Source organism: Macrotis lagotis, chromosome 1 (assembly GCF_037893015.1).
Source record: "Macrotis lagotis isolate mMagLag1 chromosome 1, bilby.v1.9.chrom.fasta, whole genome shotgun sequence".
Classification (NCBI taxonomy): Eukaryota; Metazoa; Chordata; class Mammalia; order Peramelemorphia; family Peramelidae; genus Macrotis; species Macrotis lagotis.
In genome coordinates, this window is record NC_133658.1 from 298,077,762 (window position 1) to 298,147,982 (window position 70,221).

The 70,221-nt window shown below is 41.4% G+C and overlaps 4 protein-coding genes across 7 annotated transcripts; 2 read left to right on the plus strand and 2 right to left on the minus strand.

Moving 5' to 3' along the window:
* The first annotated feature begins 5,153 nt into the window (after positions 1-5,153).
* On the plus strand, positions 5,154-22,566 carry DOK4 (docking protein 4). Its single transcript, XM_074211244.1, has 9 exons — positions 5,154-5,462; positions 14,203-14,504; positions 18,629-18,736; positions 18,982-19,096; positions 19,556-19,675; positions 19,789-19,978; positions 20,233-20,371; positions 20,784-20,907; positions 21,034-22,566. Exons 2-9 carry the CDS (start codon positions 14,439-14,441, stop codon positions 21,150-21,152), a joined length of 981 nt encoding a protein of 326 aa, XP_074067345.1. The 5' UTR covers positions 5,154-5,462; positions 14,203-14,438; the 3' UTR covers positions 21,153-22,566.
* POLR2C (RNA polymerase II subunit C) lies at positions 22,483-27,837 on the minus strand. The gene is made up of 9 exons (XM_074211245.1): positions 27,673-27,837; positions 27,366-27,415; positions 26,832-26,900; positions 26,652-26,704; positions 25,578-25,706; positions 25,099-25,150; positions 24,739-24,907; positions 24,109-24,183; positions 22,483-23,430 (listed from the first exon to the last, which is right to left on the minus strand). Exons 1-9 carry the CDS (start codon positions 27,756-27,758, stop codon positions 23,286-23,288), a joined length of 828 nt encoding a protein of 275 aa, XP_074067346.1. The 5' UTR covers positions 27,759-27,837; the 3' UTR covers positions 22,483-23,285.
* Positions 27,838-32,344: 4,507 nt separating this feature from the next.
* On the minus strand, positions 32,345-45,571 carry COQ9 (coenzyme Q9). Its single transcript, XM_074211246.1, has 9 exons — positions 45,381-45,571; positions 39,988-40,156; positions 39,350-39,485; positions 38,784-38,926; positions 38,399-38,483; positions 37,170-37,274; positions 35,614-35,769; positions 35,023-35,076; positions 32,345-34,637 (listed from the first exon to the last, which is right to left on the minus strand). The coding sequence occupies exons 1-9, from the start codon at positions 45,448-45,450 to the stop codon at positions 34,602-34,604; spliced, it is 954 nt and encodes a 317-aa protein (XP_074067347.1). The 5' UTR covers positions 45,451-45,571; the 3' UTR covers positions 32,345-34,601.
* Positions 45,572-45,654: 83 nt separating this feature from the next.
* Positions 45,655-59,628, plus strand: CIAPIN1 (cytokine induced apoptosis inhibitor 1). Of its 4 annotated transcripts, none has more exons than XM_074211247.1 (9): positions 45,655-45,758; positions 51,733-51,914; positions 52,806-52,958; positions 53,210-53,286; positions 53,894-54,062; positions 55,017-55,090; positions 56,172-56,284; positions 56,608-56,689; positions 58,278-59,628. In XM_074211247.1, the coding sequence occupies exons 2-9, from the start codon at positions 51,758-51,760 to the stop codon at positions 58,386-58,388; spliced, it is 936 nt and encodes a 311-aa protein (XP_074067348.1). In that variant the 5' UTR covers positions 45,655-45,758; positions 51,733-51,757; the 3' UTR covers positions 58,389-59,628. The 4 variants fall into 4 exon arrangements, with proteins under 4 accessions (XP_074067348.1, XP_074067349.1, XP_074067351.1 ...); XM_074211248.1 differs by lacking the exon at positions 45,655-45,758 and adding an exon at positions 45,857-45,941; XM_074211250.1 differs by lacking the exon at positions 45,655-45,758 and adding an exon at positions 46,084-46,277.
* Positions 59,629-70,221: the final 10,593 nt, after the last annotated feature.

Consider the following 70,221-nt stretch of genomic DNA (forward strand, 5'->3'; position numbering starts at 1 on the left):
AAACCTAAAAAAAAAAAAACCCAACATAGTGACCATTCCCAAGATCTACTGAGCTTTAAAATGTCTGAAGAGTCACCAGAGGACTAGGAATCTATAACAGAGTTTGCTAATAGCCAGAGCAGCCAAGCTATGGGAGGAACCAATCATAAAAACAGACCTGTTTAACCTATCTCACCTGGCAGCCCAGATACAGTGTGTTGTAAACAGGGGAATGACTCATCTAACAGCTATGCTATTCCAAGATTCGAACCTAGAGGGAGGACACCTGGGAGTTTGCACTTTAAGGTTGAGTCCACTCTTCCTAAAGACCCAGATGGAAGAGGAGAATGGATTTCCAGCTTCAGGTATTTTTTGTGTTTCAGGTCTTGTTATAATCTCTAAGTAAATATTCCTTTGTAAGAATTAATATTAACTGGTTTTCGGTGATAGTAAAGAGATAGCTAGTTGATTGTTAATGGGGCTAATGATACTGGGTGAATGATACTGGAGAAATGGTAACTGACAATTGATATTGGGAAGAACACACTGATTGTGTTCCCCTTGAACTATATAGTACTGAAGAGAGAGCCCTTGCAACATCTGGGGTTATCCCTAGAATTCTGAGAAGGGATAAGTAGTCTGGTTCTGGGGACCTGATCTGACACTGATGGGACCAGGGAGGGAAGGGGAGATTGCAAGTGAAAGCTAGGAGTGTATATCCTCTTGTGAGATAAGCACTTGGGAACATGGCATATTCTTCTCCTTCCTGTTACATTATAAAGTCTTGGAGAGCAGAGACTTGGTCATTTTTCACCTTTCTATGTATTTTTTTTTTACTGAGTGTAATGCCTTGTAATGCCTTGCCTAGCAATGATTATGCTAGAGAATCTATGATTAAGTCAGTGATGTGAGAATTCTGCAAAGCAGACTTGAAGTTCAGAATCTCAGAATTTAAAGTTGGAAGAGAAGTCAGTGACCATCCATCCAATCCAGTACATACCATAAAAAGTATCCCTCTTAAAGTGTATTCAATAGCCTCTGATTGAAGACCTTCAGTGATAGAAATCCCACTGCCTCTAGAGGCAATCCATTCTACAAGTGACCCACTCTAACTGTAAGGAAGTTTATTTTGACATCAAACCTAAAGTTACCTCTTTAAAGTTTCCTCAAATTACTCTTGGTTCTGCCCTTTGAGGTCAAGTAGAAGTCACACCTCTTTTTTCACATGTCAGTCTTTCAGATATTTGAAGACAGTTATCAAAGTTACTGAGTCTCTCTCCCCCCCCCCCCAGTTTTTGCAAGGCAATGGGGTTAAGTGATTTGCCCAAGATCACACAGCTTGGTAATTATTAAATGTCTGAGGCTGTATTTGAACTCAGGTCCTCCTGACTCCAGGGGCAGTGTCCACTGTGCCACCCAGCTGCCCTCTTAGAGTCTCTTTAAAGCTAAATATACCTCATCCTTCAAAGGTTCCTTAATTTCTAATGATATTTCATTTTTCCTCAGTTACGTACAAAAACATTTTTTATAATTTTGAGTTCTCAGTTTTCTCTCTCCTTCCCTCACCTCTTCCCTCAATGAGACAGTAAGCAATTTGTTAGAAGTTGTAAATGTTCAATAATGCAAAACTTAACTACTATATTAGTCATATTGTGAAAGAAGACACAGACCCAAAGGGAAAAAAATGAAAAAAGAAACCATGAAAAATAGTATGCTTTGATCTGCATTCGGACTCCACCAGTTCTTTCTCTGGAAGTAGATAACATTTTTCATCATAATTTTTTTGGAACTCTTAAATCATTGTATTGCTGAGAATAGCTAAGTCATTCACAGTCACCATATTATTCATTGTACCATATTTTTCTTACTGTTTACAATGTTCTTCTGGTTCTGCTCACTTCACTTTACATCAATTCATTTAAGTCTTTCTAGAATTTTCCAGGAAATCTGACTACTCATCATGTCTTATAGTACATTAATATTCCATCATAATCTCATACTATGGTGACTCAGTGGATGGAGAACTGGTCTTGGATTCAGGAGGATGGGAGTTTGAATCCAGCTTCAGACACTTGACTCCTACTTAGCTGTGTAACTTTGAGCAAGTCACTTTAACCCTGATTGCCTTGCTTACAGGGCCATCTCTAATTGTCCTGATTCATATCTGGCCACTGGACCCAAGTGGTCCTGGAGGAGAAAGTGAGCCTGGTGACTTAGCAAAGCATCCCCCTCACTCAAATCCAGTTCATGTGCTTGTCACATGACATGGCATGGCATCACCTCCCTGATGTTGTGGTCTTCTTTGAAAATGAACAAACATTATTATTACATACTACAGCTTGTTCAACTATTTCCCAATTGATCATCATTGCCGTAATTTCCAATTCTTTGCCAAAAGGTTCTTATTATGATAGAGACACAAGGCCCTTCACAGTCATTGTTGTCCTTCCTTTGGTTGCTCTCCTGCTTTTCAATATCCTTCTTAAATTATGACACCCAGTACTGAACACAGTATTCTACGCATCATCTGATTAAGGCAGAGCACACAAAGATTATCACCATCTATAACAGATAAGTCCTATGGAATTGCCCAAGATACAATAGAGTTGACACTTATCCAAGGTGACACAGTAAGTGTCAGAAGTGGAATCTGAACACAGGATTTCCTGACTTCAAATACTGCAAGATATCTGCTATGCTAAGAGGCTGCCTCTGTGCTTATTGAATGGAATTACTCTGTCTAAAATGTATGAGCTTCTGGGAACAAAAATTTTGGCTAAACTTCTAAAGCAATGATTAGTTTTTGCTATTATAGTTGTTTATGCCAGTCTATTCAGTCCATCAACATGCATTTATTAAGTGCCTACTACAAGGGAGGCAATGTGCTAGGAGCTGCAGATAAAAAGACAAAATGAAACCTCCCTGTCCTTTAAGAGCTTTCAGTCTATGGAGGAGTCATGCTCCTTCTTCCCTTACACTTTTTCCTCTCCCCAACCCTGACCCCAATGAACACTTCTAAAGTCTTTTCTTGACCCTGGTTAGTTCAGGACAGTACTGCAGTGTCCCATCCAGATCACTTGGTGAAGGAGTTGTTTACATCAATAGACATAGATGTGCAAAGGAGCCATGAGACCCATTTACTGAGCAGTTTTCTCCATCCAATCAATTCCAAAGAAATCACTACCAGCAACCCCTTAATAATTGCATATTATTATTGCACAGCAATTTCAAGTTCTCAAAGTACTTTCTTATCTATTATCTCTTTCCTTCAAAAGTTGTCGGGCTGATATGTTTCCAGATAAAGAAACTGAGACCTAGAGTGGCAGGATAAAGAGCACCTCACTAGTTAGTGGTAGAAGCAAGTTTCAAAAGCTTCTTTTTAATCAAACCATATCATTAATCTGGTGGACCTCTCAGTTGCCATAGGAATTGTCAAGACTGGGAGAATTATCAGACATTGTGTAGCCTTATGTAAAACGGAGTGACAAAATATACCAGTTAGGTGATGTCTGCAGTGTTTTGGAATTCCTGGATGAAAGGTTGCATGAAGATATAAGGAGGTACCATCAGATTTAGTTCCCTATGTGGGTATTGGTTATAAAAACACTGAGGTTCCATCAGCATTTTAGTGCCCACATCTATCATCACCCATCATTCACTCTTGATACAGGATTTAATTTCCCTTCCAATGAAATTAAGCTGTTAGCTGGTTAACGAAGCACAACCGAAAGCCCCCAAACTATTCAGAAGAGAAAAACAAAACAGCATCCCCTGACCCAGAAAGAGCAATAAACCAACGAACCAAATTTAATAAAATTCAACCAAAATGACCTGCAGAGCAGAAAGGCTCCAGTGGGATGATTCTAGCCCAGGGGCAGCTTCCCTGGCTGAGTAGTACTCTGCTTTTTTTTTTTTCCAGTGAGTTGCCCCTCCCCCACCCCCCCCACTGGGACAGCAGCTTTCTTAACTAAAACAAGCTTGGATCCTTAAAGGATTTAATAAAGTACATACAGATGGGGAGTCAGGATGCCAGAGCTAGACTGCTGTCAGGGTGGTGTGGTGTTGATGGCCTGTTTCTTTTTTCCCTAAATTCCCTCTGGGTATAGGCAGATCAGAGCTGAATGGTGGCTGACATCTTCAGCATTGGTAATAGCTTGAAAAGCTGGGCCAGACTTGTTCTGGACCATGAACTGGAAACCAATTAAGGATTGCCAGTATTTAGCTTTCCTTTACTGGAGATTGTGGGGTAAGCTCCAAGGGAGAGGGAAAGATCAGATGAAAAGAATAGGAATGGGGCTGGAAGACTGATTATTCATTCATAAATTTTAGAACTGAAATAGACTTTAGAGATCACATAGTATAATCTCTCCTTAAAATGTGATAGGGAAACTGGAACTTCAGAGGTGAAATAATTTATAAAAGTCACACCTGGTTAGAAATAGAATTGAGACTACAACTCTATGGATTACTGCTCCCTTGCTGTACATATTAAAAACTATCCCAAGATGTGTGTTCCTTTTATCCAATATTTCTCAAAGTCCATTTAATGTGTGTCTAGCCAGAGTAAGGCACTTATGGCAATGATTCTCAAACTTTGTCATCTCAGGAGCCTTTTATATTCTTAAAAAACCTTTTTGTTCATGTGTTCTCCTATCTAATGAAATTTGCTGTATTTGACAGTTCAGCTTCTTAGTATTAGTATGAGAACAGTTTTGACTTTTAGGATTCTCTGAGAACTTCTGTTCTCAAGAATGGCAAAACTGAACCACAAAAGAAGAAAGGAGATTTCCTTCTCACTTAATTTTCCCTGGAGTCACTTCAGATCTCTCTTTTGCTTATATATATATATTTTTGTGCATCTCATATTCCTAGCAGAATATGTGGCTTTTTTTCATTGTCACATTCTAAAGTGCTAGTACTGACCGGAAAGAGTAGAATACATAATTATTGGATTGATTAGGTAGTATTTTCTAGAGAAGATTTTTTTAAACATTTTTTTGAAAGCCTATTTTTTTTATGTTGGTCAAAATGTGCTTTCTGGTTTTCTTAAACACTTTCCCAAAATAGACCAAATCTGTGGGAGTTCAACGATTGGATTTTGAGGTCTGAAGAAGAGCGTGTGGGTTCAAGTTTAGACAGAAGATATATGGGTAAAGTCAAAAGGTTGAGACTGAGTTCAGATCTGGGGGCTGTATATGGGGCTATCAAACTCACCGGATGGGTGAGGAGACAAAGTAGCCTATTACAATCCAGCCCTTATCAAACTGGGCTGCCGGGTTTCTGACTGGTTAGCTGTGTTAGGAAAGCCCAGTGCTGAACGACCAAGGCTCCTGGTTGGATCCCCCTGGTGCTGCTTATCCTGCCTTTTCCCTAGTGGGAATGACCATCACAAAATACCTTATAACTTGGGGAAGGTGAAGACTCAGGACTGCAGAAAGCTAAGAGGCTGTATGATGTTCGCTCATTCTCGCAGACAGGACAAGGTAGGTGAAAATGTACTAAAACTAAGAGAAGGACATTGGATCTTTGAAGTCCTTCCGTGGAGTCCTAAGTATTTGAAAATTCGTGTTTGATCTCACGTGTTTGGGGGGTTGGTTGTTGTATGGGTTGTGTCTCTGATGGGTCGTGCGGATGATAATACATTTGGAATTCAGATAAATGAGGAATCTGCATGGGTGAGAAGTCGGACCCCCGAAGTGGGCTTTTTGTTGTGGGGCTGAGCCCGGGGGACAGAGGTCAGAGTGAGAGGCTGAGTTCGGCGGGCGGCTCGGAGAATCCTGGCTTGGGGAGCCTTGGCTGTGGAAGAATGAGGTCAGAGGACGTGTCTGTTCTGTAGCGATGAATGAAATGAGGGAAGTTTGAGGTGGAGTGAACAATGGAGAGGTGCTGAGGCTCGGCTCCAGGACCAGGCGCTTCCTCCAGGGTAGCCGGGGTTGGGCTGTGGGTCCCTGGAGCGCCCGGGGGGCGTCGGAGGAGCTGAGGAGGGGTCTCCCGGGAAGGTGATGAGAGACGGGGGGTGGAGGTGATGGAGGGGCCGGGGGGGCGGGCGTTGTGTCGGGGCGGGCGTGCGGGCTGAAATGTGCGGGGGAGCCGCGGGAGTCGGGGCGCCAAGGCGGCGGCCGGGTGAGGAGCGGGCCGGGCCGGGGCGGGGCCGGGGGCGCCGGGGGCCGGAGCGGGGTCGGGAAGAGGAGGGCCGCCGGCTCCGAGGAATACGGCAGCCGGGCCGGGCCGGGCCGGGCCGGGCCGGGGAGCCGGGCCGCCTCCCACCCCGCCGGCGCCGCTGCCCAGGGGGGCCCGCGGGCAGCGCCGTGAAGGGGCATGTGCCCGGACTGCGGCCGCAGCCAGCCGGGCAGCCCAGAGGTGAGGGGGCGCGGGGGAGGGGCGCCCCCGGAGATGCCGCCACTGAACCCCCTCCCCGAACCTTCTTCTGGAGAACGCCCTCCCCCAGCCCCATCTCCGCCCGCCCCCCATCCCTTCCTGGGCGCCCCTCCCCAACCTCCTCCCCTGAACCCCGGGAGCCCCCCCACCGAGTCCTCTCTCTCCTGAGCCCCCTCCCCCAGCCTCCTCCCCTGATCCTTCCCCCATGTGCAGTCCCCCGAGCCTCCTCACCAGCCCCCTCCTCTGTTACCTCTGCCCCAGATCTCCTGCCTTTCTCTCCCGACCCCCCCCACGAGCTTTCCTTTCGGGGCTCCTTCCTTCATCTTTCTCCCTATGAACCCCAATCCATGGGCAGTTCTCCCCTTGAGCTTCTCTCCTCGCCTCTCTAGAGCCCCCTCCCATAAGCCCAGCTGCTCCACGCCCTCCCCCCAAGCCCTCTCCCGAGCCCCCCTCCATCTTCCCCCTTCTTCCCCAGCGTGCCTCCATTCCTTGGGGGAGCTGCTGCTACCTCCCCTCCCCCGACCTTGGCTCAGGTGGTCCCTGAGATTGTGCCCTCCCTGCCGGATTGGAAGGCTGGGGGCCCTGTCCCTGTGCCCTCTTCCAACTCCCCTCCCCCACCCTCCATGTATTTTGATGTTTTCTCTGCTCTTTACCCGATTTATTTCTTCCCAGACCCCAAAGGGGCGGGCATTTAACCTGACAGCTGCCCCGAGTCGTAGATCGGTGCTCTCACTACTTCAATGCTGCCTGACTTGACCCCTGGGAACCCCCACTATTTTTGGCGTCAGTCCACTGCCTTTTTTACCTGTTGGGTAGGAGAGTACAGGGGACCCCACTATCTCTCTCTTCCCTGCGGATCCGTTGTGGTAATATGGGAGGAATCAAAGGTCCCGAGTTCAAATACAGCCTCAACTACTTATTAACTTTTAGGCAATTCCTGTAACCTCCCTAGGACTCAGTTTCCTCCTTTATAAAATAAGGTTAGGCTAGTAGATGGTCTCTGGGTTTCTTCCGGATCTAAATCTATGAATCAACCAAGTCTGATTTTTTTTTTTGCCCTGCCCTTACCCCCCCCAGTCAGACCTACTAGGAGCACTAGAGCTAACTTGTCAGCTGCCTCCCTCTACCCTCCCTGCATTATAACTTCTCTTCTGGATCAAGTCTTTGAGATTGCTGCCATTTCTCCCATCCTCCAACCCTTACCCTTTACTTGCTATTTTCTTTGACCCTGACACCCCAATTAGTGCCCCACCCTAAAGGTGCAAGAGCTAACCTGCCAGTCCTAGGTTCTTCTGTTCCCAGAACTTTGCTCATTGGTCATCTCTAGCAGTTCCTTCTCCCCTCTCCCCATAAGTGTATTTCTTTGTGTTCCTTTTCTTTACCCCCATCACACAATTAACATTGCTCCCAATGACTAACTTTTCCTTCTGGGCTTCTTCTTTCCAAAAAATAGATCTCAAAGTGAAGGTGTGTTTTGACTTAAATTCTCCCTTCCAAATTTGTTGCCCCTCCTCAAAGGAGCATCAATTAACTTGTCAATTCCCTCTTTTCTTCTTCAGTCTTTCTCTTTTTATTTACCTTCCAACCCTGAATTTTTAGTGATTCTTGTTAGGAAGGAACCCCAGAAGACATTTGGTGGGTCCAAGTCCAGAGTCCTAGGCCCTTGAGGGATCAGAGACCCATTCCTTTTCTGGACTTTTAGTATCCTTCCTCAGCATTGACTGAGGTGCTTAGAGATTACAATTGCATTGGTTTTTTTGGCAGAAATCCTGGTCATGAAAGAAGTATCAAATTTCTGTTTGAATTTGGGGGCTTTACAAAATGACTTTTCCATGTGTTGAAGGTAATGAGTTTGTTTACAGATTCGTGCTTGATAGAATGTTAATCTGAATGTGAGACTTGGAGTATTTGGATCTGACAGACCCTAGTAGAAAAATTCAATGGCCTGGTTGAGTTTCCTGGTTCCTGAGTGGAGTGGGATGCAAGAATCAGGGCCCTTTGAGGTCAAATTGGGGATCTTTGCAGTGATTAAGAAGAATAAGGCTCCCTCCAGAGAGGGTGAGAGGAATCATTAGGCCTAAGAGTAAAGACCAAAGGGTGAATTTAGTTCCCCCTTTCAAACAAACCCTAGCCATGGTCAGCGGTATCCTCCCTTCTATCCTCTGTCCCTTCAGATAATTTGTTTCTCTTTTCTTTCCTGAGAATGCAACACCAACAAGATCTTCTGGGGTTAAAATCTTGCTTACTGATTTGCAGACAGTATTCATTGCCTACCCTATCTCCATGCCAGGGCCCACCTTCTTCCTTCATCCCCACCCTCCATTGGCAGAAGATGTGGCCCCAATCAGTTTTTTCCTTTTGTAGTAGCTGGTCCTAGCCTTTCTAGCCCCAGCAAACTGGATTGGGCATGACTTCAGCAAAAAACAGACCCCAGGCTGAGGTGCGGCTGAGAACAGGACAAGGCCCGGACTCTGCTTAGGCGGAGATCTTGCCAGGTGGAGGGCACCAGAAGCAGCTTTGAACCCATGATTACTTGGCCTGAATGGTATTTGAGTCACAAGTTTGACAGTTTTAGTGCAGGATAGAATTTATGGCCTGCCAGGAAATCTAGCTCTACAAAAGCCACTGAATCAGATACAAAACCAGGTAACAAAATCAGGTACACTTAGACAGATGGGAACAGCAGGCAGAAAAAGGCTAAAAAGATTTGAGGGTCCAGCCTCTACTTAAAAGTAGGAACTAAGATTTATATCCCCATTTTGCAGATGAGGAAAATGAAGCTGACAGAGGTCATAGAATCCAGGGTTATAGAGCAAGTATCTGAGGCAGCATCTGAACTCAGGCCTTACCTGACTCCAGGTATATAATACACTATCTACTAAGACACCCAATAGTCTGACCAGGATCTCTGAAAAATCAAAGAAATCTCTGAAGAAATCAAATTAGAAAAAGAATTAGTCAGGGGACTATTAGGAGGAGGAAGGCTTGACCGACCCCAAAGTATTTCTGGCTTGTGTAGGCTGGCATCATGGGTGATTTAGGTTGATTGCTCTAGTTTCCTCATTCTCCAGCTCCTTTCTGGCTTCTACTCTCTATTGATTGGCACTCCCATGGGCATTTGATCTTTGCCACCTTTGTTTTATTATTTCAAAGTTATTATTTCAAAGTTACATCTCCCCAGTGGAGACTGCAGATTGCTCAGCCTTAGCTGTGGATCCTGATAATAATCACACTCCCAGAGAGGACCAGACCAGCAGATACTGGATAGGTGACATAACTTTCCTGATGCCGTAGAAAATCTGCTGATAAGATCTCTAGTCTGGGGTGGGGACCTGCTGGGGAGAGCTAGGTGGTGCTTTCCATAAAGTCCTGATAAGATCAAATCTGTCCAGCCAGTGGGGGTAGGGAGAGAGGCCTGGGTCTCAGCTTGCTTTGTTATTGGCTGATAACATGCTGGGCTCCTGAGCCACTGGCGTTTGTTCCGGAGACAAAGCTTCAGAGTTTCTAGGCAGAATCCAGGTGCAGGGGAAGGGGGAGGGTGGGGGGGAGCTCTATTGGAGCTGAGCTTCTGTCTGGCAGGTGAGCCTGAGAGGTCTCCTCCCACCCTCTGGGATTGGATATCTAAAGAGACTTGTTAGCAGGTGAGTTCTTCCTATCCTCCCATCTAGGGCCACCTGCTCTTCCCTGGGAAGAAGGAACTTTTTGGAGAGTGAGAATTTCAGGCCCATAGTCCTTTGGCACATCAGTAGAGGGAAAGGGCAGGGGGCAGCTGTGACCCAGTGAACAGGCATCTGCATTTTTTTTTTTTTTTTTGCTGTTCTTGGAGCTTCCTGCTCTATTTTCCAGTTGGGATCATTAGAGGTCCTGGGTTCTTCACTCTGGAGCTGGGTTCCTGTGGGACTGTGGAAAAATTACTGAGCTAGGATTGACCCTTAGTTACTAATTATGTGACATGATGATTCTGTGATCTATGCCATTTGGAGGGCACTGTAGTTCACTGGAAAGAACACTGGATCTAGAATACTTCAAATCCTGGCCTTGCCACTTTCTACCTGGATGAAGGTTTGGGGCCTCCTTTCCCTCATCTTTAAAATGTGGAGATGGAGCTAGATGACTCCTTTCAACCCTTCCAGCTCTAATCTATGAGCTGTGATCTTTACACACCTATGAGAGGGCAGGAGGGATTCAATAAGTATTTAATTTGTAAGTTGTTATTAAATAGATGGAGAAGCCCTGCATAGGAAATGAAAAGTAACTGCCCAAGTTCACACAGCACTTCAGCACTGGTTTTCCTCTTGGGCTTCAGATTTCTAGCTCTTGAGGATGTGAACATTTTAGATTTTGTCATTGTTTTGCATTACTCTCTACTACATTAGTCTCTTGACTGGTTTCTTCTTTTTTTTAATGCACGTTTCAAGACTTCTGTTTTCCTTTCCTTCATTCTAACCCTTTCTCTTTTTCTGACTCTTGCTGTTGGGGTTTTTATTTCTTTCGTTCTTGTCACTGATAATTGCTGGCTCCTTTATCTTCATTTCCTCCCCCTTCTGTTCTGCGTTTCCATCTTTATCTGTGCCTTTCCTTTCCTTTCCTTTCCTTTCCTTTCCTTTCCTTTCCTTTCAGACCTCAGGGTTCAAGATCCTCAGATTAGTTCTCATTGGACCTTAATGGGACTGGGCCAAGAATTACGTTGTACTCCAGGATAAAACTAGTATTGTATGCTTGTTGTTGTGGGGTTCCCCCTGAAAGTCAGGGCTAGTCATACTGGTTTATTATTATAGGACTACTTATAAGAGCTGTGTATTAGGATGGTATAGGATTGCTCCTGAGAGTTGGTCTGCTGACACTCATCCGGTTTTCTGTGGAAAGCTTATTGATACATTAGTTGGAGGTGGATGAGGCTAGGGAAGGAGAATGTCTGCATTAGGCTAGTGAAAGGAATTATAGTGGTCTTAAAAACACCTAAGAGGGCAAGCTGGAGTCTGGGCAAAAGCTCTTAAATACCACTCTCAGAATTACCACCCAGCCAATGCTTTCTTTTTTCTTTTTGTTTCTTTCTTTTTTTCCTTTTTTTTTTTTTAAGGAGGAATCAATCTCTGTATTTAGGTTCTGATCAGAATGTTGTATTAATGACAAATTTGACTAATATCTAATTTTGCTATTCCCCCATTGAGAAGGTTTATGATGGATAAGTTTCAGAACTTCAGTCTTTTTTGTCAGGCATATCGTCTGGGTGGGTCCTAATGTCTGGATCCACCATGATAGAGAACTTCCTAGGCATCTGCTTACTGTTTCTGTAAGAGGGTATAGAAATGGCAGGGTGGAAAGTGAGTTGAACTACACCTTCCTAAAGTATCAGGTCTAATGAAATTGTCCCTAGAACAGCCCTGACAGGGTTAGAGCCAAGGAGGATACAGGATCTGCACCTGTAAAATACCAAGAGACTTAGGTGTGGGAGGTTTCCAGAAGCATATATGGAAGCATTGAAAGGCTAAGAAGATGAGAAAGGAAGGACTTGGCCAAAGGAAGGTGAAGGTTATGGGCGGGGGGAGCTCTAGAGGATGAGGCCTGGATGGAAGGTGGAGGAGAGACAGTCGCTTTCCCTGGCTCTGCTCCCATTGTTTCAATGTGCCCAATGGGGCCTCACCATCTGTTCCTTGTTAGAGACTTGACAGACAGGGCTCCAAGAGATTAATTAATGCCAAGCTGCTGGCAGGTCTGGCTATGGGGCCAGGCCCTAGGGACCCAATTCCTGGTAGTAGCAACTCTTAGCTGACCCCCTAAGTGCCATTCAGTTACCATTGAGTGATCCCTGAGGTTTATAGGACTTTGTTTATGTCACCTTCCTGTTTTCCAGTGAGCTCCAGGAGCCAGAACCAATATCAGTTAATAATCTATAAGGAGAAGGCAGTTTTTGGCCTAGATTTCAATAGCTTAACCTGGGACATGCTAACCCTGATTTATCAGGGTTTTACCCCTGGCTCATTGCTAACTCACAGGGTGACCTTGGGCAGGTACTTTAATTTTCTCATTTATAAAATGAAGGGATTCTGAAATTTTCAGGCAAACTCTCTGGTTCTAAGACTTAGTTTGTGAATTGTAGCCCTGTTCACTAGTTCTTATAATACCCCTTTCAGGTCCCCAAAGTCTAGCCCTGGCCTCTTCAATAAATAGGACTGGGAACAGGGAATGGGTTGTTTGTCTCCAGGGAAATTAGAACAGAATCTTCCCACCTAGGGAGTGGGAAGTAGGTTCTCATTCTGAGTAACAGAGTATTGTGATATTAGGATAGAGAGAATTGTATAAACCTAGTCTCTGTAAGAGGATCCAGATAGTTAATATTTATCCTCTCTGTGAGAGCCAGTGATGAGGCTCTGAATTGGGATTTTTGGAGCTCCAAGTATGGATGGGAGTAGCCCAAGAGTCACTAATAATTTGGTCCTAGGTCCGAATCTTGTTCTCATATGGATAATCATATTGCCTGTATTCTGAAATTCTAACTTGGAATAAATGGCTTTCTCTAGGGCCAGGTCATTTTTTAGGCAGGTAGGGAGCACACTACATAAAATTCAGGAAGTCCTGAATAGAATTTACATTTTACCTTAAACACTTACTGGGCAAGACATAACTTCAGTCTACCTTAGTTCTCTCATCTGTAAAATGAGAATAACAGCATTTGCTTCCCAGTATTGTTTTGAGGATCAAATGAGATTGCATTTATAATGTATTCTGCAAACATTAAAGTCCTATTTCAATGCTATTATTATTGTTATTGTTGTTGTTATTGCTAGTCACTCCCTCCTAGTCCCTAGACTGCTCCATGGAGGATATGATTATCCCCTTTTGGTTGGACTTTGCCCTTATCCAGGTACATCCTTTCACTTCTTCCCCTCAACAGGTATACACTGAAGGATCTCCTGGCAGGTGTCCAGGGCTTGAGTCGAATAGTTGTAAGGTGTGGCTTGGGGTGGAGCTTAGGCTGACACTATGCTATCCTCATCTTTGAATTCTGGAGGGGCCTGTGTGGTGGAGGAGGGGACCCATTCATTTCAAGTGGAGGAGGAAGAAGCAGGGAGATATCTTTGGCAGCACAAGGAACATGTGGCATTTTACCTCGAAGAACCAGGATCATGTTCTAGATGTTACTATCCCCTCCCAATTCTCTACCTGTTCTTTTGGGATTGTAGAATGGCAAACATCAAAGTCACACTTACATTTTAGCTCTTTGCCTAGGGGAGGCTCTACCTTTGTAGATTCAATGTCTAGGCCAAGGTCTGAGAAATATGTTTATTTGAATCTGCCAGGAAACTTTGAGTGAGGGGCTCATATTTGAGAATTGGTAGCAGGGTGAGCTAGATCTTTCCACGGATACTGAGCTGCAAGGGCCCAGGTCCGAACATCCTCCTGAGAGGTAGCTTCTGGAGGTTTAGGCAGAGGAAGTGAGAGTTTCACTATGAAGCTATCCTGACTGCTCTCCTGGCTAACATTTTTGCAGGGCTAATGGTTAACCCATTCTGACTCACCCAAGGCACCTCCTTTGAAGTGCTTCTTTCTTTCTGGTTCCTTACCTCCTTTCCACAGGTCCCCAACTCTGAGCTTCAGGAACTACCCCTCAAAGGAAGGGGTTAAACATCAGCTGAGGAAACTGGGCTGTTCCATTTTCTTCTCTAGTATCTACCTCGCTTTTCCTGAATGGTTCAGTCATCATCATAAGAACAGGGGTGGGGAAAAAAAGAAGAGGAGAGGGGAAGGGCTTATTGGGAGCAGTGTGGGAAGAAGGGGGAAAAAGAGAGAGGGAAGGGGAAAGATGGCACTATCTCTAATCTATCTGTATTTTTTATTTTTCAGCCAGCGCAAAGAAAGCTCACAGAATAGGACTTGCTAGAACAATGCTAAGGCTGGTGAGGTGAGGAGGAGCCGCTGGGAAGCCTGAGGGAGTGGCTTGAGAACAGGTGATTGGAGGAGCTGATGCTGAGAAGATAGGCAGGCAGCGGGAAGAAGAGGCTGCCCCTGGTATCCCACAGACTTGAAGAAGCCCATCCAAGCCTTGAGGGATAGGGAGGGGCCAAGGGAGTACCGGCACCATGGCGACCAATTTTAATGACATTGTCAAGCAAGGCTACGTGAAGATGAAGAGCAGGAAACTCGGGGTGAGTGAGCCAGGGGCTGGAGCACTGATATGACCGTGGGGAGAAACTGCCTTTTAAGGATACTAAAGACATCTAGGAATATGGAAACTAGGCTGTATTTGTTGCTAAAAGGATCCCAGCCTTTTGGTTAGAGCTGTTGTAGGACCTTGTTCTTGGATGGCTCTCCAATAGCCCTCCTTCCTGAAGCTCGCTGTCAGCCCCAGTTTGGGGCTCATATCTGGAGTTATTACTTAGTTGGGGGTGGGAAGACTGGAACCAGGAGGTAAGTTCTCCCCTACCATTGTTAAAGTTGTCTCTGAAGCATATACTCTGGAAATCTAGGGCTGCAACTGAGCTATAAAACAGCCATCTAGAGGGATCTGGCAGAAATTGGTCTGGCCCTGGGGACTCTTTCTTTCTTTTAAGTACATTATCTCCCACAAATCAGATTGCTTGTGTGTATTTGCGTATTTTTAAAGCTAGAGAAGGGAGATGGGGGGAGGTGTGGAAAAACAGATACTTTTGCTTATTGATTTGATTTAAATGTAAATGAGAATTCCTTGAAATGAACTACATCTTTAGGGAGCTGGTCTCTTCCTCTTGTTTAAATAGTCCTTTTGTCCCTCCCCACCCTGTGCTTAACAAGTCCTGGATAAGTTCAGACAGACAAGTGCCAGTCTCACTAACTGGGATTCCTAATCTGGGGTGGGTGAAAAATCATGTTCTGACTTAATTATCCAGTACCTTAAAATTATTTTGTCCCTGTATATCTTACCCACTTCAAGGGGAGCTTGTATCTCAGGGTAAAAGCAGGACTATTTCCAAAAGTTCCAGTGAAGTTCAGGACCTGGTGTTTTAACTTCTAGTTGACTGTCCTCCCCATCTTCCTATATTACATGGGCAGTTGGAGAAACCAGGGAGATAAGCTTTATTTTGTTCCTGAGAGGACTCTAGTGAGGTCAGGTTGCAGGTGGATATAGTATAGCATAGCATAGCATAGCATAGCATAGCACATTCTATTCTGGTGGAACAAGGAACCCTTTTTCCTGCTCTAGATAGATGTTCTAGACCAGTCTTCATCCTGTTGGCTCCTTGGAGCAGTATGCCAGAGTGCAAAAGATGCTTGGCAGAGAGATAATGGCTGGGAAAGGGCTGTTTTACTGCCCTGGTTACTAGTCAATGGACATCTGTGGAATCTAGTTAGGATTTGATCTGATGTGTGATGGGTCACATTTTAGATCTCTGGTTTAATGAATATGGAGAACTTGGTCTAGCATTGCTAATCTCCAGTATGACTACCCCTTCTCTCAAAGGGATTGAAGTCAAGCACAGTGATGCAGACCAAGGTCTTCCTAGAGGCAGAGTAGGAACCCCAAATCTTAACATTTCTCTTTTGAATCAGGAGGACCTTAAGTAAACCAGATTTTAAGGACCTTGGACCTCTGGGTTCTCAGGCTTATAGGTAAGCCTTTCCAGACATTATCTGTCCCATAAGAGGGTTTGGGAATATGAGGAGCAGGCAGTGGGAATAGCTGTCTGAGCTAAAATGTCTGCATGGTTGATAATGAAGAACTTGGAATGAGGAGAGACATTGGTAGAAACTGGATGTAGCCAAAAGTTAAGGGTGGAATGTACAAGGCCAAGAAAAGCCCAACTCTGAAATTCTGATTCTCTGTGGTCTTGACTAAGCTAGTGTGCAAACCACTCCCTACTCTCACCCTCAAATGCTAGATACTCAGTGAGAACCAACCTCTCTTTCTTCATGAGCATCAGTTTCTGTCCCAATGGACAGACTAGGAATAGGCTAACATTGCCATTCTCTAGTCCCATACTCATATCCCTGGGGGGGGGGGGGGGGGGGCTATATGACTATCTTTTCTCTCAAAGAGATTGAAATCAAGAGAAATGAACTAGACCAAGGTCATCCTAGAGGTAGAATTGGAGGGTGTCTCATCCCCTGGCTGAACATGCTTGTGGCCTCAGAGGCAGAACTAAAGTTAGGGCTGTCCCATTCTTTACTTTCTCCCAACAGCAGACTAGATCTCTGAGCTTTAGAATACTGGACCCCTGAAGAGGAGAATGGTAGTGAGGAAGGATCTTGACTCCTTGAACTAGCTGCCTTGTTGAATTCTATGGTAACTGAACCTGCTTAGAGTGTTGGGTGATCTCTCCAATCATTAGATGAGTAGGAGACCAAGTCTTAGAGGACAGAAACCAAAATCTATGATAGTGGGAAATATAAATGAATGATAAGACTATTAGGACTGAACAGGAGTATTTTCATTTTAAAGATAATGGAACACATTAGCTACAGTTAGTTTTTTGTAACTGAGGTCTTCTGACTTCCAAGTTGGTTCTTTTTTCTTTTATAACAGACTGTCCATCTGGGTCATTAATGCCAGATTTGGCCTTTGGCATAGTTGGCTTTCTTCTTCTTGAAGAGTGGATTAAGATAGGTAGTTCAGGGAATAAACTTCTGTTCTGTGATTCCAAGAGATCAAAATGTGACAGGTGTGGACTTCCAACTGGCCCCCAGGGAAGGAAAGGCCCATTCACAGGAGGAGCTAATCTCTTCTAGTACTCACTTCGCTGAGCACAAGGCTGTTGTCTCCAGTTTACCTGCCAGGAGGCCTGAAAAAAAAATGCCCCACTCAGGATCAAGCCCTGTGTGGAGAGTGGCACTATGTGGGTGATATAGAAACTCTCAGAATATATGGTCACAGTAGGTAGAGTTGGGATGGAGTTTGGTGCTAGTCACAAGAGATTAGGTGGCCTCACAGTTTCCCTACTTTGATCTATTTATTTATCCCTCAGTTAGGGATGCATAGCATTTAACTTTTTTACTTCCCCCAAAGGGAGAATTGGTGCCATAGAATTTTCTAGGTGACTAAAGCTCCAGGTAAAAAAGGACCTTAGTATCCACATCTTTAAGGAGAATAGGATTAATGAAGGAAGGAAATGTTTGGGAGTTAAGATTTAGGAATTTTATTTCTAGGGCTTCCATTGATCCAGTCATATGCCTTTTGGCAGGTCATTTTTTTCCTCCTGTCCCTCAAATTCTATCTTATCACTCTTGTCTCTGAACTATTTGAAATGATAGCCTCAATTCCAGAGGAATTGGAATAAAAGATAAAACAAACAAATAAATAAAATGAAAGACTTGGAATAAAAGATACTATACAGAGGTTGGCTTGATAAAATGGAAAAGATACACACACTAGGATCCAAGAGATCTAGAAAAACACTTGGTCTCTCTGAAGCTCAGTTTCCCCATTTCCATAACAGGGCCTAAAATCCTCATTCATTCAGTCCATTGCAAAGGGCTGCTGAAAGGCTTAAATGAGATGTATGTGAAAGTCATTTAAAGTATAAAGCTCTGCATAAATATCGGATGGTATTACTGTCATCAAGTATTAAGGTTTGCAGTCACTGCATAAGACAGAGGATACAAAAGGTTTCTGAATTCTTATTGTCAATCTGATTTAGATGAGCTTTGTCTAAAGCCAGTATAGTCATGGACTTATTTTTTTTTAATAATCTTATAAAGGCAATTGTTTAGGGTTTCCCTAAAGTATGAGGATTATAGTATTGCTGAGCTTTGCTAAGAAGATTGGGTCTGGGGCAGAGAACCATTTTGTTAGATTTGTTTAGTGTGTTGTTTTACTGTTTTTTATTCTTTGTCATGAGTCACTTTCTGGGGTTTTTATCTTAGGAGTAGGAAGGGAAAGAAGAAAGATCATTGGGAAATGAAGGCAATATAAAAATAGAAGGCATCAATAAAAAAATTGGACCAGAGTTCATGTCCATGTTTTGACAGTACTTTGTAGATGCCCTTTGGATTGGGGCCCTTTAGGATGTTGCTTGTATCCTTAGCTATCACTTTTGTCTTGCCTTTTGTATTTAGTAGGGAGTTCTTTACATTAGGGACAATGAAACCCATCTATCTGTGTTTTGTGACATTTTTTGGTGTTTTTTGGTGGAGCCAATTCATATTTTCCCAACTCACTTGGTTTTTTCTTTATTCATTGAGTTTTGTCAAGTGCTGCCCCCTGTAGTTAGGTCTGAAAATAGCTAGGCTGCTGTGATGGGGTAGGCTAGATTAAGGGACCATCCTGAGCTTGAACTCACAATCATCTGCTTGACAGATCTACCGAAGATGTTGGCTGGTTTTCCGAAAGTCTTCCAGCAAAGGACCTCAGAGGCTGGAAAAGTATCCTGATGAGAAGTCAGTGTGTCTTAGAGGTTGCCCCAAGGTGAGTTAGTCACCAACTTCCCTTACCTCATGGCTATTACGGCTGACCTTTAATCTTTATTATACCTTCTCCTAAAGTCTGGTTTTGTACTTCTCCCACCAGAAGTTCCTACTTAGGGGCAAGCTGGACAATGGGGAAATAGTTCTCTTTATCTATCTAACTGGAACCTGGGACATTCTAGCCACCTTTTTGTCCTGGAGGAAAACATAGACCCTAGGACTGAGTCTCCTATGGTTCTCATACAGGTGACTGAGATCAGCAATGTGAAATGTGTCACAAGGCTCCCTAAAGAAACAAAGCGGCAGGCTGTGGCCATTATCTTTACTGATGACTCAGCTCGAACCTTCACCTGTGACTCTGGTGAGTGGCTGAGATGGTAGACCTCAGTTGGGGACCCGAGGTGATCATGGAAAGGTTTAGAGCTAAACAAGGTTAGCTTTAGTTGAGTTGAAAGTTGAGAGTCTTGGAGAAGTCGTCAGAATAATGGAATCTCAAAGAGGAAGTAGCCTTTTGCTCCCAATTATAAGAACTAGATTCCTGATGAGAAGAGCCAGGCAACCATCATATTAAAAATTTGGGGCTTACTCTGTTGGTGGGTAGATATGAATGGTACTGTAGTTCTATTATTGTTGTAAAGGAGTCCTTTTCATTTAAAGGGAAACTGAACAGAGGGGTAAAAAATCATTTGGTAGGATGGTGGAAAGGAAGAGCAGGTCTTTGAGATCTAACTGCCTTGAGTTCTTGGGTGGTCAACTCCATTGCACAAAGATAGGAAGTACAGAAGGATATGCTTGACAAGTGATCAAAACTATGTTTCAGAGCTGGAAGCTGAGGAATGGTATAAGACATTGTCTGTGGAATGCTTAGGTGCTCGGCTCAATGATATCAGTCTGGGGGAGCCAGACCTCCTGGCCCCTGGTGTACAATGTGAACAGACAGGTAAGGTATGGGGCCTGGGATATTTGGGTTTGAAGTTTGAGGAAAGTATCTCAGAGAGAGGTGACTTCATACAATTACAGTTCCATTGTCTTCCTTCTCTCCCTCCTCACCAGACCGATTTAATGTCTTCCTGTTGCCCTGCCCCAACCTGGACGTCTATGGTGAATGCAAACTACAGATCACCCATGAGAATATCTACCTCTGGGACATGCACAATCCCCGTGTAAAGCTCATCTCATGGCCTCTCTGCTCTTTGCGCCGCTATGGCCGGGATGCTACACGGTTTACATTTGAGGCTGGCAGGTAGGGCCTCAGATCTTCCAACCCCATCATCCATTTAGCCTCCCTCTACTCACATCTCTGCTCAACATCCTGCCAAAAGCATTTTGGGTGTGGGGGGAGGGGCTGGGCCAGAGGCATTAATTTGACTGTGAATAAGCAGGAAGCAAGCTTGTGCCATAGGTAATGCATGTTAGCATGGCATGTGTATGTCCATTATATATGTGTACACTTCTGGTCCCCACCACCCTTCCCATAGCTCTAGTGCTGTCCAACAGGATGTGTGATGCAGGTGAAGGACTCTACACATTCCAGACACAAGAAGGGGAGCAGATCTACCAACGAGTGCATAGTGCCACTCTGGCCATTGCTGAGCAGCACAAACGGGTTCTTCTGGAGATGGAGAAGAACGTGAGGGTGAGGCCTGGGATGGTCGGCTGGGGAAGCATAAGGTGATGGAATTGATAAGCAAGGGAGGTGAGGCATGCGCCCCCCCCCCCCCCAATCCCTTTGGGACAGTGTTCTGTCCCAGGAGACATAATCTAAATCAGTATAACAGGAAAAGCATTAGGTTTAAGAGTCAAGATTTGGGTTCAAGGCCTCCTGTCACTTATAGGTCCTAACCTTTCTAGGTCTTAGCTTCCTCACTGTAAAATGACGGGGTTGAACTCAACACTCTCACAAGGCCACTTCTGGCTCTGTCTGTGCCTTTGTGCTTGATCCTGTGCAGACACCAGGTCAGACCACCCCCCGCCCCCAGGCCATCTCTTATCCTCCTAGCTCCATGATAATGGTTAGGTTAATGCCCTTCCTCCTCTCTTGGTCCCAGCTGCTAAATAAAGGTACTGAGCACTACTCCTATCCATGCACACCAACCACAATGCTGCCCCGGAGTGCCTACTGGCATCACATCACTGGGTCCCAGAACATTGCCGAGACCTCCAGCTATGCCGGTAAGTGACTTTCCTATCTGAAGCATTCATTAATGGATGATTGTTGGTATTCCCCATGTCTTCTCTGTATTACCTTGAGGTGTCACAGAATGCTAGCCTTAGTCTACCCTACATTTCTGTCCACAGGTGAAGCATATGGGGCTGCTCAGGCAAGCTCAGAGACTGACCTTCTCAACAGATTTATCCTGCTGAAGCCAAAGGCTGGAACAGGAGAGAGCAAGGAAGCCAAAACTGCTTCCCAGTGATGGTGTTGTTGATGCTGAAATAGCTCATGTCATCCCAAGGGAGGGGCTGGCAGCACACTGAAGCTCTTTCCTTCCTGGCCCCTCTCCTCTCACATTTCTCCCCAAGGGGGCAGATGACCCAGGACCCTACCCTGTAGGAGAGCCTGGAGAAAGCGAGTGGGATAGATGCCCTTTCCTCAACTGAGGGACAGGCATGGCCCAAGGAGAGGGCCATTCACTTCACCAGAGCATGCATGAGGGGCTAGAGCAACCAAGGGACTGTATATGGTTATGATTTTAATATATATTGTTATATAATTCTATATTAACAGGATTTCCCCCCCCCTTTATCTTTGCCCTCCCCACCCATAAATGCAACTTTAAAATCTGGTGACCAGTGGTTGGTGTCTTTGGAGCAGCTACTTTCCTGTTGTCTGTGGAAAAGCCCCTCAGATCCAGAACTTGGAAGGACTCTGGAGGTTTTGAACCCAAGTAAAAACAGGCATTGAGGAGCTTGGCTGTCCCTGAATAAGCCTAGACAGAGGCTAGGGAGAAACAGCTAGCCCCAAAACTTCCAGCCAGCGTCCTAGTAGGATGGTACAGGAAGGTGGTATCTTGGTTGTGCCAGTGGCAAGTTTTGTACTGTGACACATCTGGTGACATCTTTCTCTCTAAACAGCAATTTCTGCACAAAGCCCTTTCAGCCTACTGGGGCTGGAGGAGGCTGTGGGGAAAAAAGGGCTAGAACCTTGGTTCTGCCCCAGTACACTGCCCTAAAATCAGGTTTAGAAAGGAGGCTCCCCATCCTCCAAGGCAAATCATGACACAGTAAGGAGGCAGGGTAGCATCTTTAAGGCCCCCTCCCCTGCCCTAACACCTCCCAGGGGAGTACCTCTACCATGTGTCCTTTCCTTTCATAGGACAGGAGGCTTCTCCCTTGACATGGGGCTGATGCTGCTGAAATGCATTTAAAGCAATTGATTTTCTAGTGCTGGTATTTATTGACTACCGTGCAGAAGGGCTATCTTTCTATTCACAGTGAACCTTTTTTTTTTTAAATGTTTGTGGTCCTGATTTGGGGAGTTGAACTTCTTGTAAATATTTATTTCAGTTGAGGCAAAAGGCAGGCTAAAGGAGAAGAGACCTTCCCACCCAAATCCAGGAGCAAGGGAGGTAGCCATTGGCCCAACTTTCCTCCTTAGTTTCATTCAATTTTTCTTCTCTGTCAGATTTTGCTTGTGAAGATGGGGAATGGGGAAGGGGGAAGAATGCTCAGTGTAAAGGCCTTGGAATGGTCTGAGGGAGCAGAGCTACCTGGGTTGGGCCGGGACAGAATGATGCATGGAGGAAGTAGAACTGAAAATTATGTGCTGTTTATTGCCAAAAACGATTTTTTAAAAAACCTGCTCATCAATAAAGGACCCTTACTATGTGATTTGCTTTTCTGATTTGTCACCCAACCACTCTCTGATGAAGTACTTTCCTTTGGAGCCTATAGCATAAGGTCAGGGCTAATCCACCTTCGTCAAGAAGACATTGAAGGATGCTTGTTTTCTTTTCTCAACTAGGAGATCAAGCTAGTTAGGAATTTAGGATTCAGAAGGCAGTGGGTCTAACTTAGAATCTGCTAAGAAATTAACGGAACACTCCAAAGCAAGCCTTGGAGAAAACACCACTCAATAAAGGTTCAAACCCCAGCAACTGAATAAGTAACTCACTGGAAGATTGGGTCTGCAATCATGAAGAAGAGAAGTTTCCCTGCTATGTTTTCCCCACTGTTGTAGAGATAATGTATTAAGGCCTAATAGAGCCTTAAGGTTTTTATAATAAGGACTTAATAGATATATCTACTCACCTCATCCTCCAAAATCTTTACTGATTCCCCGGGGGAAAAGGTGTTTTATTTTCTGTTCATATTACAGGAACAGACAAACTCAAGGAGACCAAGATGTGGGGAGTAAAGCTTCCCACTTTTCCTTCCCATGATATCTTCATGGGCTAATTACATCCCAAACTGACAAAAGGGTTAGAAGATGAGTTGTGCTAGCCAGAACTTTAAACAAATTTTAGTCTACTTTCTAGAAGCACTCAGAAGTTCAGGCTCAAAGTCCATCCATTATCCTTGAGTCACATTTCTGATAGAAATCACTGCTCCTAGTTTATAGTCAGGACATCACTCTGGATCTCATGGGTTAGTTGGGTCTGGAGGTCACTCAACTTCTTCTTCAAACCAGACAAAGCAGAGAGGACAATGGTTTCAGGGCGGAGAGAACCACAAGATTCCACGTTGTAGTAGAACCTATAACAGGACCCAAAGGAAAGGCAGAGAGTGTAAAGGCTCTTTTGTGCTATGACTTAAATTCTTGAGTTTGGAGCTTAATCATATTCTACTCTCTATCACCAGCTAACACCTTACAGACAGGGGTAATACTCTACATCTAATAATATCTCTACATAGATATTCCTAAAACTTTATGTTACACTTCAGTGTGCAATGAAAAACCTCAAAACAAATATATACCATTTAAAATTTTTAAAGGGAAAGGATATCAAAATCACTGGAAAGACTAAGGGGGGTGGCAGCTAGGTGGCACAGTGGATAAAGCACTGGCCCTGGAGTCAGGAGTACCTGGGTTCAAATCTGGTCTCAGACCCTTAATAATTACCTTAGCTGTGTGGCCTTAGGCAAGCCACATAACCCCGTTTGCCTTGCAAAAACCTAAAAAAGACTAAGGGGCTATAGTGCCCCCAAATTAACAAGAGTTCTGTTAATTGATAATTTGGCTACAACTTCCTACAGATTTAGATCTGGGTCAGTAAGGTATTGACACAATGGAAGAATTTTCTCCTTTTGTGTTTGCCTCGTGCAAAACTTTCTATCCCTACTGCCACAGGAGAAGACACCAAAATGCAAAGTCACATAAATAGGCCAGTATTAGAAATAATAGATTAGAAATAAAGATCTGACAGATCTTACCTCTCTGGTTTGCCATTGGGGTCATAGGGAGCCTGGGCTTCATCCTCATCAATCTCAGAATATTCACTCTTCGGCCTAGGATGATTAAGGAAAAATGATACAAAATTCATCTAAAAGCTTTATAGGACAACTAATGAGTATGCAAAATATAGGGCCATAGGGACATTCTTCACATGGCAGATTAAATCCAAATATTTTAACATAGATTCTTCCTTTGAGCCTGTGTTAAAGTTTATTCTGTGGGACATAGCAAATACTCTTTACTTAAAGAGCTTTTGTTTTGAGTTATATCTATCAATATTTGTCGAATAAGAAATTAAAATGTCATGGTGATATGAAAATCATTTTGACTTTGCAAACCTCCTGAAAGGGTCTTGGGGACTCCCTGGGTCTCTGGATCACACAATGCTAAAATGAACAAAGATATTTATTCCAGAGTTTATGGAGAATGGCTTGGGAATATAACAGTGGAGGCTAGAAGACCTTAAGTGAGGCAGGTCTATGAGTCTTATGGTTGTTATATTTGATATCTAAATAAGAAATGGATCAAGAAGGATCAGAGCAGATCTCAAAGTCCACATTGCCTTTTTCTTGCTAAATATTCTACCTCTACCCAGAAGCAAAACATACCATTCTTCAGGCTTTGGGTAGACTGTATGCCTCAAGGCATTATCTGGGTCATACTCAAAGGCAACTCCAGCTGTAGGGTTCCATTTGGCATGCTCCTTGCCAAAGCCCTTTTTAGCGTAGGCTCGTAGTCTCAGCTCCTGGCCCTTCCGGAGTTTGACAATGAGGATGTCTGAGGAGAATATAAACCTAGGTCAAAAAAGGCAACTTAAGATATAATCTTCCAGAGATTGGATCAGACTTGTAGTTTAAGAAACACAAAAACTTGAAAGCAGGCAATAAAAAGCTATGTTTGTTCTGTTTCCATTTACCCTACAAGGACATGCAAAAACTGATATCTGAACTCTTACACAAGCCACTTACCATCCTGTTCCACATAGTCATTGGGGTCATTGTCTCTACTTCGGGATGTCACCTGAAAGGAATCCAAAGCAGAGATTAGCTGCTCTTTTCTTATATTCAGCTCGTTAAATGATTTAAAGTTTTAATTGCCTAAGTGATGCCTATAAGAAAGCTAATCTAAGAGTGACATGGTAGGAATTGCTAGAAGCATGCACCCATGTTAGTGACAGGGAGAACAATTCTAGTCTAAATGTGCTGGCACTTTACAGGGCTCTCCCCTTATTATAGACATAGTGCACTTGGTCCAAGAATCGGTACTCATACAATTCCTGCCTGGCATTAACAAGGGTTCAAGATCTGCTGCTCAGTTATCAGCTAGATGAAAAGGTAAAGTTTGGAATTCTATTGTTACAGGGAACAAAGAATTTATCACAACTTCTAAGTGGGAATTTATATGGTGGGAAAAGTCTTTGTAAGGGAGGAAGTCACTAGATACTGACTGGAATGACTCGGGGGGTATTAGAAATGAGATCCCGAGATGTGACATGGCGAGTCTGGTCTTCATTACAACGGACATCAAGTGTAAACTCTACTGAGCACTCTGGACAAAATTCTTCACATGTACAGTCCTAGAAGAGGACAAAGAATAGAAATAAGTCTAAAGCAAAACCACTAAATTTGGATTTTGTACACTAGATCCAATACTAATTCCCTCATGTTTCTAAAGTCATAAAACAGTACAATCATAGAATTACAAAGATATTTTTTGTAGACAGTATTAATCTGATGTTATTCTCTTGGACTGATAGGCAGTCTATGACTTAAAAATGATACGTATATTGGAATGGCAATTCTTCCCCCTTACCATTACCAAGTTCCACTCCTCCCATCCCCTAGTATAGTAACTATCAAGGATACACAACAATCTCTGATTATATTCTAAGATAAAACTCCAAATACTTATTTTCCCATAAAAAATGCTATAAATGGGAGATAAGTTCCATGATACTATTTCACTTTTATTATGTGTTCAAAAGACTTTTCTAAGCTGGCCTATATATCCAACATCATTTATTTATAACACTATTTCTAAGCAAAAGTTAATTCTGTGCTGCAGTTAATGATTTATTATAACCTATATATAAAATACTGCCAGCTTATGTATACAGTTGATAAATGAATTAAATTTAAGTTGGAAAATTTCATCAAGGGTACAACCTTACATGTATACATGCCACTTTGTTATTGATAACTTAAGTTTCATATTCTATTAAGCTTGAAAATCAAGGTAATAGGATTCTCTAGAAGTTTCTCAAGCCAAAACTAGAAAAGAAGAATATTTTAGGTATTCTTAAAAGGATAAATAAGGCAAGATGCTACTATCATTCCTTTTCCCAAAACAACGTGGAATAAAGAATATGAGGTAACTGAGGGGAGATGAGGATTGTAAAATAAAAATGCTTGAGAATGACTCTATGTAAAACTGAACAACTGAGCATGGCCTAACTTCTTGAAAGTACATTTTCAAGGAAAAAACTCTCAAGAAATCAAATTGAAAAAGGTTATAATCTTACCCTGGAGTATTGCAGTTTGTCTACTATGTCATCACTTGTAAGAGGGATTAATCCTAGAAAAACAAAGCAGTGTTTCAAGTAGGTCAAAAACCCTTCAGAAATCAAGTGACTTACTCTCATATCTTTCTAAGATACAGACTGGAAGCCTTTTCCCCTATTCCTCCTGAATTTAGCACTTACCAAGCCTGTGGGCAATGAACTCATCATGCAGCACTGAAGAGTTGGCATCAATTTGGACCCAGTCTATGGCTAAAAACAAACGAACAAAAAAAGCAGAAAAAAAGCAGAAATGCAGTGGAGTCACAAGTTCACACTGAAGAGATAGGGCTTTGTGCTGACCCTTCAGAGAGGAAGATCTGTGCTCATTATGTCAATGAATACGATACTGCCATTTACAAGTCATAGCAAATCACAGAGATTTAAATGAACTGTCTTTTCTTTTTTTTTCTTTTTTTTAGTCTGTAAGGCAAACGGGGTTAAGCGACTTGCCCAAGGCCACACAGCTAGGTAATTAGTGTCTGAGACCGGATTTGAACCCAGGTGCTCCTGACTCCAGGGCCTCAATGGTTCTATCTGTTAATAAGCTCATGAGGCCCCACAGCACTTTTACCCCGCGCATCTCATCTCACCTCCCTGTACTTGCGAAGTGGGGGGTAAGAACGAAGCCGGCCCCACCTGGGGGGCGTGGGGCCGCCCGGGCGGCGGGAGGCTTACCGATGATGGGCACCTCGGCGATGAAAACTCTGCGGATGGAGTTGGCCACCCTGCGGGGAGGAGGGAACCAGGGGCTAGTGAGCGGGGCCCGGCCCCAACCCCGGCCCGCTCCTCCCCGCGGGGCCCGCGGGGCCCCGGCCCCGACCCGCTCCTCCCCGCGGGGGCCCGGCCCCGGCCCCGGCCCCGACCCGCTCCTCCCCGCGGGGGCCCGGCCCCGACCCGCTCCCCCCCCCGGGTCTCTAGCCCCTTCCGCGGGGAGGCCAAAGCGCGCGGGAAGGCCGTCGGGGGCCCCGGGGCCGCAGCTTACGCCAGATCCGTGTTCTCGATGATGAACTTGACGTTCTCGTCCGTGAGCTCGGTGATCCGCACTGTGGGCTGGTTGGCGTAAGGCATGGCGGCCCCGGGCGACCCCGGCCACCCCGGCCTCCCCGCCCGGCCCTCGGCTCCGGCGCCCGCTTAGCCCACGGCGCGCCGCCGTGACGTCGCCGGACGCCGGCCGGAGCGGCCCCGCCCCCTCCCGCAGCCCACAGCGCCCCCTCCGCCCGGGAGGAGCACCGCCACCAGGCCCCGGCAGGACGGGACTGGCGCCCAGGCCGCGGCATCTCCGGGGCTCCGAGCCGAGGAAGGGGCAGGCCGAGCCCGGGAGGGGAGCCCAAAGCGGCACGCCTAGGAGCGGGCAGAACCTAGGCCCCAGTGGTCTCGGCACTATCCCGCGTGGCTTTTCTACAACGCCAGTATACACAGACTACCTCAACTGCTCCATAAAATATTAAAACTGGGACTTACCATTTTCTAAAACTGATCAATCAATAAACATTGTTAATTCCAAAATCAAAGTCCCATAATCTTTTCAAATTCAAGAGGTTCAAAATAGAACCTCCGATCCTGCCCCCAACCCTCCAAAAGCAGAAGAGTCAGGAATTAAACAGTTTAATTCCAAAATGCTGTTAATGGCTTACAAGCAAGGCCAAGTGACAGAGCCCCAGGAGCCCCACCACCAGTGGGAGAGGGATGGAATGAATGAAGGTCACTGTGAAGACGAAGAAAATTGGGTTTGGAGTTGCAAGGCAGAGATAGAATGACAACAAAGTATAATCAGATATAGGAATTTTATTTAGAATTCATAAATATTGATGTGGAACAGATGTGAGTGATGGCAAGACCATCTCTATGTGTACCTGAGGGCACCAGACTATCCCCTCAAATTGTCCGATTTCTTCTGTAAAATCATTGATGATGGACTCATAATCTTTCATAACAGCCCATTCAAATTTTAAACAGCTCTAATTCTCAAGTTTGTCGTTAAACTCGGCTAAAATCTGCCTCTTTAATTTCCACTCGCTGTTTCCTCCTTGCTCTCTCTAGGATTCACTTGCAGAGATTCTTGACCAGTTATTTCAACAGTCCAATTACTCTTTTTTTAATATTTAGTATTTATTCTCATTTTGTACAAATTTTTTTACACATTAATAAAATATTCATTTAAGAGTAAACAAAATACCTCCCCCCCAAATATAGACTCACTTGAGTGATAAAGGGGAGAGAAAAAAAATAGTAATAATTGTAGGTATGGCCAGGTGGCACAGTGGATGGAGCACCAGCCCTGGAGTCATGAGCACCCAAGCCCACATCTGGCCTGTACACCCAACAATCACCCAGCTGCGTGACATGCAAGCCACCCAAACCCCACTGCCCTGCAAAAACCAAAAAAAAAGAAAAAAAAAGAAAAAAACCTAAAATAAAATAAAATAGTAATAGTAGGGGTAGCTAGATGGAGGACAGAGCATTGGCCCATGAGCCTAGAGCACCTGGGTCCAAATCCAGCCTTAGACACCCAACAATCACCCTGCTATGTGGCCCCAGGCAGGCCATCCAGCCCCATTTGCCCTGCACTCCCCCCACCAAAATAATAATAATTAAAAATGTGCTTGAGTCTTTGTTCCAACACCAACAACTCTATCGCGAGTGGGTCACATTCTTTATGGTAAGTCCATGGCAAAAGTTACTTCCATATTTTTCCACTGTTGCTTTTTGTATTTCTCCACTATCATGTACTATATTTTCTCTCTCCTTTCACTCTGACTCGGCTGTAAGGGTAGTTGAGTGGTGCAGCAGACAGATCCCTGGCCCTGGGGCCAAGAGGCCCTGAACCCCTGAGCCCCCTACCACCCCTTAGGCCCAGTATCCACCTGACCCTATGGTCCTGGACAGGCCATCCAATCCCAGCCCCTTGCAAGTAAAAAAGAAAACATGTTATATGTGACCACTCTCCCCCCATGGTCCATCCTCTCCTCCATCACTCACATCCCCCCCCCCCCCGTGCCCCCTTACTCCAGATGTCTATACCCCATTGAATATATATACTGTTTCCTCTCCCAGCCACCTCTGATGAGAGTAAAGATTCCCTCATTCTCCCTTGCCTTTCCCCCTTCCATATCATTGCAGTAGCTCATTGTAATAAAGAAAAATCTTATTATATGGAATATCTTGGCCTATTCCCCCCTCTCCTTTTTCTTTCTCCTATTACAATTCCCTTTTTTCTATTGACTCCATTTTTACTCCATATTTTATCTTCGAATTCAGCTTTCTCCTGTGCTTCATCTATAAAAGTTCCCTCTACCTGCTCTATTAACTGAGAAGGTTCATATGAGTATTTTCAGTGTCATTTTTCTATGAAGGAATACATGCAGTTCATCCTCATTAAGTCCCTCATATTTTCCCCCTTTCCTCCAATCTCTATGCTTCACCTGAGTCCTGTATCTGAAGATCAAACCTTCTGTTCAGCTCTGGCCATTCCAACAGGAACATTTGAAATTCCCCTGGTTCATGGAAAGTCCATCTTTTTCCCTGGAAGAGGACATTCAGCCTTGCTGGGTAGTTGATTCTTGGTTGCCTTCTGGTATATTTTATTCCAAGCCCTATGAGTTTCCAATGTAGTTGCTGCTAAGTCCTGTGTGATCCTGACTGCAGCTCCACGATATTTGAATTGTGTCCTTCTGGCTGCTTATTTGTAATATTTTCTCTTTGACTTGGGAGTTCTGGAACTTGGTTATAATATTCCTAGGGGTTGGTTTTTTGGGATCTCTTTCTCAGGGGGATCGGTGGATTCTCTCCATTTCTATTTTGCCCTGTTTCTAGAATATCAGGGCAATTTTCCTGTATTCTTTGAGAATGATGTCAAGGCTCTTTTCCTGATCATGACTTTCAGGTATTCCAATAATTTTTAAATTATCTTTCCTAAGTCTGTTTTCCATATCAGTTGTTTTTTTTTCCAATGTTTCACATTTTCTTCTAATTTTTCATTTTTTTTGTTTTGAAGTATTGATTCCTAATTTCTGGTAAATTCATCAATCTCCCTGATTTCTATTCTTTGTCTGAAGGAGTTTTCTCCTCAGAGTATTCTTATCTCTTTTCCCATCTGGCCAATTTTGTTTTTTAAAGCATTCTTCTCCTCAATAACTTTTTGAACTGTTTTATCCATTTGACCTAAGCTGGTTTTTAGCATGCTATTTTCTTCGGCATTTTTTGGGATTTCCTTGACTAGGCTGCTGACTTCATTTTCATGTTTTTCCTGCATCTCTCTCCTTGTCTTTTCCCAGTTTTTCTTCTAACTCCCTCATTTGATTTTCAAAGTCTTTTTTGAGCTGTCATAGCCTGAGCACAATTTCTACTTTTTCTTGGAGTCTTTAGATGCAGGAGCTTGTGCTTCCTCCTCTTCAGACTGAGTATATTGACCCTTCTTGGGTTCATAATGTATTTCTCTTGTTTCTCTGCTTGCTCATTTTCCCAGTCTAAGCCTGTTTTGGAGGTACTTCCTGAGCTTTTGGGACACTCCCACAAGGGTCTCAGTTTGTGAGGCTCTGTCCTCCCTCCTGGTCTGTTAATGGCCATATGTGCCCCCCTCTGCCATGGGGCTGAGGTGGGGGGGGGAGCCCTGCTGTTCTAAGGGGGGGGGCCTGGACTGTGATCAGGATCTGAATATGGTCAGAGCCCCAGAGTCCTGTTCCAAGGACAGAGCTCAGCAATCTCTCTTCATGCCCCTTCCTAGGTTTAATGGGCTCATGCCCTGGGGGCTCTTGCTTACTGGCTCCACCTGCTTCTGTTTCCTGGATCTGGAATGCAGTGATCAAGCAGCTTGCTGTGTGCTGAGGGCTGGGCTTCACGTGCTCTGGCAGAGGTCCCCCACTGTTCCCCCAATTTGTGCTTTGTGCTCCCTGGGGCGCAGGTCAGGAAACTCCTGCGCTGCTGTGAGCTGCGGCTCCTGGCGCCCTGGGACTGCCTCTGGGAGGCTGAAGTTCTTTCCCTCTGGCGGGCCACCCCTCCGACCCCGGGGAGCAGAGCCTTTCTGCTCTTTTCCAGGTTACCTTGAGTAGAACAGCCTCATTGGGTCCCTCTGTGGGTTCTGTCTCTTGAAAATTTAGAGTCCTTAGTTTCAAAGATTTATGAGAGAGTGCCTAGGACAGGATCCACTCTTGTTGCCATCTTGGCTTCGCCCCCCCAATTACTCTTTAAGCCTTCCCTTATTCCTCCAATCTTGGCAGTCTTTTGAGGGGCACTACTTTGTACCCCTAATGAACTCAACCTCGCATTATTTTGTTGTAATTATGTATAGGAATTTTACTGACCTGCTAAGCTGTAATCTCCACGTGGGAAAAGACCATAACTTATCCAAACTGTTTATCTTTTTCAGAGTGCTCTGCTCATAGGTGATTAATAAATTTTGGAATTAAGAATCATGAAGCACCAACACCAACCATTTATTGAATCCCAGGATCACTCCTTCAGGGTCAATGAAGTTCTAAAATGTCCCATAGGCAGACAAAAGTAACTTTTACCTTTCCCACAAGTTTTTTTTCACAAATTTTATTTTTTTTTAAACAAATATTGGTTGTTTATGCTATGTGCAAGGCCCTGAGCTGGGCCTAGACCCATACTATGGGAATATATAGATACATATAATATTGTCTTTTTCAAAAATATATTTTTTAAAATTTTATTTAACGCAATGGATTAAGTGACTTGTCCAAGGTCACATAGCTAGGCAATTATTAAGTGTCTGAGGCCAAATTTGAACTCAGGTACTCCTGACTCCAGGGCTGGTGCTCTATCCACTGTGCCACCTAGCTACCTGTAATATAATCATAATTTGCTTTTAAATTTTAATGATGGGCAAGCTACTGTTGTTAATAACTGAGTCCAGAATAGCATTAGAGATTTAGAGCTCAAAGGACCTTAGAGATCATTTAATGCGTCTAATTCTTTCATTTTAGAGATGTTAAAACTGAGGCCAAGTTTAGTAATCTGTCTATAGATACAGAGGAAGCAAACAGAAGTGGGACTGAGATCCAGGTCTTTCTGACTTCAAATTCAACAAAATGACAGGCTGAGAGGCTGAGGAAAGAGGAAGAATTTGGTTTTACATTTAGCTATTAGTATTGAGTCTCTGAAATCATTCACATCCTCTCATTTTATAGATCCTACTGGTAAAGAATAGAGAGGCAACTTGTCTAATATCACAGTTTGAATCTGAGGTGTCATAAGGCATCCAAGGTAGAGTTGGATAGCTGGCAGTTGAAAATATGAATTTGGGGTTAACAATGTGGGAGCTAATCTCACAACCACTAACTTGCTGAAAGAAAGTACTGAGACAAAAAAAGAACCTTGGTGAGTGCCCACATGCATAGGATAGGAGGAAAAGATAATGGACAAAGAAAAAGGTAAGTCAGTAAGGAAAGGGGAACCAGGATAGTGAATGTATAGGAGGAGTTATAGTGGGAATTTCAAGGTGAAAGTGATATTCCTTATCATCAGGGTCATATATTACAAAAATCAAAGTGGATGAGCACTGAAGAAGCCTGCTAAATATGGTGATTAGAGCTAACATTTTATGGGTATAGTATGTTTTGCATGAATTATCTCATTTTATCCTCAAAATTCCATGCAGAAGACAGTGAAATTATTATCTTCAGTTTATAGATGAGGAACAGGCAGTAAGTAGAGAAGCTGGGGTTAAAATTCACACCTTCTCACTCTGAGTCCAGTCCTTTTTCCACTATATCCTGTTACCTCTTCTCTAAATATTCTTTCTGACCTTAAAGGACATTGTTTCAGTAGTCAAAGAAACCAGACTACAAAAAAGTTAACGAGAGGCAAGGAAGGAGAGCCAGGGAATGTAGATTACTCATTCAGAAAGTTTGGTGGTAAAAAGGGAGAAACAAAACAGTAGCTGAAGTGAACAGCATGGGTAAAGAAGATTTGGATTATTTATTTTTAAATTTAAGGAAATATGTACACTTGTTGGCTGAAGGAAAATAGTCAGTGAAGAAACAGGGTATAAAATTTGAAAGACAGATGTTGACTGACAGAACAAAGTCCAATAAGCTACGGGAAGAAAAAAGAATCAAGGGTGAAGTCGAAGATGGAAATCACCTTTTACTCCTACCCTTCTAAGGATACGCTAACAAATGGAGTTCTTCTAAACACTTTTATTATCATCTTTACAGAATCTAAATTCACTAACAGTTCCATAAGAGAGTAGGTATAAGACTCCAGAGGGCCCAGGACCATATGAAAGGTATAGATGAGCATAACTACCTGGCAAATACCTGAATTACAGATGATGCCCATCTTCCCCCTGTTTCACAGGCACAGTAGGAGGACATTAACCAGAAAAACAGAGAAGATGTCACTGTGGGATTTCCTCAAAGAAGAGTATGTGTGATACACATGAACTATGCTGCCTTTTCATACAGCTCAACTGGGATGGATGGTAGGCAATGTAATAGTAACTATTAACAGCAGAATCACGGTAGAGTTGAATTATCAAATTATAATTTAGGAAGTCCTTAGGAGAAGGTTAAGACAAGATCAATATAATCCTGGGGCCCACACTGTGCTAGGATGGTAAGAGGAAGGTACTCAGTGGACATCGTTACCTGACCAGATAGGTGAAGTTTTGATTTTCCAACAACACAGTTGCTACACATTGCTGTGAGGCTGCTGAAGACAAGATTTCTTATGTGGCATTAGGAACTGAAGAACTGACCCAGTTTCTAGTCAGGAATAGTCAGCAAAGCAACCAGCACATAGATAGTTCATTGCACAAAGTCACATTTGGGACAAAGTCTTATTTGTTTTGAATAAAACCTTACATTGGTACAACACTTCATGGTTTTCAAAGAGTTGTCAATATATTTCCATTTTCTTTGGGGTACTCAGGCTCACTATCCTTCCTCTTCATCGACGCTGGTTCAGGCCTGTCAAGTTCTTGAGCTAATGAAGACAAATCAAAGAAGGAAAGAAAGATCAGAGGCTGACTATTTAGGTCCTGACTCTAAATCAGGTCGTGGTCAGTGGGAATAACAGAGGCTGGAAAGGTAGCAGTAATGTGATACACTAGTGAATGAGATAATGAATGAAAAGCACCAAGTAAACCTTAAAGCTTCACAAAAATTCTAGTTATTATGAAATACACCATTGACTCTAGACTTTGATATTTTCCCCAGTGCAACAGGAAGAATGAAAAGATAGAATAAATTGCACATGGTCAAACTAGTGTTAAGCTTTTTTAACTTTTCAAAAATTCAAATCACTTGAGTTACACAGCATTTAAGATTTAAGATTAATGTAAACTCAAGGCATTTGCAGTGATACTCACAGTCACAGCTGCTCCCATCATTCCCTGGATCAGTGCCTCCCCAGTGGATTTGACCTAGGAAAAACAGAATGAAAGCTCTCAAGTGCTCTATTATGTAATTAAACATAAAGCGGGTATTAAAAAACAAGCACATGTAACTCAGATGGAGCCTGTGCACTAGAACATGGCCTTAAATGCAAATGGAAATGGTTCTCTGTGGGCTGCATTTTGACTCAGAAAATCACAAATTAACAATATCTATGTTCATTTACTTATTCTGCTAAAACTTTCCCAATTACCTGTTAATTTGGTTTGGGTCAAACTGGTAAGTGTTGATACCTCTACACTAAAGGATGGTTTAACTGCTTAAGTGGAGGTCAGACTGGAGCAATGCTAGTAGAGTTACTAATTAATGTACAGTGGTGGGATGGAAGAGATGAGATTCTTAGTTAAGTCTCTATGTATGTGACATTCATTTTAAGCATGAGGGAAGGGAGTGTATTAAAAGAGACTTGCAGGTGATGTGTTTTTATTCACCAAATTTGAAAACATAACCAAGGGAAGAACTAAGGTAGAACAGCCCCTATATCGTTAAGTTAATTTTAGGATAACCTGTTTGGCTGTGTGTCCCATGTTCATGGCATCATTGATTCTGTTTTCAAGGAAGCGCCAAGTATCTTCAAAGTCAGGAGATGAGTCCTGCATCATCACAAGCTCTGTAGTGTTGTAAATACCAGCCAATACTGCCCGACGTGTGTACCAGTTAATCTGCATCAGAAGCAAGTCAAGAAAACAATCGGAGTTGATGTGGAGCCTAGGAGAGGACATGAGGACAGCTAAATGGAGTCAGAAGGACCTGACTTCAAATCCAGCCTCAGACACTTAATACTTAGTTGTGTGACCTTAGGCAAATCACTTAAGCTCACTGCCTTGTAAATACAAAAAACAAAACCAAAAAGACAGAGATGATAGAAAGGCAAGATCCTCTTTTGCCCTGTGGCTTCCCATCCGCTTGGTCTAAGAAGTGGTTGTCCAGAGTTAGGAGAAGGTCTCAGCAACTTGTAACTGTGCAAGGGAGAAGCCTATTTTGGTAAATCCCTCTTTAAAGCACCACCTCAGCTACTTAGTGTTTTATTCCTTTAATTTCTTTGCTTTCCAATTTCATTTTCCTACCAACTCAGTCGGTGGTGTATTCCCACATGGAGGAAGTTTATTAAAGCAGTTTATTACAACTGTGGTGGGAGTCTTTCTCTGTCTCCACTATCCAGATTCCACAAAATACTATCACTTATTAATTGTTATTATGAAGGTATAAGTTACTTCTTTTATTTCCTGCCAAAAAGATGATGCTTTTTAACAAGGCAGATTCTTTGTTGGTGGCTGCTTTAAATGAGTTTATTGATCTCTCAGTGGAGAAGTAGGTTGGGGGAAGGGAGTTTCTTTTTAAAGAGCTGGGAGTCTCAATGGTATTCTTTTTTTGAGAGTGGTGTTAATGAAAATCAGCCCGAGTTAAAAAAAAAAACCCAAGAAATTCTGCTGTAGGATTTAAATCTTGAGAGGCTGATGGGAAATGGATATAAAAAAAGCAGTTCTAAATAAAAACAATCTCTTGTGCTTTGCATCATTACTGTAGGTAAGAAAAATTCTTTAACAACTTTCTGTGTTGTTTTGTTTTTAGGTTTTTGCAAGGCAAATGAGGTTAAATGGCTTGCCCAAGGCCACACAGCCAGGTAATTAAGTGTCTGAGGTTGGATTTGAACTCAGGTACTCCTGACTCCAGGGCCGGTGCTTTATCCACTTCGCCACCTAGCCCCCCCCCCCCCAACTTTTGATCCTTTAGCTAAAATACTGAACTTTGAACAAAAAGTTAAAGGCTATAGTTAGCTCTATTAGAACTATTTTGAAGAGCAGGCTTACAGTTTGTCTTTCTTGTTTCAATTTGTCTTTTTTTCTGAGATGATGATACTGTAGGCTCCATGAAGTAGGCTTATAATTAGAGAACTTTCATAAACTTCTTTAAGAAAACTTCACTTTAAGTTTTGTAGTTAAATCAGAACACCAGACTCCTGTATTCTAAGAATCCCAAGTCTCTTGGTGAAAATAGTAAATCATCCCACAACTGTTCTAAGCCTAAGTACAACTGGGCAGGACCTGTAGGAGGCACTTACATCAGTGGACTGGTCTCCAGCATAGTGCCACATGTCATCTACCATGCTGGTGAGGAGGTTTAGGCTGGCTGGGATATTATGAGGAAGCATAAGTGTGCCAAGAGCCTAAAAAGGAAACAACACAGAAACAAATATGGCATAACCTCATAAAAGAACTGATTTGAAATAGTTAATAGGAAACAGTTTACTTTGTAGTTTCAGCTCACACATACAAAAACAAAAAATAATGAAAGAACTGAGACTTTTCTTCATTGACTGATACAATTCTAGCCAAGTAGCATGAAATCTCAACAGGACACAAATCTGAATCTTGCTTGCCTGAGTTGTTTATCAATTTGCTTCACCACCCAGAGATACTTCTCTAGGTAATAAACAAGGAAAACTAGTGCTTGATTCAGCATGTGGTACCAAGGCTCAGCCTTGGCAGAAGTGTAATTTTATTCTGATAATCAATGGTTTCCCTTCTTTCCATTCTTAATGTGAACATAACCTTTCACCGGATATATTGCAATAGCCTCCTAACTGGCCATCCCACCTTCAGAAATCTGCACACTAATGTCAAGTTAATCTTCCTCAAATTATAGCTCTAACTATATCCCATACTTGCTTAAAATATCTTCACTGATCTGGTATCATCTATAAAGCCAAGGCCTTAATTTAAATTCATTATAGGATGGCATTTAATATCCATAACATGGCCTTAATCTTTTTTATTATTAGCTTCCACAATTCCTGTTACCATGTCCTATACTTAAGCTAAACTGGATTACCAAAATATGCCAAACTTTCTTACTCTCAGGTCCTTGCTGATGTTTTCCCATAACCCAGAGCCTCCTCTTAAATCCCAGAAGATTGCTGTTATAAAGTACCCTGTGTTAGAAATGCAGCAAAAAAAATCAGTTTGCTTTTTACAATTTCTTCATGGCAGTGAGGCTTGCATAGGCTGGGAGGACTCAGTCAATACTGTGAGCAGGGCCCAGGGACATTCATATTGCCAGATTGTCCCCATCTCCCTCCCTGATATTTTCAAAAAAGAGGGATAAATGCCTGGGACTAACAGTTACTCTAAACATTTAATAGATGTGCGTTTGAGTCCTGGCCTTATTGTACTTACTATTATCCTGTCATCTGCTGTAATGATTAATAAGTTAACCCTGGTATAGTGCTCAGAGCTGAGTTGGTGTTATTATTATCAATAATTATATGGGGACTACATATGAACTTTGTACCCGGGGCCAATGTTCAATATATGGGATCAGCATTCTCAGTCTGGTTTCCACTGCATTTCTCAGGAACTGGTCTGTCTTCCTCTTCCTAGAAGAGGGAAAAGAAAACAGTGTGTCTATGTGTCAAAGTAGATGGCTTGGAACCACCCTTAGTCAGCTATTACTGGTTCATAACTCTGACCTGATCAAAGCTATCTGTACTTGAGCTGTCAGAGTAACTGGTCAATGGAATTTTTTTTTTTTTGCCAAAAAGAGCTGGACTACAGGATCTAATTTTTTCTCCTTATTCTGCTGAAAGTCTTATACTACTTAAGGACAGACTGGGAGATCTGGATTCTGGCAAATGTGTTCCTATACTCATTGGGTATTGATATTACAGGATACTCACTCTGCCTGGCCCAACTGCACAAGCTTCTGTTCTTCTTCCATTACAGTATTGAGTTTAGCATTACACTGTGTCACAAAATGCAGAATCAGTTCACTGCCATCATTTCCAAACATGCCAGCTGCTGCACTAGAAAGACCCAGGGTCTGTGAAAGAGGAGAGAGACTGATGGAATCTCTAAGAAAATCACATTTCAGTAGTGTGAGGTTTACCAACACTTTGCTCAAAACAACCCTGCGGTAGGTAATGGAAATGTTATTCATGTTATACAGATGAGTCTCGTAGATATTTAAAATCTTTTTCATGGTCATACAGTTAATATATATTAGAACCAATTTTGAATTCAGGACTCTTGACTCCAGGATCAATGTTCATGACACTACATCACAATAAAGAAAGATAGACAAGGAACTCTGGATATATGTAGAAGAAGGGAAGAAGATGGAAGAAAGGGAATTCTATATTTTATTGTTTCCCTTTTTAGGAAAGATATCTAAGAATTCTAAAATGCCTAGCAGTTCGACTCTCTATTTAATAAACTTTCCGTTATTCTCTATATAAATATATACCTGAGCTCCTTCTGCAATGGCTTCTGGGGTCCACCCATGAGAAGGTACAAACTCCAAAGCTGCAGTCAGGATCCGATGCTGTAGCTGCTCCTCGCTTTCATGATCCTCCTCCTCCTCACCACCTTGATCGGTATACCTGAAGCCCAATTAAGAAAAACAAGTCCAATACCAAGACTAAGTCGCAAATGTTATGTTTTCTTACAAGGTAAAGAATCAATCTTATTTTCTTTTGTGTCAGTGACATAGCTGTTTCTTTTCTTTTTCTTTTTTTAGGATTTTGCAAGGCAAATGGGGTCAAGTGGCTTGCCCAAGGCCACACAGCTAGGTAATTATTAAGTGTCTGAGACTGGATTTGAACTCAGGAACTCCTGACTCCAGGGCTGGTGCTCTATCCACTGCACCACCTAGCTGCCCCGACATAGCTGTTTCAGTGCCAATAGGATTAAGAAAATCTCCCACTATTGTTACTAAAAAGCAAGGACATTTAGTATATACCAAAATTGATAATCAATAAACAAAAGGATCTGCTTGACCTAAATGTATCCCTTGGTCACTGCACAGAAAAACCATAACTTTTTTTAGTAATGGCATCAATAAAAAAATATTAGCCCTCAGATGACTGAGTTACTGGTGCTTACCGGGGATGTGAATGAGAGGACTCTGGATTGGGCTCTTCTGTTCCCTGAGACTCAGAGTGCTGTTGAGAAGAAGAGGATGGAGGCTGGTACTTTTGTTCATGTGAAGCTTTCACTGTCAAAGCTGAAGCATGGAAGGCCCGTGGCATCAGGGAGAGCTGAAGCCTGGTCACTGAAACAGGACATAGAATGGTCAAAGACATCTTCATATTCAAGATCAAGATATCCAAGATCAAAGATGGTATAAAATGAGATTAACAGGCAGACTGACCCATACTTTGGGAGTTTGGGATGAAGACTTCAGGCAATGAATACCTTTTAACAATATGGCACAGTAGAACACTTAACTGAGAACTGAATTCTAATTTTGGCTCTACCATGTCATGACTGAGTGACTGTGGGTGTCACTTAACATTTCTGAGTCCAATTTCTTTATCTGTCAAATAGGGATCATCCTCCTTGGTCCATCTATCTTATATATTATAAAGAACAAATGATATGACATATTTGAAAGTACTTGGGAAAATGTGAAGTTTTATACAAATGAAAAGTAATATTATTACCAGGAAAGAGTGAGATAAATTCCAGGCCCTATTTTACTTCTGTCCATTTTGAGATGATGGGTAAATTGTTAATTCCTCTTTATTATTTCATAATGTAAAATGGGGATATTAATGCTTGCCGACTCATGGGGTTGAAAATCAAACGAGATCATGGATCTATATAATCTGAAGGAAAAATGCTGTATGACAAGTAATTTTTATTTATATTTAGTTCATATGACCACAGAATATAAATTTTGAAGGGACTAGAGTTTATTTAGTGTGAAACCTTAATTTTTTTGAGATGAAGAAAACTGAGGCCCACAAAGTAAAATCATTTGCTCAAAGTCACATAAGCAGTAAGTAGCACAAATACAAATCCAATTCTTTGGATTCCATTTTCAAGGCTTTTTTCCATCATATAATACTGAGTAATATTAGTCAAGAATAATTTTAGGGCAGCTGGATGGCACAGTAGATACAGTGCTGGGCCTAAAGTCAGGCTTATTTTCCTGAATTCAAATCTGCCCTCAGACACTTACTAACTGTGTGACCCTGGGCAAGTCACTTAAACCTATTTGTCTCGATTCCTCATCTATAAAAATGAGCTATAAAGGAAAATGTCAAACAACTCCAGTATATTTGCCCAAAAAATCCCAAATGGGGACACAAAAAATTGGACACAACTGGACAACAAAAACAATTTAAGAATACAAGTTTAAAATTTGAATAAAGAACAGTTAAAACTTTGATAAGCTATATTTATCAGAATAAGTATTTAAATGAATAGGTAATAGTTATGTGTTGATCATATAGGATTATTTATTTAGTCAATCTTTAGTTAATTTTTATAAAACATTTGGAGTATAAGAAATACCATTTAAGATTATGGGATATTGCTACTACTGATTACAGAACAGTCTTTCTTTTCAGAAAATCATTATAGATTTTCTGTCCTTAAATGTTCTGTTTGACTAGACAAAACACAACCTGATATTAAGGATAATGTATTTCATTCATTCATTCAAAATTAATAACCTGCTATGTGCAGGACTTTGAGGAGTTTATAATCCAGTTGATTATTCATCTGCTGTTGTCCATATTCTAACTCTTCCAGATTCCAGCCTGTCCTAACATCAAAACAGTGATTAAAAAAAGGAACAAAACCAGAAACTTTTTGGCAGAAAAAGGATCTGAATCATAAATTAGAATAAAATTTAATAAGTGAAAAAAATTTTAAATATTACAGTTAAGAATAATTATTCCCAGGTGAATAAAATTTAAGATTCCTCTTGAGACCCCTTTGAAAATACCACATAAACTAAAGAACCTATTATATAATCAAGGTATAATGATGCAAAACAAACTAGAGGAACACTCAAAAACATAAAAGACAAAGGGGCAACGGTAACAGAAATGAGTCTACAAAGTGTTAGTATAATGATATTTTAAAGGTGGGGAGAGGGACAATAGAGGAAAGAATGATTGATTTTAAGTCAGAGGGCATGGACTGAATTTTAGAACTGTCATTTATTAAACACACTGTATTTCCCCATGTATAAGACACACCCTTTTCTGAAAAATTTGGGGACTAAAACTGAGAGCGTCTTACACAGTGGTTATAGATTTTTTGCTTTTTCGCGCTTGTTTTTGCACTCACTATTTTAGATTTTTTTACTTGCATTTCACGCTTGTTGTCTTTGCACTGTTTCATATTTCTTATCGATGTTATGTTTTGCCATGTTCTGCCCAGAAATGGCTCAGAAAAGATTTTCATACAGTGTTGAATTCAAGTTAAAAGCAATCCAGTTTGCAAAAGTGAATGGAAATCGTGCTGCTGAACATCAGTTTGGTCCTCCCTTCAATTGAAAAAATAATTCCGACTGGCTCCAGGAAGAAAAAACCCTACTGAAAACAGCACAGTAGCAGAAGATCATGAGAGGCAAGACGGCCAGAGATAGATTGAAGAGCAATGGGCAATTGGAATTCCTTTGTCCACAAAGATGGTTCAGCATGAGGCAAGAATTGCTGATGAAAAAGAAGTTATTGATTTCAAAGGAGGATTTAATTGGTGCTTCAGGTTCATGAAACAGAATGGACTAAGCATGCATGTATGTACCAGATTTGCCCAAAAGATGTCTGAAACCTATGAGCATTAGGTCCTCGAATTTCATGATGAATCAAACTTGAGTTCAATGACTTTATCTAATACTTTTTTTGGGCCCCCAAATTAAGGTGCTTCTTATACAAGGGGAAATACAGTATATATATATATAGTGGACAGAGCACTGAGCTGAGTCAGGAAGACTCATCTTTCTGAGTTCAAGTCCCACCCCCCCCCCCACAAACACATATAGCTGTGTGATCCTGGATAAGTCACTTAATCCTGTTTGCCTCATTTTTCTCATCTGTAAAATAAGTTTTAAGAAGCATGGCAAACCACTCCTAAATCTTTGCCAAAAAAATCTCCAAATAGGGTCACCAAGAATCAAGCCTGACTGAAATGACTGTTAATAGACAAGTTACTTTCTAAATCTGGGTTTCAGAATCATATCTGTAAATTGCCTAGTGCGGTTAAAAAGAGTCATAGATTTAGGGCCAGGGGATCTGAGTTTGAATTCTGCATCTTATATTTGTACGACTTTGGTAAGGTATTCGCCCATAATATTTCTGGGCTTCATTTTCCTAATCTGAAAAATGACGGGGGTTAGATTAGGCAATCTTTAAAGGTCTTTTCCAGCTTTAATTCCTAGGAAGTCTCTGGATAATAAAGTTTGTATTTCCCTACTTAACAGGGTTGTTTGTGAGAATCAAGTGAGATTCATTTCAAAGCACTTTTTCCTTCTGCAAAAGTTCTACTTGGTGCCTTTCTCCTAACATGAAAGTGATCCCGGGTTTTGTTTTTTTTTAGGTTTTGGAATTAAGTGGCTTGCCCAAGGCCACACAGCTAGCTAATTATTAAGTGTCTGAGGCCGCATTTGAACTCAGGTCCTCCTGACTCCAGGGCTGGTGCTCTATCCATTGCACTACCTAGCCACCTCTAACCTTGGGTTCTTAAAAAGCTCCATTATGCTCTACCATCTTGGAAAAGCTTGTATAGTTTCTGTAACTGTCTTTTCTGAGGAACTTTGGTGGAGAGAGATATCACCAATAGGTTGGTCACTTGATGAAGTCTATAGCCATGATAAACAAGGAAATGAAAATATAAAACCGTTCTCAGTCCTACACAGCTCCTTTCTACTTTGGCTGTGACTGTGCCAGCAACTGGAGACAAATGCCATCATGGATGGAGGGCCATCTTTGGATTCAGGATATTCCTAGGTTCAATAATTATCTTTTACACATATTGGTTGTGACTATGAATAATTTACTTAACCTGTCAGTGCCCCAGGCAAATTTCTCAGATGTTAGTAATAGATGAGTTGCCAAGCCTATATAGTGAAGGCAGTTGTTTTCACAGGGAAGATCTTCTTGGCAAAGATATTAGAGCAGTTTCTCATTTCCTTCTCCAACCAGAGGGTCAAGTGACTTGCCCAGGATTATACAGCTATTAAATGTCTGGGGCCAGATTTGAATTCAGGAAGATAAATCTTCCTGACTCTAGGACCAGCACTCTATCCACTGAGTCACCCAGCTGCCCCAGAAAGACAATGGATGGGATCAAAAGTGAAGAGAAGGAAATGATTTTAAATTTCAAAACTTCTCCTTGAGGAGAAAAGGGCTATATTTTCAATAATGATGGTGTTTATCCTTTATCCTCAAAGAAGACCTTGACCTCAGGGAGGTGATGCCATGACAAGCACATGAATTGGATTTGAATGGGGGGAAAGCTGTCCTAAGTCAGCAGTTCACTTTCTCCTCCAGAGCCATGTGGGTTCAGTAACCAGATAGGAATCAAGGCAATGACCCCGAAAGTGAAGCAATCAGGGTTAAGTGAGGTGCTCAGTCACACACAGCTAATGTCTGATGTCTGAGGTTGGATTCCAACTCCCCTTCTTCTGACTCCAAGGCCAGTGCTCTATACACTGTGCCACCTAGCCACCTGATATAAGTCCCTTTTTTTTTTGGCAAGGCCATGGGGTTAAGTGACTTGCCCAAGGCCACACAGCTAGGTAATTATTAAGTGTCTGAGACTGCATTTGAAGCCAGGTACTCCTGACTCCAGGGCCGGTGCTTTATCCACTGCGCCACCTAGCCGCCCCCATGAAGGTTATAATTAAGTTAAGGCAGGATGGAAGTGGGAGGATCGAGTAGTGGGCACATTCTCTAACAAAGGGGGCAGCCCATATGCTCCCAGGCCTGGCATCTTTGCAAGGTCAAGGGTGCTAGAAGGGGCCTGGAGCGCGCAGGCTCTCCAGGGAGGGGGCGGGGCTGCCGCGTTCTGCGCCTGGGGAGAATGACCCCCGTCCCGGCGGCTACACACAATCACAGACACCAGTGTCGGTGGGCTTGGTGGAGCTGTGGGCCAGAGTCGAGGTTCTGGCGGGTCAGGGCTCAGGCCCGATTTGGACCTGGGGGTCGGGGCCCAGGTCTCGGTCTCGGATGGAACAGATGTCGGCGGTCTCGGTTCTGGTCAGGAGTTGAAATTCACGTTTGGGGCCGGGCGTGCCAAAGTCAGGGTTGGAGGTCAAGGTCCGTCGGTCCGTCGAGGCTCAGGCCCGTCGGGGGGGGCGGCCTGGAAACAAGGCCAGGCCCCCCGTCCGGCCCAGACCCTAGCGCGCCCTTCACTTCACCTTGCCAGCAGCCCACGGCCTGCTTCCCCCGCGCCACGGTCACACGGGCCCCCTCCTGTCCCCGGCCCCGCGCCCCTCCCAGGTCCCGGGGGTCCCGGCCCAGCCCGGCCGCCCCCCTCACCGGGCCGGCCCTGCAGCCGCAGGACCCTCCAGCCGGTCCGACGGAGGAACCCAGCCACCGCCGCCGCCATCTTGGAGGTGGGCACGGCGTCGCGGGGAGTCCCCACGTGACACCAGTCGATACGCGCGCGCAAGGGGAGGCGGGAGGAGAGCGGAGGGCGGCCCAGGGCGCTGAGATCCCGCCCCCTCCGGCGTGGCGGCGCGTGTGCGCACGCGCGCTGCGTCCTCCTCCCGCCCCTCCCCCGTCTGGGAATCTCCTCCAAGTTCCCCACAAGCCAGTCGCCCGTCCTCTCGCGAGAGCCTGCAAGGCGCGGAGCCGGCTGCCGAGGAGCGGGTGCCGGGCCGCCGGGGCCGGCTGCGGAGAGCGCGGGCACTTCGGGTGAGCGTTGGCGGGGTCCGCCCGGCCGCTCCGCCTGCTCTTATCCAGTCGCGTGGCCGCTTGGGGCCCAGCTTCTTCCCGGAGGAGCCGCGGTACCTCCTCCGGTGCCCCTCCCCGCTTTCTCCCGCATCCCCTCCCCTCCCCCTCCCGGCTCCTCTTCCGGCGCGACCTTCCCCGAGCCCCGTGAGTGCGAGACCAGGGAGGGGGGCGGGGCGCCGGGGCGGGCGGGGGAGGGGCCCCGAGGTCACGGCGCGTCTGCCCCGGCGGGGTCAGCGAGGAGGGGGCGGGGCCGAGCCCCACGTGGTCCTGCACGGTGGGAGCCAGCAGCTCGCGCCTCCCGTCCTCCACATCTCGGTGGACACACGGAATTGCGGACCGCATCCGCTAGTGACTTGCCTTTGACTATGAGCTTGTTTATGCCTGAGGGTAATAGGAAAGCTCGACACCCTCTTCTTTTTCCTTTTTTCAGGTTTTTGCAAGGCAGTGGGGTTAAGTAGCTGCCCAGGGCCACACGGCTAGGTAATCATTAAGTGTCTGAAGTTTTGAACTCAGGTCCTCCTGACTCCAGGGCCGGTGCTCCCGCCTCTTCTCCACCCCCACCCCCCAGTTTCTGGGAAATCATTGCTATATGCTTTTCAGTTATTTCGTGCCGAGAGTTGTGTGATATTTTGTGGATAGGAGCAATAACAAATCTTCCCATGGGTAGAGCGGAAGAAAATGGCAATTTGAAAAAAACAGTATTGCTGAATTATTCGTCTCTCTTCTAGAGATGATCACATTCAGTACTGATCTTTGAGGTCAGACAGCTCAAATTCAGGACTGTCACTTGAGAAGATGGAATCTAGACCAAGTGGATATTGACACCTAAATTCACCTAATTACTTAGCTCTGAGAGTAGAGGTTTTGATGTTCATTTTTCTGGGTTTTCTCTTTCCCTGTTGATCCCCTTCTCTAACTGCTTATTTCTGTCATGTCCCGTTTTTACAAAATCTCCCTTTTGAATTATGACTGCCATCACCTTGAGGATTTTTCATCAACCTGTTTTACAGAATTAGACATTAGGTTGACATTGGAAGCCTCCAACTTTTACTTTTATTGCTTGACATTGTTACTGACTAGAGAAACCCAGTGGTTCAATGTTTGCTGTCACCAAGAAAGTAAACACACACACTAGGAAGCACATGACTAGGGATGGCATCAACAACCCTGTAGAAGTGATTTAGGTAGAGAATCTGTCACAGTTGGACAGAAGTTTAGAGAATCTGTCACAGTTGGAGAGAAGTTATCTCAGCATCCAAGGTCAGTACTATAACTGTAATTTTGCATTTCTCCTTCACCTCTTTTAATTATTAAGCTAGTTCAAGTCAAAGCTCCTAAGAAAGCATACTTAATTACTTGATTTTTTCATGTTGTAGCTGTGTGTTTTAGGACTGATTCACCAAACTCTAAACTTTTTGATTGAAAATACTGTTTTCATATTTGAACTTTTAAACATTTCCTTCACTGTCTCCTCTGTTACCAAGAAAGCTGAGCCTGTGTCCTTCTTTTCTAGGGTTGATATTTAACAAGCATTTTATTACCATCCTCTTGCTATTAGATATTAATTTGGGAGATAGAAATACAAAGCATTTTTAATATCTTCTAAATTAGTGACCTTTTCCCTTTGGAACACTTGAGATAACATAAAGTGCAGATCTAATACTCTCTGATCCTAGCAGTGGAAAAGGAAGCTTCAAAGCCAGCTCCACTCTCCTCCCTAGGGAGGCCTCCTACTAGGCAGAGCTGGAAATTAAGAACAAAGATTTTTATGTGCCTGTTTCAAGTATAGGCAAGTAAACTGAACTGAGAAAAGAGAATGAGCAATAACCCTCTTAGAAGTTTCAGCTTCTGTGTTGCCATGTTGAAAAAGACCTGGCATTTTATCCTTTAAAAAAATGATTTGTGTTTTCCGATTATATTCAATAGAAGCTTCCACCTATCATTTATGAAAGGTTTTGAATTTTACACTCCCCCCCCCACAGAAGGCAGTCTGTTAGTCTTTACATTGTTTCCATGCTATACACTGATCGAAATTGAATATATTGAGAGAGAAATCATATCCTTGAGGAGAAAATAAAATATTAGACATAGCAAAATTATATAGTACTTAAGACATTTTTTTTTCAAATTGAAGGTAATGGACTTTGGTCTTTGTTTAAACTCCACAGTTCTTTCTCTGGATACAGATGGTATTCTCCATCACAGATACTCTAAAATGGTCCTTGATTGTTGCATTGATGGAATATGCAAGTCCATTAAGGTTGATCATCACCCCCTGTTACTGTTAGGGTGTATATGTTCTTCTGGCTCTGCTCCTCTCACCCAACATCAGTTCATGCAAGTCTTTCCAGATTTCTTTGAAATGCCATCCCTCTTGGTTTCTAATAGAACAAGAGTATTCTATAACATACATATACCATAATTTGTTCAGCCATTCCCTAGTTGATGGACATTCACTCAATTTCCAGTTCTTTGCCATCACAAACAGCTGCTATGAATATTTTTGTACAAGTGATTTTTTTTTTACCCTTTTTCATGATCTCTTTAGGGTATAGACCCAGTAGTGGTATTGCTGGACCCTGGCATTTTGTCCTTAGCTAAAAATAAAAGATAAAATATATAAAGCAGAATTAAGCAAACTGTAGACTTCCTAGTTTCTTTTATGAAAATTGCATTAGAAAGTAGTCAGTAAAAAAAAAATATTCTATGCATTATCCAAAAGGCAGTTTTTAACTAGGAGAAAAAAAGTCTGTTACCTGTTTTACTGAACAGCATTTAACATTGTCCCTGAAAGCAACGAAACATTCCTAGCGTACTTTGAAGAAATCATTTTTTCTAGCAATTTAGAACTTTGCCCTTAACACACTTTCCTAGCTCCATGTAGCAATTCAGCTCTTGATTGATTGACTTTTATGTGTGAAACAATGATCCTGATTCTTATTAGCAGCCAGATTCCTTTATAAATAATCTCTATTAATTCTTGGTCAGGAACCATGTGGCTTAAAATTTCAGTTTTTATGCTTTATTTAGGAATTTAAAAAAATTAATTAGTGACCAAAGTATCCTTTTGCCACATATACTTTAATTTGGGAGTTTAAAAAAAATGTAGCTATGTAGGATTTTTGGGGGGGTGGGGGGAGCTCCTACTATATTAATAATTCTCCCATTCATTTGGTGCTTTGCAAAATCTTCACAACCCTATGAGATAGTAATGTAAGAACTGTTAACCCCATTTTGTAGATGAGAAAACATTTTAGTAACTAGGGATCATGGGGTCATAATTTTAGAGCAGGAAGGGACCTTAAAGGTATTACATCCAACCCCAAGAGAAGTAAGGTTATTTGTCCAGGATCACATAGATAGTAAATGACAGAATTTGAACACAGCTATTCTTGACAACAAGGCTTAGGTCACTAATCATTATGTCAAACTGATTCACAGAACTGGCAAATGGTGCTGTAGTAGGAACCCAAGTAGCTTTTCAACCATTCTATTTCTAAACCATCATCAGGAGAGCAAATGAATTTGAGACATATTTCTTTCCAGTCTTTTTGTGCTGATCTAATCCATATAATCATTTTATCCTCTCCACCTTTAACCCAAGGTTGCTTAACCCAGGATCTGTGAACTTGACTTTTTTGTTTCTTAATATTTTTATAATTGTATTTGAATTTAATTGGTTTATTTTATAATTGAAAATGTAATGCATTTAAAGCCTTATGAGAAGGGATCTATAGGTTTCACTAAACTGCCAAAGATGCCCATGAGCCTTGTGATCAATGACATCTGTAGGTAAGAAAACCAGCTAGGGTTAATAGTGTATTTGAAAAGAGAGGCAGTGTAGGGACATCTTGGTAGTGCAGTGGATAGAGCAATGGCCTTGGAGTCAGGAGTACCTGAGTTCAAATCCGGCCTCAGACACTTAATTACCTAGCTGTGTGACCTTGGACAAGTCACTTAGAACAATTTTTTTTTTAGATTTTTGCAAGGCAAATGGGGTTAAGTGGCTTGCCCAAGGCCACACAGCTAGGTAATTATTAAGTGTCTGAGGCCAGATTTGAACTCAAGTACTCCTGAGTCCAGGGCCAGTGCTCTTTTCCACTGTGACACCTAGCTGCCCCTTGGACAAGTCACTTAACCCCATTGCCTTGCAAACAAAAAGAGAGAGAGAGCGAGAGAGGCAGTGTTGCTCAATTAAAAGAGCCATATAGACTTGGTGTCAGAAGACTTGAGTTCAAGCCTTGTGTTGGCTTCTGGATAGCTATATAGTGAAACTCTTTTCAGTCTGTTGCTAAGTATTTAGCATTTTACTAACTCCCAACATGTGCTCAGCAGGTGCGATCCTAAGTGATGAATTTGATATGGCCAGCAAACCTGTTATCAGGAGAAAAGATAGTAATCACATAAGGATTTTAGATTATTATTATTAATTCCTGAGCTATATTTCGAAGAATAGCTAAAAAAAATCATTATTGCTTATTTCCTAAGGATGGCAAGAATTGGTGAGACATCTTCAGCTGAAGTAAATTTTTCAAATATAATTTAAATGTCAATGTATCCAGCATAGGTGTTTATTACTAGAAGAGAAAAGGTTATATCTTTCCAAAAGACCCAGAAAGTTTAGGGAGTTAAATGATTTAGAGATTATAGAGAGAAGAACGTTTTCTTCTTCAAGCATCCTTGACCAGAATCATGTGATCATAGCTAGAATTCAGTGGAAAGAAGGAATTGCAGAAGTAAGCATTTATTAAGCGCTTACTCTGGCCCAAGACTCTATGCTAAACCCTAAGTATCCAAAAACAAGCAAAAAAAAGAGAGCTCAAGGAGCTTACTTGGCCTGAACCCCTTCACAAAATGAAGGCTCCAACCATTAGAAAAAGGGAAGTCCTTGGAAAAGTGTATTCCTGGGTGAGCAGACTGAGGAGGCCCTAGGCACTGAAAGATCTTCAATGGTAATAGAGACATGATTTTGAAGTCTATGAAGTTAAAAATAGGGCCAAAAAGATCTGAGAGATTATCTAGTCCAGTTGCCTTGTTTTCCAGATGATTTACCAGAATCATATTGATAGTAATAGGATTCAAATTCAGGTCTTACTTTACTCCCAAATTCAGTACTCTTTAAACAGAACCAACCAGAAATGCACAGTGCTAGATTTTAAACCTTCCCTTTCCCATATATTTTTAGTGGACTACCTAAATCCTATTGAGTGAAAATTCAGTATCTCTGTTTCTTATTTTTAAGACCTTGGCTTTTAGAAATTTGTTGGTATTAATTTTTGAATAAGAAAGAGAACATTGGAGTAGCTAGGTGAATATCCCCAACCTTATTATTTTTTAACATATTTATTATACTCACACAAAAATCTCAGGGGCCGATAGAAGCTTGACTTTTATGCAAAAAAAACTTTGAACTCTACAAAATTAAGTAAAACTAAATTTTTGGTATTTGGTGAAAGGGGAAATATTACTTTACTAAAACATTTGACTTTAAAATCTAAGTTCATGGTCAAGGGTAGTCTGCCAATTTTCTTTCTTTGCTGAGTCACTGATGGCTTCTACTCAATACACAATAACATTTGTGTTTTATGTTCTATGCTTTGACTAGGCTTTGATCTGATTCAAAAGGGAATTAATCTTCTGCCTTTACCTCCTCATATCAATATAATGCTATTGTCTTGACTTTTCATCTTCTGAGACGGCCAGGGGTCTCCCTCAAGAAGTTAGTGCTTAATTTCAGAATTTTGGATTATGGGAATTTGAAATAATTTGGATTATTTAGGTCCTTTCATCAGCAATATGTTTTTCCTAATTTAGGCACCCCTGGGTGACTGACCTATAGATTGTCAAAATGCTAATTGTGTTTATTATACTTCTTGGGTTAAACCAGGTCCAGGCTGTTTGTACTTCTGCTCAGCATTCATCCTTTCACCATTAGTTTTTAGGCTGGTGACGTTGCAGCAATGGCAGAGTATGGAATCTCAACTGGGCAGCGTGTGGCAATGATCTGGGATAAGTCATCTCCAGTGGAGGCTCTGAAAAGTCTGGTGAATAAAGTACAGCAACTGACTGGTGATGAGAGTCAAGTATCTGTGGAAAACATTGACCAGTTGTTGCAATGTAAGAACTTGAACTTGTCCTTGGTTTTTCTTTAGGAGGGCAGGAATTTGGATGGGTGGTTGAACCATTTGTTTTTTATCGTTCCATTGTTTCAGTTATGTCCAACTTTTTCTGAGCCCTGTGGGGGTTTTCTTGTCTTTTTTAAAAAATTTTTATTTATTAAGTGGGGTTAAGTGACTTGCCCAAGGTCACACAGGCAGTTATTAAGTGTCTGAGGTCAGATTTGAACTGAGGTTCTCCTGACTCCAGGGCTGGTGCTCTTATCCACTGGGCCATCTAGATACCCCTGTTGGAGGTTTCTTAACATAGATACTAGATTGATTTGCCATTTCCTTCTCCTGCTCATTTTTCAGTTGGGAAAACTGAGATCAACTGGATTAAGTGAGTTGCCCAGGGTCATATACCTAGTAAGTGCTTGAGTCCAGATTTGAACTCTGGGAGATGAGTCTTCCTGATTGCAGGCCCAGCACTCAGTCTCCTCTATCTAGCTATCTGATGGACTGTACTTCTCTATTATCTTGATCTCTGGGTTTCAGCTTTGACTGGCAAATGACTCATGTACTGTGAGATGGTCCTGTGTTGGGGTTTTTTTTCTGTTGAGAGATGATAATTAGAAGCTGATTGTAGAAGAGAAAAAGCTCACTTAACTATACAGTTTCTAATTTATATTTGTACCTGAGCATATAGATGTTCATTGGTACATTAAGAATAGCAGCATGGGGAGCATGTATAAAGGGAGAAACTAATCAAGGAGTAAGGTCCATTGAACTGCTATTAAATAGGGCAAGATAGCTGTTTCTTCTTCCATCTGGGTCGTGTAGGGGCGGGTATTACTGCTAGGGTTCCGGATTCTGAGCTATGCCTGTTAGAGTCTTCACTTTGTCTTTTCAGCCGCTCACAAAGAATCCAGCTTTGATGTTGTTCTGTCGGGTGTGGTTCCAGGAAGTACAACATTGCATAGCACTGAGATTTTGGCAGAAATTGCTAGGATCCTTCGACCAGGGGGGCAAGTTCTTCTGAAAGAGCCAGTGGAGACAACTTCAGGTATGAAAACTGTCCCTGTTCCTTGACTCTTTACTTGAAGTACTAAGCCAGGGTTTTCAGGATGAGCTTCAGTTATCTGCTGCTATTCTTGAGATGGTATGGAACTGTGGACCTTGAGGTGACTTAGAAATTTCACAAGCAATAAACAAGCATAAAGTGCTATTTTAAATTTTGTTCCATTCTTCAGAGGATGTGGTTTTTAATGCTCCTCCTATAAATCTGTTGTGATTGTTCTTTTTCTTTTTTGATAGTTCTTGAAAGCAAAGTGAAGACAGCAGCTAAATTATGCTCATCCCTGACACTTTCTGGGCTTGTGGAAGTGAAGGAGGTATGTTTACAAGGAAGCTGCAACTCACTTTACTAAAACATGGTATAGAAGGAATCCATGTCTTTGAACTCACCTTTATGCCTCCATATTGTTTCTGCCCCAGTAACAGAAAAGTCCCTGAATGTCTCCTTTAAAAGTGATGCTTCTCAATTTCTTTTTGTTATATTTCTTTTTGGGGATTATATGACTAGCACTGTATCTTTTTAAAAAAGGAATGCAACCCTGACCTTGATTTCTGGTTAGGTCACTGATTTCCTCTGCAAATAGAGGTCATTGAAATTTTTTATTTTTCTTGAAGTTTTTGTGCCTACCGTTTTTTCCCCCTTTAAAATGACAATGCTATTTTCTGCCAACATGGGAAGAAGAAATAATAGAAGTACTCTAAAATTTGTAAAGATAGACATTAGCAGAGAGAAAAGCTAAATTCTAGTCATGGCCCTGATTAACAAGAAATTAAACAGGAAGCATAAATAAATAAGTACTATCTTTAAAGGGTAAATGGTTAATATGTGTATTCTATTCTTTGTACTTTAGGTATGCCAAAAGATTATACTGTAGCATTATAGCATGAGTGAATTATAAGACTTTTTTGTGCCTGGAATTGCAGTTGCAGAAGAAGTCCTTAACCCCAGAGGAGGCACGGTCAGTGCAGGAGCTCCTGGGTTACCAGAGTGACAGCTTGGTCTCTGTTCAAGTCACAGGCAAAAAACCAAACTTTGAAGTAGGTTCTTCTACGCAACTTAAGCTTTCCTTTCCCAAGAAGTCTTCTATATCAGGTAAGGATAACCTAGGATTACCCCCAATCTAGTACATTTTCATTTCATATGGGGCCAAGTGGAGTGTGTTAAAGACTGAACTAGGAGTCTGAATAGAGAGTTGCTTTCAGTAAATTAACTTTTCTAATACTTAGGTTTCAATTTTCAATGAAAAGAGACTTAATGGTGAGTTAGTGTACTGGATTCATTCAAGGTTCTTTGTATTCTTTACATAGGCAAAGAAAGTTAATGTTTCCTGTATGGGATTTCCCTTAAGATTATATCACTTGTAAGATTACATTAATTTGCCCCCTAAAAGTGTTTCAATATCTTGCCCTTTCCCTTCCTTACTGTTCTTGTGATCTTAACAAAGAAAATTGGCTAAATTGAAATATTCAGATAAGTTATCAGATACTTGTTTCCTATCTTCACATGATATTATTCTGATTTCTTCTAGTAATCCTTTGGAAATCTTTTGTGTTCGAGGTCATAAAATGAGTAAGAGCAGTGTAGACAAACTGTCCTGTTTGGAGGATTTCATCATGCAGTTGTTCTTAGGCTAATTTGGGGATGAACATTTGCCTGTACTGACCTATTTGAAAATCTGCCCCAGAATAAACTTGTATCACTCAGCTCCTCTTGATCCATTTTATTAATTTTGTGCCCCTCTACCCCCCAAGGCAATATCTTCTGATAGATTCAGAATCAAATATCTGAGGACTGTTTCTAGCTCTGCCATTAATTTGTTATGTATGCTTTATCTTGGGAATAAATCTTGTGGGTTTTTTGGTCCATATTTTTCTGTATGTAAAAATGAGTTGAAGCCTCTCACACTAACATTGAGTGGTATGATGACAAGTAAGTTAGTTGGTATCCAAAAAGTCATTCATTGTACCTCTAGTAAGAAAGAACTTTTTGGTGTCAAACAGCCTATATCTAGTTTCTCTTGATATCTCTTTTGTTGACTGATTTTAGAGAAACCTACTGTGGACCCTCATGCTGCCAAGTTGTGGACACTTTCAGCCAATGACATGGATGATGATGACATGGTGAGTTGGGTCCAGTGCTGAGCCAAGTGGTAGATTGATTTACCTCTAGCAAACTTTTTCAGGGCCTCCAAATTGGGTATGAGTAGTCATATATTCAAACCATACCTGCTAATCCTGTTTGGCATGCTTTTGGGTGAAATTTCAGCAGTGAAGTTACCCTTTTTTTCTTCCTGTCATTTTGTATAATTGATCCAAAACAAAATGAATTCATCTAGAATTTTTGTCATTTTAAACAAATTTTCTTGGACTATTTTTCAAGGGGTAAATGTTTGAATTGTGGGAGAAAATTATTCATACTTAGCATTTCATCCTCATTGAAGACCATCTCTGTAACAAAACCAAACAGTAGATATTATCTCCTTCTAGGCTTTTTATTTAATATCCCACAACTAGAGAAATTCTTACATCTTAACTCTTCTCTTGTCATTTGATTTTTCTCATCTCTTAAAATCCATTCACCTGCCCCTTTCCTCTCCTTCCCTCCATTCTTCCCTCTCCTTCCTACCCACTGCTATCCAAAATATGGAAATTATACTATATCTAGTCCATGGTGTATTCTGACACTTTATCTAGGCTTTATAAAGTACTCTTTGCTATTTTGAGGCAATTCTTTTTTTTTTAATTTAAATCAGTGGGGTTAAGTGACTTGCCCAGGGTCACACAGCTAGGTAATTATTAAGTGTCTGAGGCTGGATTTGAACTAAGATCCTTCTGACTCCAGGGCTGGTGCTCTATCCACTGCGCCACCTAGCTGCCTCTTGAGGCAATTCTTAATGATATTCTGGGAATTGACTGGGCTTCCTTCCCCTATTATCAGCTGGTGGGTATCAGGAAGTACATAATAATTTTAGTATTAAATTAAACAATATTACTAGTATTTAGGGCATTTTTTTCTTATGGCCATAGATAGCTTTTTAATTTCTTCATCTTAATATCCCTAAATGTTAACTTTTAATTGATGAAATGCTAAGTATGAATAATTTTTGTATTATCTGTGCTACTGCTTCTTTCCTTTAGTATGACTATATGAGAACTTCTTAACTGAGGTAGCTTCTTAGTCATTAATCTGAACACCTTCCAGGATCTCATTGATTCTGATGAACTCTTGGATCCAGAGGATTTGAAGAAGCCAGATCCATCTTCCCTACGCGCTTCATGTGGAGAAGGAGCAAAAAGGAGGGCCTGTAAGAATTGGTGAGTGTTAGGGAATATTAGGGAAGATTCGTAAATTTCTTTCAAGAAACAGAGAAGAACTTAGCTCTTATAAGTTCCTCTATATGCATAGGCAGAAGGAGATAACATATTGTGGTCCACCTTACTGGTTGCATTTATTATGTCTCCCTTTTCTTGTTTTACCCAGAAGGGCACAGAGGAAGTAGTTCTGTTGAGACTGGCCCTGGGTAAAGAGTGACTGGAAGACTGATGTAAAAAGAATGTCACCATAAACTAGTAGAAGCCATTATTCAGGATTTGTGGGTTTCTAGTTCTTAACAGTATCTTATCTCTTATTTTTTTAGCACATGTGGCCTAGCAGAAGAATTGGAGCAAGAGAAACTGAAGGAGCAGAAGAGATCACAACCCAAGTCAGCTTGTGGAAATGTAAATATTTTGGTAGATTTTCAAAATTCAGAAATTACCAAGGTTATACCCTAAAATTGCACATATACTGTTTGTACCTCTAAATGGCTTAAGATCCAAATGATTACAAATTAGACAAAGTGAAACAGATCCATGTTGGAGAAGAGAAATATCTTAACTTTGATTAAGCATTCTCAGAGAATCTGTGGTTTTATGGTAGAAATTTCTCTTGCCTTTACCTTTTTTTTCCTTTTTTCTTTTTATATATTGACTTAGTACTTCACATTCATGTTTTATTTTCATTTCATTATTTGAATTTTTTCCACTTGATATTTTTCAATTACATGTAAAGATAGTTTTCAGTATTCATTTTTTTGTTTGTTTTTTGTCTTTTTGCAAGGCAAATGGGGTTAAGTGGCTTGCCCAAGGCCACACAGCTAGGTAATTATTAAGTGTCTGAGACTGGATTTGAACCCAGGTACTCCTGACTCCAGGGCTGGTGTTTTATCCACTATGCCACCTAGCCGCCCCTTCAGTATCCATTTTTGTAAAATTTTGAGTTCCAAAGCAGCACATAATCTGATATATGATATACGTGTATAGTCATGTTAAATATATTTCTATATTGGTCATGCTGTGAAAGGAGAATCAGAACAAAAGGCAGAAATTATGAGGGGGAAAAAAACCAGTTAAAAAATGAATGTAGTTTGCTTGGATATGCATTCAGATTCCATACTCTGGATAACATATTCTATCACAAGTCTTGGAATTCTCTTTGATCACTCTGTTGCTAAGAAGAGCTAAGTTCACCATAGTTGATTATCACACAATGTTGCTTTTAATGTGAACAATGCTTTTGCTCATTTCCCTCAGCATCAGTTCATGTAAATCTTTCCAGATTTTTCTGAAATCTGCCTTTTCATCATTTTTTATAGAACAATAATATTCCATCGCATTCATATAGCTCATCTTGTTCAACCATTCCCCAATTAATGGGCATCCCCTCAATTTCTAATTTTTTGACACCACAAAAATTGCTACTATATTTTTATACATATGGGTCCTAGTAGTGGTATTGCTGGATCAAAGGGTACACACAGTTTTTATTGCATTTTGAGCATAATTCCAAATTGCTCTCCAGAAGGGATGGATTAGTTCGTAACTTCACCAACAGTGCTTTAGTGTCCCAGTTTTCCCACATCATGTTCCTTTTCTGTCATAGTAACCAATCTGATAGGTGTGAGGAAGTACCTCAGAGTTGTTTTAATTTACATTTCTCTAATCAGTAGTGATTTAGGGCATTTTTTTCTTATGGCCATAGATAGCTTTTTAATTTCTTCATCTGAAAAATTACCTGTTCCTATCTTTTGACCATTTATTTATTATTTGAATTCTTAATTTTGAAACTGTTTTGACTTTCTAAAAACTAACATGACCTGAACTTAATGGTTGCCATGGATATTCCTACTTATCCCAGGTGATTTTAAAGTTGCAGATCACTGGGTGGGGAGAAAGCATCAAGATCAGGGATTTCTTTCTCTTTGTCTTTGAGTTTATATTTCTTTGATTAATAGACATCTTCAACTTCTACTTCTTTTTCTCTCAACAGTGTTATTTAGGTGATGCCTTCCGCTGTGCCAGCTGCCCCTACCTTGGGATGCCAGCCTTTAAACCTGGGGAGAAAATCCTTTTAAATGAAAAAAATCTTCATGATTCCTAAAAGGCAAAAATCACTGGGACTTATAGGGATTATTCTGTTCCAAAAACTGACTCTAGTGTTCATTTTAGCAACTCTGCCTGTTTGTCTCATGCCTCCCTGGTTCTGCCTTATACTCTGTTGGGATCTTAGATGGGGTTGACTTGGTAGTCATGCAGAAATTTGTGTATGTGTGCTGCTATGAACCAAAGGACTGAGATATAATCAGCCTGATTAATTTATGTTAGGCTATCTGATTCTTCAGTGAGACTTGAACTGAAGGTCTAGGGAATTTCCTTCTAATTAATGTTGGCAAAAAGGAGATATATATATATATATATACACAGGATTAGTATTTGGTAATCTGATCACAGAGAGCTTAACCTCTCTGTCATCTTGGATCATATCACCCTTGAGCATAGTTATCCTTTAGTGTTAAACTTCTATGATGCATCACCAGATCACAGATCCACTTTCTAAATTTATAATAACTAATTGCTTTTTCTATGAGCAAACACATTTGTTCAGTTGTATTTATTGGAAGATAGTCTACAGTAACTAGCTTCCAGTCCAAATGGATTTCTGAAACCTTTTGAACCACTCATATTTTTGAATCAAAGGCAGCCTCATTGTTTCAGACCATTGTTATTGTGATCTGGTCATTAGTGAATTATCGTTAGAATTGTGTCCTTTTTCCATATCTATGAATTTGTTAGAATTATGCACTCCTATATACCAGCTGGGGGGGGTTGTGTGTGTGTGTGTGTGTGTGTGTGTGTGTGTGTGTGTAAGAATAAAGAACTGGAGGTATTAATGTTAATATATCAAACTTCTTTACATCAGCTCTAGAGATGGATGTGTCTGTGGATGTGTGTGTGTATGTAAGAGAAAGAACTGACCCTGTCATAACCAAGAAAATTCTTTCACCTAAGCTCACCTCTATCTTTAGATAGCATATTCATATTTATTATATCATATCTTCTGGTACATCAGGGGATCAATGTCATAAGCAAATAACCCTTCAGGAATGAAGTAGCCTTTCTTCATCTACCCAGAACTGTTTTTTGTGGGAATCTGGAGATCAGGACTCAAACCAACTCTAATTTACTTGATGCAAGATTCATTTTTGTCTTTCTTGCTATTGACCTGAAAGGACTAGGATGCAGTTTTGCCAAATGTTGACAAATTTGTGGATTTAGGGAAACTGGAATTTCAGCTCTGTGACTGATAAATAAAGTGTTTTAAATGGTCTTAATCTTTGAAATGTGTGTTGATTCTCTTACTTGTATTGCAGTATTCTGGTATTAATGGTTCTTTGTTTTGCTCTAAGGAAATTGTAGTCCAAATCAATCTAACTAGACTTAGTGTCAACAGATAGTTACAGAACAGAATATTGCATATAAAATTTCATTATATTCCAGTGTCTGAATTCCTTCTAATAAAGATTAGAGCATAATATCTGCCATTCCATTTGTGATGAGGAGCCCATTTTTTTTTTTTTTTAGGTTTTTGCAAGGCAAATGGGGTTAAGTGGCTTGCCCAAGGCCACACAGCTAAGTAATTATTAAGTATCTGAGACCAGATTTGAACCCAGGGACTCCTGACCCCAGGGCCAGTGCTTTATCCACTGCGGCCACCTAGCTGCCCCAGGAGCCCATTATATTTAATGGGGTCTTTAGGCCCTATTAAAGGCCACACTTTTCTGACCTATTTACTTTGCTCCTCATTTGCTTCTTTGATTACTACTTGGATTGCTACTCTACTACAGGTGTGATGTTGCTTTCTGCTGTAGTTGGTAACCTTAGGCATTTCTCAGGAGCAATTACCCTCTCCTCCTGTGGGGTTCAGAAGAAAACCTGTCAAATGTTGGAGTGCTAGTTGGTTGGGAATACTTGAGAAAATTTCTGTTAATCTGCAGGACTAAATGTGATTTGGGAGATTTCTACAGTTCTAGCATGGAATAAGGATCTGAAGAAAAGTAGGATGACCATTAATCCTCAAAACCTGGGATGTGGAATTATGACTGGCAGTTGAACTTCAACTGAACCCTTTCCCCCCCCTTATGATGAATCCTTAAGCTCACCAACCATCTGATGCTGGAAGCAAGGTATATTTCTCCCAGTACTTCCCTTATTCCTGCTTCCTCTCCACAACTCTCCCATGGAACTTAGAATTGGTTGTACTGAATAGAATCTTATGTCAGCATTGGAAGAAACTTTAGAGTTAATTTAGTTGAATTGCATTGCAGATGAAAACTTGTTGCAATGAATGTCATTTAGGGTATTAGGCAGATGATAGATGGAAATCCAGTCTAATCAATAAAATAAGAATTTCACTGTTGAAGTGACCTTTGTAGCAATCTAGTCACATCCATACCTAAGAAATAATCTTTACCACATGATCAACAAATGACTACCTTTGCTTGGAGACAATTTTTTTCCAATTACATGTAATAGTTTTCAACATTCATTTTTGTAAGATTTTGTTTTCCAAAATTTTTTCCCTCCTTCCTTTCCTTCCTCTGTCCCCAAGATAGCAAGTAATCTGATAAAGGTTATACATGTATAATCATGCTAAACATTTCCATATTATGTGAAAGAAGACTCAGAACAAAAGGAAAAAACAAAAAAAACAGTGAAAACAGGATGTTTCAATCTGCACTCATATTCTATTGTTCCTTTCCCTGTATGTGGATGACATTTGCCATCACATCTTTTGAAATTGTCTTTGATCACTTGCTGAGAAAAGCTAATAAGTCTATCATAGTTGATCATCATACAATAATGTTAATCTATAGTGTTCCAGTTCTCACTTTACTCAGCATCATATAAATCCAGTTTTTTCTAAAATCTGCCTGCTTACCATTTATAGAACAGTATTTTATTATATTCTTATACTTCACTTTGTTCAACCATTCCTTGATTGATGGGCATCCCCTCAATTTCCAATTCTTTGTCACTACAAAAAAGAGCTTGCTATACATATTTTTGTATATGTGAGTCCCTTTTCCTTTTTTTAATAATCTTGAGATACAAACATATTTCTGGGTCATATGGCATACACAGTTTTAAAACCCTGTGGGCATAGTTCCAAATTGCTCTCCATGGTTTGATCAGTTCACAACTCTACCAACAGTGCATGAGTGTCTCAGTTTTCCCATATCACCCCCAACATGTATCATTTTCCTTTTCTGTCATATTAGACAATCTGATAGGTGTGAGGAGGTACTTCAGAGTTATTTTAATTTGCATCTCTAGCCATTAGTGATTTTTTTTTTCATATGACTAGATAGCTTTAATTTCTTAAGCTGAAAATTGCCTGTTCATAGTAGATTCCAATTTTGGAAAATTCTAATTAGAAAATGTTTTTCTGAAATCAAAACTAAATTTTCCTGTGCAGTTTCCAGCAGGTGCCAAACATGTCAAATTTCTCTTCCATGAAATAACCTCTCAAATTTGTGAAGGAGGGGTGGCTAGGTGGTACAGTGGATAGAGCACCGGCTGTGGAGTCAGGAGTACCTGAGTTCAAATCCAGCCTCAGACACTTAATAATTACCTAGCTATGCGGCCTTGGGCAAGCTACTTAACCCCATTGCCTTGGAAAAAACCTAAAAAACAAAACAACAAAAATTTGTGAAGGAGCTATTATGTGTCTCACCCCAACTCTCACATCTCTCCAGGTCAGACATCCCTCTTTGTTTAACTGATCCTCATATGGCATGAACTCAAGGTCTTTCACCATTCTGGTCAACCTTTGGACAATGATCTTCCTAAAATGTAGCAACCAGATCTCAATAAAATGTCCTACATGTTCAGGGCATAATATACTAGGATTCATTTCCTCATTCCTGGATTCAAGACCTAACTTCATGTACCCCAGGTCCCATTAGTTTTTTTGCCTGTGTTGTCTCAAATTGAGCTTGCATCCACTAAAATGCCCAAATCTTTCTCAGAAAAAAAATAACTTGAGAAACTGATTTGCTGAAGCCAGGTGTATAGTTATTTCAATTTCATCTTATTAGATTTTACTTTATTTTACCTTGTAAAGATCTTTTTGAATCCTGATTGCCATCCATTATATTAACTTTTCCAACTTTGAATCACCTGAAAATTTGAGAAACATACTATCAATGTATTTATCCAAATAATTAATGAAAATGTTAAATAGCAGAGGGTCAAAAATAAAGATCATTAAGGGACACCACTAAAACCTTTCAAGGCATCAATTAATTGTATATTTAGGACTGAAAAGGATCTTGAAGATCATCTAGTCAGCTCACTTCAGAGTAAGCTATGTCCCATAGATTAAGTGACTTACTTGTTTAAGGTCACAGTTGCAAAGCTAGGTCCTCTTGCTCTGAATTATGTGCTTTTCCCAGTGTACCATGAATGGGCTGGTTATTTGGAGAACCTATGAGTTATTCTTGTAAGTTCCTTTTTCCTGTTTCAGATTTTCCCTCTGTTAAAAAGAAATGGAAATGGTGGTGCTCATTGAGAAAGGAATGTGATTCTTCTTTCTGTCCATTTCAGAGATTGGTTCTGAATCTTAATGTCTTTGTTACTAGATGCTCTTCTGAATGAAGGGACTGGATAAACCCGAGGTTTAAGCAGTGATGAAAAGGCAGTTTTGTTGGTTCAAAGTGTTCCTGAATAAGTGAACTCTAAAGAAATTTGACTTATCCCAGTCCAAATTATCTGGCCTTTCCAAATGGAAAAATAGAAATTCTCAATATTCTTACCCTAGTTTGTTTCATTTTCTTCTCCATAAAATGAAATGAATTAACATGTTGTAAGGAAATATTGATAATTTATTCATAAGGGAATCACATCAGCACAAAGGCTGGTTACGTGGGATATTTATAGTCACCATCACCCTGCACACTCAGAACAATGAATTATTAATGAATCTACTATTAATGCTCCCTTAGCACCCAGGCAATATGTTAATATCTATAAATTATTGAAATAAGAGTTATTACTAAGCCCTGAGTTTATGACTATTTACTTGTTTGCCATTAATACTCTTCATAGTTCTTTTTTTTCCCCCCAAAGTTTTAATTGGTTTCTCTCCAGAGCAAGAGACAGGGTAGTCTGGTGGGCATTGATGGTCTTAGAGCTCTACCTAGACTTAGCTGTCTGTGCAGCAGGCAAGCCTGGCTTTCTAATAGGCATTGTGATCCAATGTCTGATTCAACTGGGACTTAATGACTTGGGTTCTTATCCCTCTTCCAAATGTTAAATTTTTTGACATTCAAATCTTGGACTTCATTCTCTGCATTAATACATCTTCAGGCATAGTCCAGACACATTTCTCCAAGTCATCACTAGAAAGAGAAAACTCAAATGAAAAGGCTATTCTTTAAGGTGCTTGTAAACTACAAATCCCAGTCCCACTTAACTCCTAGTAAAGCTACCTCTGGTTGTCCTCATCTCATCATTGTAATATACACACGTGTGTGTGTGTGTGTGTGTGTGTGTGTGTGTGTATGAATGTGTATATATATTATATCTATATAATATATATTACGTGTACACACACACACACACACACATTTAGGTTGACACTGAAACAATACAGTTTGGGTTTGAGTTGAGGTTATTTTATTTTATTTTATTTTTTTGGTTTTTGCAAGGCAAATGGGGTTAAGTGGCTTGCCCAAGGCCACACAGCTAGGTAATTATTAAGTGTCTGAGACCGGATTTGAATCAGGTACTCCTGACTTCAGGGCCGGTGCTTTATCCACTGTGCCACCTAGCCACCCTGAGGTTATTTTCAATTGTAAAGAATTACTGGTTTTCAATGACAATACTATCGGTGAATTTAAGAAAATATTTAGACACTAAAAAAATAGTTATTTAGGTGCCTATTATGTGCAAACACTGTATTAGGTCCTGGAGGTAGGAACCAAAAAAAAAAAAACTATCCTTCCTTTCAAGGAGTTTACATCTCAGAATCCTTTCATTCTTTGTAAGTGTATCCCCAACTACACTTAGTAATAAGTATTTGGTTGGTTGATTGTTGTCCCTGATCCTCTAAAGAAGGACCATCACTTAGAATCAAGTTAGAGTATGTCTGACTATGACTGATTATATCAATACGAGTTCAGAATGCTCTACCACAGATCGGGCACATATTGTGCATATGATCATTCAGGGTAGATTCTCTGAACCTGCACACCTCACATGCCCTGTGAGTTGCTTCCACTCTGCCTAGCTTCATAGAACATAGCATCTTCTCTGGTGAGACACACCAAGCCGGACAGTCCTGTGCCAGTGTCTCCCATGCTGCACATTTCAAAGTTCTTAAGAGAGATCTTGAAAGTGTCCTTGTGTCATCTTTCTGATTACCTTGTGAGCACTTGCTGTGAGTTCTCCATAAAATAATAGTCATTTTGGTAAGCATATGTTTGGCAATTGAACAATGTGACCATCCCGTTGATACTACTTCTCTGCAGTAGAGTTTGAATGCTTGACAGTTTAGTTTGAAAGAGGACCTCAGGGTCTGGCATCTTATCCTGCCAGGGGATCTGCCTAAGACATTTCAAATGGAAGTAGCTCGGTTTCCTGGCATAATGCCTAATAAATACATGTTGACTAGTGATAAATAGCTTAGATCACAAATGGATTTTATAAGTAATTTAATTTAACACACTCATTTTTTTTAAATGAGGAAACTGAGGCCCAGAGGGTTAGACATTTTACCGTGATCACATAGATGGTAGGAGAAAGAACCCAGATTCTAATTCTGGGTGTGTGACTCCAAGTTAGTGATTTTTCTACTAACCTTATACACAACTATTAAACTTAGAGAATTTCCTAGGGGACTGAGAGTAAGTGACAGAGTCAGTATAGGTCAGAAGTAGGACTTGATATTAGGTCTTCCTGACTCTGAGGCCAGCCTTCCACTAAATAGACCTCCTGCTTCTCATGCAGCTATAACTAAATATAAAGTCTAGTCAGGTGGAATTGACTTATAGGGTTCATCTCATGGGATATGCCCAGAGTTGCCAGTCCTGGGTTCTCATTGTCCCTGTGGGAGCCTTGTGGTCTAATGCCAGGCATAAGTTACTGAAGCTAAAAGGTTTGGATTCTGGGAGGATGAAATGTTTCCTTATTAGTGGTGGAGCCAGATAAGTTGATGATTCAGAGCATCATTGCCACCCTCAATTCTCTTTATGGATATAAATTGTGTAACACATTTGTTTCCAGCTGTTTTTTTTTCCTCCCTGATTACATATAAAAACAAGTTTTAACATTCATTTTTAAAACTTTCAGCCCCAAATTTTCACCTTATGCCAGCCTCATTAAAGAAGCAAGTAATTTTTTTCTTTTTTTCTTTGTATTTCTACTTTTTTGAAAGATTTTATTTATTTTGTTGCTCCCCCCCCACTCCCCACAGAAGGCATTCTGCCAGTCTTTACATTGGTTCCATGTTATACATTAATCTCAATAGAATGTGATGACAGAGAAATCATAGCCTTAAGGAAGAAAAATAAAGTATGAGATAGTAAAATTACATAATAAGATAACGGGTTTTTTTTTTCCTAATTTGAAGGTAATAGTCTTTGGTCTTTGTTCAAAATCCATAATTCTTTCTCTGGATACAGATGGCATTCTCCGTTGCAGATAGCTCCAAATTGTCCCTGGTTGTTGCACTGATGGAATGAGCAAGTCCATCAAAGTTGATCATCACCCCCATCTTGCTGTTAGGATGTACAGTGGTTTTCTTATTCTGCTCATCTTGCTCATCTTGCTCATCAGTTCATGCAAATCCCTCCAGGCTTCCCTGAATTCCCATCCCTCCTGGTTTCTAATAGAACAATAGTGTTCCATGACATATATAATACAGACATATATGTGTGTGTGTGTGTGTGTGTGTGTGTGTGTGTATACCACAGTTTGTTAAGCCATTCTCCAATCGAAGGACATTTACTTGATTTCCAATTTTTTTGCCACCACAAATAGGGCTGCTATGAATATTTTTGTACAAGTGATGTTTTTACCCTTTTTCATCATCTCTTCAGGGTATAGACCCAGTAGTTACACTGCTGGATCAAAGGGTATGCACATTTTTTGTTGCCCTTTGGGCATAATCCCAAATTGCTCTTGAGAAAGGTTGGATATGTTCACAGCTCCACCAACAATTTGCTAGTGTCCCAGATTTCGCACATCCCTTCCAACATTGACCATTGTCCTTTCTGGTCATATTGGCCAGTCTGAGAGGTTTGAGGTGGTATCTCAGAGAAGGAAGCAAGTAATTTGATATGGGTTAAAAATGTGTAGTTATGCAAAAAATTTCTATAATAGTCATGTTGTGAAAGAAAATATGCCCCCCCCCAAAAAAAACTCAAGAAAAATTAAATGGAAAAAACGCTTCAATCTGATTCAGATACCATCAGCTCTTTGGGAATGGATAGCATTTTTTTTAACATAATTCAAGGTGAAATTGAAAATGCCTAATTAGTCTTGAAAGCTATTTTATGTTTTGATAAGGTTTAAGTGTCAACCTCTTAGATTGTTAACAATAGGTTTAAGTTGTTACTGAATCCTCTTTTATGGTGGTTGATATTGTATGGTAGGAACAAAAGTCTGAGAATATGACCTCAAGTATCATGGTATAAACAGCAAAAAGCAACTCCATCCCAAGGTAAAACTTGCATGTTACCCTGGGCTATCCCTGGCACTAAACCTTTTTTGTTCTGGTTCTTTATAATATTTTTACCTGATCTAGGATTGGTATCTAGATCTGTCACTGGCCTTCCGCTGCCAAGGAACAGGTCTCATGTATGAGCTCCCTGTCAATAAAACCTATTTACAACTAAACAGGCACAGACCCCCTTTCTTTGATATCACAGCAATGTTTCATTATGGTGGAACCATTCATCAGAATATTCTGCCATCCTACAATTGGCATATTCAGAGCAGAACAGATCTGCCACCCAAGATGGCAGATCTGTTCTATTAAATATTACACCAATTGTATAGTATATATAGATGTATGTTTGAGTATATACATATACATATATATATATATATATATATATATATATATATATATATATATATATATATAACATGACTGAAAACATCATGCTAAAAAGCATGGGAGCAAGGACACATCCTTGTTTGACTCCATTGGTGACTGGGAAATCCAGAGAGCATCGTCTACTATCCAGAACCTGGGCATGAATGCTGTCACTGAGGATGAATGTGACCTCAAGATCAGCTACCGCCTTGATGGCAAATTCTTTAACTTGAAAGGCTACAAGTCAAGACCAAAGTGAAGGGATTGTTGGTGCACAATCTGTTGTAGATGATTGAACTCAATGCAGTCTCTGAAGCTGAGATGCAACAAAGTATGGATCCATTCTCTGCTGCTTATGCTAATTTTGGTCTAACAATTAACACCAAGAAAATAGATGTTCCATCAGCCAGCACCACACCATCCATATGTTGAGCCATTGATTATAGGAAATAGAGAAGTTTTGAGTACTGTGGACAAGCTCACTTACTTGGCAGTGTCCTTTCCAGGGAGGTACTCATTGACAATGAGGTTGACACTTGCATTGCCAGAGCTAGCTCAGTATTTAGGAGTCTGAAAGAAAGTGTGGGAGAGAAGACATATTAGACTTATTACCAAACTGAGGGTCTACAGAGCCATTGTGCTGACCTCATTGCTCTATGCCTGTGAAACCTGTACAATCTATCAGCACCATGTCAGGAAACTGTATCACTTCCATTTCAATTGTCTTAGGAAGGTTCTGAAGATCACCTGGCAGGAGAAGATGCCAGAAACTGAGATCCTTTCTCAAGCTAAACTGCCTAGCATTCCAACATTACTACAAAGAGTGCACCTATGATGGGCTGGACACATTGTTAGAATACCAGATGTTTGCTTGACCAAAAACTATTTTATGGAGAATCCACACAGGGCAAGTGCTCACAAGGGGGTCAGAAGAAGTGATATCGAGACACTGAAGGTCTCATTAAAGAACTTTAGAATTGACTGTACAGCATGGAAGACACTGGCTCAGGACCACCCAGCATGGTCTGCCCTCATCAGTCAGGGTGCTCCACTCTGAGGAAGGCAGAATGGAAGCAGTTCAAAGGAAACACGACATAGGTAAATTTAGAGAACTCACTTTAGGTGTTCATATGGACTATTTGTGCCCAACCTGTGGTAGAGTATTTCGAACTCACATTGGTCTGAGCAGCTACAGTTAGACACGTTGCAATTTTTTTTTTAGTTTTTTCAAGGCAATGGGGTTAAGTGGCTTGTCTGAGGCCACACAGCTAGGTAATTATTAAGTGTCTGAGGCCAGATTTAAACTCAGGTACTCCTGACTCCAGGGCCGGTGTTCCACTGCGCCACCTAGCTGCCCCAACACATTGTAATTTGTCTCAAATATAGTGATATCATTTTGTCTTTCTTCGATAAGGAAGGACAAAAACTGTGTATTTGTGTGTGAGCCTTTTATCTTTAGCATTTCTTTTATGTATAGAAACAAATGTCTTATACCTGATTCATGTTGTACAATGTTGTACCTTTCTTTTATCCCTTTTTGTGGAAACCTTAGATATGAGATAGAATTTGTCTAATAAATAAATTTGTCCCTAGAACCCAAGGATGGGGATATAATGAGTGTTAATACAATATCTCTAGCCCCTTTCTCATTAGGAACCAGGCTCCCCATGATTGAACCAGATCAAATTTCATCCTTGGGTACAGAAAAAGGAGTAGAAGCAGTACTCCAGCTCCAGGGGGTTCAGCACAAATTTCTCAGTGTCAGAGAAATAATTGTTTTTTCAAAAGAGAGAAGATACTAAGAACAAAGGAGATCAAGGAAGGCATCAACAGAAGGGGATACCTGGTCAATGCTTTGACAGCAACTGGCAATTCTTTGAGACAGAAATTGAGGAACAAGTAGATAGAATAAAAAGAACAGCAAACAGCCCAGTATCATTAGAATAGAGAGGTCCTGAAGAGATGTAATATGAAATTATACAGAAAAGGGGGTAAGGGATATAATTGTGAGGAATATTGGGTTATGTAGAGTTCCTTGCTCTGAAAAAGTTGGATTTGTGTGCCCTCAGTCTCTGGGAGAAAGTTCTGGGTCATTGGGTCACCCATGGCCTATCAGCTAGGTGATCACAGAATCTGTACACAGGAGTGCCCTCTGGTGCTTTGTTAAAAATCAACCCATTTTTGATTTCTACATCTGAAATTTAATATGGTGATTAGAATAGTTTGTCCTTTTTAAAAATCCAATTCAATAAATAGTAAGTACCTATTATGAGCTAAGTCAGAGACCTGAAAGAGGCAAAAGACAAGTCTTGCCCTTGAGGAACTTGCAATCTAAGGGAGGGAAAAGGGGGAAGAGGAGGAAAACAGAGATAAGATGCGGACAAATATACAAAGAAAGCTAGATACAGGACAAAAAGGAAGTAACACAGAGGGAAGACACTGAATTAAGAGGGATTGGGAAAGACTTCCTGTAGGACTTGGGATTTTAGTCAGAATTTAAAGGAAGTTAAGGAAGTCAACAGAAAGAGTGGAGGAAGGAGAGCATTACAGTATGGGGGACAGTTGGAGAGTTTAAGGATGGAATATCACTATATCTAAGAGTATGTATTGGGGAGTAAGGTATAAGAAGACTGGAAAGATGGGAGGGATTGGGTTATGGAGGGCCTTGAATACCAAATAGAGCATTTTTTAATTTGTTCCTAGATGTACTAGAAAACTACTGGAATTGAGTAGGGAGGGGTGTGTGTGTGTGTGTGTGTGTGTGTGTGTGTGTGTGTGTGAGAGAGACATGGTTGGACCTATGTTTTAGAAAAATCACTTTAGTGACTGAATG

Bases quoted from the DNA above. Each gene is read 5' to 3' on its own strand.
- DOK4 (XM_074211244.1), top strand. From the start codon at position 14,439: ATGGCGACCAATTTTAATGACATTGTCAAGCAAGGCTACGTGAAGATG. The intron at 19,097-19,555 runs GTGAGTGGCTGA...ACTATGTTTCAG, and splicing joins AACCTTCACCTGTGACTCTG to AGCTGGAAGCTGAGGAATGG. The intron at 19,979-20,232 runs GTAGGGCCTCAG...GCTGTCCAACAG, and splicing joins TTTACATTTGAGGCTGGCAG to GATGTGTGATGCAGGTGAAG.
- POLR2C (XM_074211245.1), bottom strand. From the start codon at position 27,758: ATGCCTTACGCCAACCAGCCCACAGTGCGGATCACCGAGCTCACGGAC. The intron at 24,908-25,098 runs GTAAGTGGCTTG...TATTCTCCTCAG, and splicing joins TGACTATGTGGAACAGGATG to ACATCCTCATTGTCAAACTC. The intron at 23,431-24,108 runs GTAAGATCTGTC...GTCCTGTTATAG, and splicing joins CCCAATGGCAAACCAGAGAG to GTTCTACTACAACGTGGAAT.
- COQ9 (XM_074211246.1), bottom strand. From the start codon at position 45,450: ATGGCGGCGGCGGTGGCTGGGTTCCTCCGTCGGACCGGCTGGAGGGTC. The intron at 35,770-37,169 runs GTAAGTGCCTCC...CTTCTGATGCAG, and splicing joins CTGGAGACCAGTCCACTGAT to ATTAACTGGTACACACGTCG. The intron at 35,077-35,613 runs GTTATCCTAAAA...TGTTTTTCCTAG, and splicing joins TGGGACACACAGCCAAACAG to GTCAAATCCACTGGGGAGGC.
- CIAPIN1 (XM_074211247.1), top strand. From the start codon at position 51,758: ATGGCAGAGTATGGAATCTCAACTGGGCAGCGTGTGGCAATGATCTGG. The intron at 53,287-53,893 runs GTATGTTTACAA...CTGGAATTGCAG, and splicing joins GGCTTGTGGAAGTGAAGGAG to TTGCAGAAGAAGTCCTTAAC. The intron at 56,690-58,277 runs GTAAATATTTTG...TTCTCTCAACAG, and splicing joins CCAAGTCAGCTTGTGGAAAT to TGTTATTTAGGTGATGCCTT.